Here is a 72089-nt window from a genome sequence, read left to right on the forward strand (position 1 = left end):
AGGCATTAAAATAGGCCAATCATATTTACTGAGCAATTATCCCACACACACGCAAACAATCCCAGGGGGGAGGGCCAAATGCAAGAAGGAAGGCCTCTATAAAAGGAAGGAAACTTGGAAAAAGTGTTGAAGTCCACAAGGGTCCACAAGATAGGCAACACAGAGTAGGTTGGGGTGGAAATATCTGAAGAGAGCACAGGAGGCAAATGGAAGGACAGCAGAGTAGGTGTATTAGAGGGTACGAGGTGCTTTGGAGACAGAGGAGGAGGTGGAAAACAACAAAGGAATTTGGAGTTGAAGAGAAAGTGTGTAGAAGCGTAATTATATTGGGAGAGATAGTGAGAACAAAGGAGGATTAGGCTGAGAGATATTAGGAGGAAATGTTGAAACAAGGATATGGATGGGAAAAGATTAGGAGGAATTAGTGAGACAACATGAGAAGGATGCAAAGGTATATCTGGACATGGTGGTGAGATGGTAGGAGTAGGAGGAGAAGAGGAGAGCTATCCGAAGAAGGAGGTGAGACAGCAGGACAAAAAAGAGGGCAAGATCAGGAGGATGTTGTGCAGAGACAGGAGAAGGAGGAGGAAAAGGGTCAGGAGAGGGTGGTGAGACAGCAAGAGAATGTGATAACTGGAGAGAAGGATAAAGAGGTAGCAGAGGAACATCAGCAAAAAAGAAGAAGGTGGTCGAGGTTCTAGTGAAAGTGGTGGAAAAGAGGGGCAGCCACGAGAACAGTGTGGTAGCAGGGAGGAGGCATGCACATGTGGAGTGGCAGTGAGGAGGTTGCAGGAGTTCCTGATGCGGCTGTAGATAGCAGCAGATAATGTAGGGGACTAGAGGAGGGTCTCCAAGGAACAAGAGCATTGCCGAGGCATGGAGAGCAGAGCCCAAGGGGGATACGTGATGGCCAGTAAGAGAAATCATAGAGCAGGGTTACTCAATATGTGTTCCTCCAGATGTTTTGGGCTTCAACTCGCATCAGCCCAAGCCAACATAGTCAGTGGTGAAGGATCATGGGAGGGCCACATAATGAGCAATGATGCCTTAGATAAAGGCTACCAGTCCATCTCTCCAACTAGATACCTAGATAAAGCTCAGGTGGAACCATTAGGAGCTAAGCTGGCTCATCCACTAGCCTCTTCTTAATGGTCATCTAGATTCACACAGCAGAGTCACGTGACCCACTGAACGAGCATCTTACCAAGAAGGGGGCGAGGAGGAGTCAACCACCACTGAATGAGAAAAAGTGAAGTGAAGTGAGTGAATCACTGTACCATGGATTGCCAGGAATTTGCTTGCACTTTGGGACTGCTGAAAGTCTCTCTACTTTCTTCTGATTTGATGTGAATGGAATTTGAGATGAACTACCCCTTCGATTAGTCTGTGGTATAGAGTGAGGTAGAAGCTGTTGTGATGAACCTGGACTATTTGTCCCTTCTCCACAGAGGGAAGCTCTCCTTTGAGGCTAATGAGGTGAGCCCCCTCAGCAAGACCCTCCCTAGGGGTTTTAGCAAGTGGGACCTCACTGGGAGTGACTCCCCTCGTGGGGACAAGGGCTTTTATTCCTGCAAACAACTCCCTGTCCAGAACACATAATCTGCCTACAGGGGAATCGGAAAGACTGTTGTTACCCCTGCTTTACATTCACCAAATAGTGAATTCTTTTTATGAAACGATCGCATAATGCACGAAGGCTGACATCCTAACTAGCAAAGAAGCCTGGATCAAGACGGAGATGACTACCTCCAATCTCGGAATGTCTTTAAAAGGTGTGGTATGTGAAACTGGCATCACTATGGGCATGATAGTATGAGCAACTGGAGCAATGTAGAATTCTAATGGCAATGTTGAAATTGCCATCACTGATTTCTGAAGCAAAAGTCGAATCTGCAATGACAATGTGCTTGCCTAGCTAATGTGACACTATCATGCTAATGTTGAAAACGGGCATGAACATGTCTGGAAGCTGTGTCGAATCTGGCATGACAATGCACGTTCAAATTTAGTAATGTATAAAACTGACATGCAATCTGGAAACTGGTATGACAATTTCTGGAAACAGAGTGGGATCAACACACAGACATCAAGAAAGCTTTATCATGAATTCCGTTTATTTGAAGTACTATGGATTAACTAAAATTTGGGGCAATGGATCAGTAACCATTCCCCTTGTTCTCCCTGTGGGTCTTTCCTCTCCCCTCCTGCCTTTCTAAAAAGGGAAGAGTTTAGCGGGATTCTAATGGTGGCGCTCACTGCTGACAGTTCAGTTGGTCTGGCTTCCTGGGCCAGAGAAATGAAAAGAGATCGGTTGGTCGGACCTCTCCTGGTCCTTTGCCTTAACAGTGCAAAATAACAAGGACAGGATAGTTTGGCAAACCAGAAGGGGTCAGGCTAATAAGTGCCAGGTTTTAAGGATGTTAATTTAAATAATAGAACATGCCTGTCTAGCCTTACTGCTATGAGGAAAGTTCTCTGCCTAACCAATTAACATTAAGGGTGCTTTTCAAAGGCCAAAAGAAATAGTCCTTAGTCCAAATCCTATTAGCCAACTGTCCTTACCACTTAGGAAACAAATAACAAAAAGAAGGAGGCCGCAGCAATAGCCTCTGTCCTTGGCTTCTGCTGGGCCCAATCACTTGGATCTCTTTCTCAGGACGTTTTTAAATGTTCATCAATTGTTTGCAATACCATTCTAAACCTCTCTCCAGGTTTTTTACGCCAAATATTAATTCCATATTGTGCCCCCTCTCCAGGACAAAAGGTTTTCTTAATATGACTCCACAATTTCTGACTTTGTGCTTGCCAATGTTCTTGTTTGTCTCATAATGACTGGAACCCTCCAGGTTCTCCCTCCAGTTCGGACTGGCTCTGTGTTTCTCAGGGCTTGCTTTAACTCAACGTAGGACATCTGCCTGCATGGGTTTATCAGACTCACTTAACCCATGTAGCGTTCCCAGCCTCAACTATTAATGTCTCTCAGTTTCTCAGGGCTCTTCAAAGCCCGCTGCTCCTCTAATATGCTTGCTTTAGCTCGATTCAGTTAGGGCGTCTACCCGCTTGGGTTTCTTTGGCTTCCGTTACCCTTGTGGCTTTCCCAGCCTAGAATATTAGTGTCTCTCATTTTCTCAGGGCTCTCCAAAGCCATCTGGCCCTCAGTTAGGTTTGTATTGGTAGAGTGTCTGCCCGCTCGGGTTTCTCTGGCTATCGTAACCCTTGTGTTTTTCCAGCCTCGAATATCACTGTACGCCCCTCTCAACGGCGTTAACTCCTTGGAAGTGTTTGCTTACTTTCATCTGCCTGGCTCAGCAGCTAATGCACTTCTCGTGAGGAGCTTGGGGTTCCGGTCTCTCTAATGCAGTCTTTTCTTGGTGTCAGTTAACGGGCCCTAGGCCCACCACAGCTTCAGTGTGGTTACGCCACCAAGCAAGAGATCGCTTTACCGTCCCTGACTCCGTCTTGATCCAGGCTTCTTTGCTAGTTAGGATGTCAGCCTTCGTGCATTATGCGATCGTTTCATAAAAAGAATTCACTATTTGGTGAATGTAAAGCAGGGGTAACAACAGTCTTTCTGATTCCCCTGTAGGCAGATTATGTGTTCTGGACAGGGAGTTGTTTGCAGGAATAAAAGCCCTTGTCCCCAAGAGGGGAGTCACTCCCAGTGAGGTCCCACTTGCTAAAACCCATAGGGAGGGTCTTGCTGAGGGGGCTCACCTCATTAGCCTCAAAGGAGAGCTTCCCTCTGTGGAGAAGGGACAAATAGTCCAGGTTCATCACAACAGCTTCTACCTCACTCTATACCACAGACTAATCGAAGGGGTAGTTCATCTCAAATTCCATTCACATCAAATCAGAAGAAAGTAGAGAGACTTTCAGCAGTCCCAAAGTGCAAGCAAATTCCTGGCAATCCATGGTACAGTGATTCACTCACTTCACTTCACTTTTTCTCATTCAGTGGTGGTTGACTCCTCCTCGCCCCCTTCTTGGTAAGATGCTCGTTCAGTGGGTCACGTGACTCTGCTGTGTGAATCTAGATGACCATTAAGAAGAGGCTAGTGGATGAGCCAGCTTAGCTCCTAATGGTTCCACCTGAGCTTTATCTAGGTATCTAGTTGGAGAGATGGACTGGTAGCCTTTATCTAAGGCATCATTGCTCATTATGTGGCCCTCCCATGATCCTTCACCACTGACTATGTTGGCTTGGGCTGATGCGAGTTGAAGCCCAAAACATCTGGAGGAACACATATTGAGTAACCCTGCTCTATGATTTCTCTTACTGGCCATCACGTACCCCCTTGGGCTCTGCTCTCCATGCCTCGGCAATGCTCTTGTTCCTTGGAGACCCTCCTCTAGTCCCCTACATTATCTGCTGCTATATACAGCCGCATCAGGAACTCCTGCAACCTCCTCACTGCCACTCCACATGTGCATGCCTCCTCCCGGCTACCACACTGTTCTCGTGGCTGCCCCTCTTTTCCACCACTTTCACTAGAACCTTGACCACCTTCTGCTTTTGCTGATGTTCCTCTGCTACCTCTTTATCCTTCTCTCCAGTTATCACATTCTCTTGCTGTCTCACCACCCTCTCCTGACCCTTTTCCTCCTCCTTCTCCTGTCTCTGCACAACATCCTCCTGATCTTGCCCTCTTTTTTGTCCTGCTGTCTCACCTCCTTCTTCGGATAGCTCTCCTCTTCTCCTCCTACTCCTACCATCTCACCACCATGTCCAGATATACCTTTGCATCCTTCTCATGTTGTCTCACTAATTCCTCCTAATCTTTTCCCATCCATATCCTTGTTTCAACATTTCCTCCTAATATCTCTCAGCCCAATCCTCCTTTGTTCTCACTATCTCTCCCAATATAATTACGCTTCTACACACTTTCTCTTCAACTCCAAATTCCTTTGCTGTTTTCCACCTCCTCCTCTGTCTCCAAAGCACCTCGTACCCTCTAATACACCTACTCTGCTGTCCTTCCATTTGCCTCCTGTGCTCTCTTCAGATATTTCCACCCCAACCTACTCTGTGTTGCCTATCTTGTGGACCCTTGTGGACTTCAACACTTTTTCCAAGTTTCCTTCCTTTTATAGAGGCCTTCCTTCTTGCATTTGGCCCTCCCCTCTGGGATTGTTTGCGTGTGTGTGGGATAATTGCTCAGTAAATATGATTGGCCTATTTTAATGCCTGGGTGGTCCAGTGACCACATTGTTGTATTCACCTCCTCCCTTTGTGGTGCTTGTGTCAAGCCAGTATCTGGGGACCACTGCCATATTGGAATTGTTGTTTGTACATGTATGCTGTTAGCTTCATGGAGCAGAGTCATGCTCACCATGTGTCTTTCCAGTTTATGAGTCTCTGCCTTCATGGGTGTGTTTCCTGGTACAGGCTCACAACCTTCAGTTGCGCAATGCATGTTCTGTCTTCCTTATCCCCAAGACGAGTGCTCCCCATGGCAGTGACTCAGTGGTAAACCAATTGGTTCAGCACTTAAGTTTCATTTTTTCCTCTGAATCAAATAAAGGGACATTGTTCATTAGTGATGCCCAATGATATGTCCCTTCTTTGCTAGCAAATAAGGGTTGTGTAGATCTGGGTATCCTCCCCACACCACTCATGCATCATACAGCACATAGCTGGTGGTGGTACCATGCCCTGTTGGTCACCCCATCTCTGACCCTTAGAACCGGGCAGTGATCTTCATCCCCAGGGACAAATTAGAAATCTGCAACTGGCATTGTATTATTGAAACTGACATGGACATTTTTTGGATGCAATGTATGAAATAGAATGACAACCAGAGTAATTTTACAAAAAGTGGTATTTGCATGGGGGTGGCCACTAACATCAGAGCTTACATGCTGTTGGCCCCTTCCAAAAATATTTAAATTTTTTCAAAAGTGTTGCAAAAAGTGTAAATTCTGCCTACACTTATGCATGGCAGACAGCATCATTTAACATGCATTTATATGGAATCTCTAGTATATAAGGCTACCTGGTACGGTCTTGATCACCAAGGAAGTAACCATACTCTTACACAAAAGTTCAAGACGAACAAGTGATGAACTGATTAGATTAATTTCTAATACCACACCTTCATTCTTTGACAAATACATCATTTTATTTTTGAAATATAAATTGACACCTTGCTGTAATGTGCAACATTATAAAAACATTTTCATGTCACTGTCGCTTTTACTCAACTTTTGCACAAGTACATAGACACCAAACTAATCATGCATCACCCTATTCACTCACTCTCATCACAATAACCAATTGCAAACATTGTATATACATAAACCCTTCAAGTTGCTCAGGGCTTGACACTGACAATTTAAATACCCTATTGCGTTACACCTAATTGCCTTTTCTTTTTTAACAGCGTGTCTATTGCTTAACAACAAAAAAGACGTTGACACGTGTTTCATCTGGAATGTATGAGCCCTTCACTGTGGCCCTTTGATGGTCTAGCCTTCTTCAGGACAATAGCGGGTGCTGTACTATGCCCCACCTCTTACACTCTTTTTTACTCATGAAAGGCAAACCAAATAGGTACCATTAAAAACAGGTTCTGTCTTCACTTCTCTATTTCCTTCTAGAATGAATCACTTCATAATGTGTATCTCATATCTATAAAAATCCAAGGTGAATACCTCGAAACAATGAGCCCTGGACCTCGGGATACTGTGATTTGTCATGCTCAGGTGACTGCTTCACTTGAAAATGAACCTACCTGATAGCAAAGAAATACAGAGAACAGAAAAGCAAATGCTCAAATCCCTGTATATTTCCCTATACAGACACACAACAGATTGCTACAGCACGTGACCTATTGAAGAAGAAAGAAAACAAGCTGAGCAGATGCACGAATGATGGCTGGGCAATAGAGCACATATCACTGAGCCCCCAGCTTCCCCCTCCGAAGCTGGGGGCTCAGTAAAGTCTGGTCATGGCTGAGGCAGGCCAGGTCCCGAGATCCGGCCAGACATCTGATCAGTGGTGGAAACTGAAAATTTGAAGGGGGGTCCCGCAATGGTCGTGGTGGGGGTGGAGTTTGGAGGAAGGGTGGTGTTCTGAGGAGGTAGAGTTCAGAGGGGGCGGAGCTGGCAGTTGAACTCCGATCAAAGGATGTTTGAAATAGTTTAAAAAAGGAGCAATTTCTTTCATAGCTTAAAAAGTACACAAACCATAGTACAGTGCACACACAAATAAATAAAGATCAGTGTTTATATATTTGTGTGCGTATCTTACTTTGATATGTGTACTTTTCAAGCCATCTTCTCAAGACTACAAATACCAGAATCTGTTTGGGAAAGGCAATGATCACCGAGCCCCCAGCTTTGCGGGCTAGATAATGTACTGCTCTGTGTGCACAGCGTGCTCGCACAGAGCAGTTTACATTACCTGGGGGCTCGGTGATCATTGTGTTTTCCAAATGAATTCTGCTATGCGTGCACAGTGTGCTTTCTGCTCTGTCACACAGTCTTTGACCCTCTGCGAACCCGGGGGCTGTCCTCGGCAGGGGAGTATCCATATCCAGCATTGCAAGAGTTGGGTGGGGGGAAGTGAGCCACAAAAAATGTCCTATTACTTTTCCCCCCAAATTCAGTGCGCGTAATTCCATACGGTCTCATTGGTGCCCACAAACCGGCCACCCCCACCCCAATCTCTTTTGTTGGTAACATGAGTGGCAGATGGCATTTTAACACAAAACAAAAAAACAAAAAAACTGCATGATCATTACAGATGCGGAAACTCATCTATAGAGGGCTCTGTCCAGGCCCTCTGGGGAAAAATACATGCAAACCTGCTAATTTGCATATGGATTGCACCAACAGAAGTGACTTCACAGAAAAGGACATTGTAAGGAGCATCAGCTTTGATACTTGGAGGCACCATGGAAATGACTTTACAATAAGTTGCCATAAATAAACCAAGTGGCAAATAGCTTTGTGTTGCAAAAGATCTAAATTGCACTATTGTTATATATGGAGCAACTGTATAGTTACTGGGCGTTTTTTTAATATAATAGCATGATATATTTACATAAAGCTATGAAGTGAATCAGAATCACTTACAGAGCTGCAGATAAGACACAGTGCGATTTAATGATTGAATGATTTGCCCAGGATCACACACTTCTTCCCAGGTTTAGCTGATATACATATTTATTAGGTTTTGCTTTGCATTTCATGTGCTTAAATACTACTTTATTTATAGCAATGCCTTGGAAGCAAACCACATTACATAATAAACTACCCTGTCATAGTAAACAAACTATACGCTACATTTATTGTCATAGAAGTAAGTTGAGCAATAGGAGTATGGCTTTAGTTTTATTCCCCCCATCCTGCATTCAAAGTGAGCCTAACAAATCCCCCTTCAGTTTTAAAGCTATAGTCATTATTTCATAAGGCATGCAATATTGTGTACGCGTATCATCCCCTCCCAGTCCCATTTCTAAAGGAACAAAAGTCCCTGCTAATAGTCCCCCTCTCTCTACCATCAGTGCCTAATGGCTCACATTCTAATGCTTTGTTTACACAGAGCAAAGTGAGAGCCCCTCTGCTGCCCAGAACTGCTTGGGGCATTGTCCTGGCACCCGGGCACCTCTCCCATTCAGAAAAGGTAAGGTGTCCTGATGCCAGGACAATGAGCGTGCTGAGTAGGAATTGGCCAGCACACATTGTCCTGCCAGCAGGACCACTTTCCCGCTGGGCACCCTCCACTGGTTTAACGGGGCCCCCGCAGCCCCTGCGGAGTGGGGGGCCCGTCACCACATGTCCTGGGAAGGGGGCCCCTTGGACAAAAAAGGGGTTTAAAAAGAAACTTTAGTTACTCTGCCTTCATAAATAAATAGAAACAATTTATTTTTGAAGTCCAGTGCCTCCCTCCACCCCATGACATGGAAGCCTCTAGGCTGGAGGCCTCCATGCCATGGGGTGGGGCTGCTCTATGACTTCAAAAATAAATAGTTTCTTTTTGAAGTCACTCTGCCTTCATAAAGAAATTATTTCCATTATGGTTTGGTCCTTAATGGAAATAATTTATTTATTAAATCTGAGTCACTTCCAAAAGAAACCATTTCTTTTTGAGTTGATAGGGGTACCCTCAACTCCATGCAGTGTGCGTGTGTGTGTGTTTATGGTGAAAGGGTACACACTTAATTGTATAGGAGGATGCCTGTGTGAGTGTATGGTGAAAGGGTGCACACTTAAATGTATAGGTGGCTGCCTGTGTGAGAGTATGGTGAAAGGTGCACACTTAAATTTATGGGTGGCTGCCTGGATGAGCCTTTATGGTGAAAGGGTGCACACTTAAATGTATGAGTGGCTGCCTGGGTGTGCATGTATGGTGAAAGGGTACACACTTAAATGTGTGGGTGGCTGGGTGTGCATGTGTGTGTATGTTGAATAGTGTGTGCTTGTGTTCAGGGGTGCAACAAAACCTAAATTTCAGAGGGCCAGGGGGTGCTAACCCTTCAAATGTTGGGAGAGGTGCTAACTTCACGGGTGGTGGGGGAGGGGCAAACTTATTTGTGTGGGGCATCTAACTTCTTTATGCATTCTAATGAGACTATTCTAGTGCACCTTCAATGTTACAAGCAGTTAACTCTCTCCTTTAAGTCTGAAAGCACCCATGTCTCCTGTCCCCTCTCTACCCTTCCAATCACTTCCAATCACTTCCCTGGCATGCAAATACTAAACCCACATCAAGATATCAATTGCCTAAAGAATGATGCATTTGAATGCAGGTACTAGCAGTGAAATGCTTTATGTTAGTAATTGTTGGGTCTTTGTTAACAGCAAAACCCAGGTGCCGTTTAACATCTGTGTCCTGTTCTGTCCGGCAATGGCTCTGTAGGTCAGCCAGGTCGAGTCCACATATCCCAAAATGTAAAGAGGGGGCAGGGGAAGGGCTGAAGCCCAGCCAGCTCTATGGTACTGCGCCACTACTTCTGTTTAATCCCTTGGTTACTTATTGGTAATCTTCATTACTCATAGCCCTATTCTATCTCATCCCAGTACTTGTGTATGAGGCCCTTTGACTCAAACACAAGTACTGAGATGAGGTAGAGGGACATGGAGGTAATGCCTGGCTTAGTTACCTGTAATTGTCATTGTTCCTAGTCCCACTCTTCCTTATCCCAGTGCTTACCTATGAGGCAAGGACCCTCATGCGTAAGCACTGGGACAAGGAAAAGGGACGTGGAGGTAATTCTGGGCTGAGAAGCTGATTTTGGGGTTGGGGCAGGGTATGGTAGGTAGAGGGGATGTGTGGGGGAATGTGGGGGGTGGGGTGGGATCTGGTTTGTGTGATAAATCATAATGGTCATCTATGCCCAGGCTAAGCAGGCTTGCTATGTGGTATTAGTGACTAGAGAGGCATTTTGGTGCAGCCAGTCTAGTAATGTCTTAGTTTGGCTTGACTTTTCTTCAACTGGGCTTCTCTGATAAAGTAGTCCTGTTAAGTGTAATTACCTGGCTAAACTGGCATTTGGGTGCTGCCAGTCTAGCCATTTCTTAATGCAGCTTTGTATATTTTTCTGGGCATCTGTGATAAAATAACCATGATAAGTGTTATTGCTTCGACTGGCATTTTGGTGCAACCATTCTAGGTATGTTTAAATGTGGCCTGGCATGCTTTAATCTAATATGTTATTAGGTGTCTAGACTGGTCTACATTGTGCCGCCAGTTGGACATGTTTTCATTGTGGCATGGCATTTTTACTAGCAACACATTATATTAATTAGAGCATTAAAGTTCCTGTGCACTGTTGGTGACTTTCATGTATTGGATATTTAGATTGGTGTTACCCTACAAAACAATTGCAAACGCTCTGGCTTTTTAGCCAATTTCTCTCAGAAAATGTGCTGTATAATGCACTAAAGCACATATTTATATCTTTCTTCTAGTGCAGTGTGATGTGTATCCCTGCAGCAGCATGTTCGTGCGTATTTCGCAGAGGCGTGGTAATCTAGGCTGATCCAGAGTGTGGCGCGACCCATGATTTGTTGCCGAGTTGTGGGGGGCCTCAGCACGGCTCGCAGGGCCCCCCCCCCACATTTTGTGTTATGCCAATGGCACCCTCTTTGAGGTGCTGAATGGGAGAAGTGTCCCACTGATAAATGCCCTGCAGCTGCTCCCCTTTGTGTGCACAGTGCACTCGCACAGAGCACATTAGATCACGTGTGGGCGCACTGTGCACTATTTGATAGGGCTGGCCCACAGGCTAGCCAGATCACGAGATCCGGCTAGATAACTGATGCCGGATCTCAGATCCGGCGAGAGCCGGCCCATTAGCCATCGCTCCATCCGATGCCAGATCTCAGACCCGGCAGGAGCCCGGCCCATTGACCAGCGCTGAATCTAATATAACAAAACACATTTAAATGGTGGAATGTGAAACTGGCATGACAATGTCCTGCAGGCAGTGCAGAAGGTTTCTATAGTATTGTGTAGCTGGACCTGCAATGCTAGAAATGGATGAGAGGTGTTTAAAGGCCATGCTAAATCTGTCATGACAACATGTGAATAACTGAGGCAGTGTGACTCTGATGAAGTAATGTGGTTCTGTCATTCTAAATGTTATTTAGAGAGTATTTTCAACATGTGCTTAAATGGACACATTTTATACTATTAGGGGAATTTTGGAACTGGCATCACAGTGCGATTAACAGAGTGAGTGTGTAATTCAAATGGCAGTGCTAAATTGTAGCTCTTTCTGTAATAAATACAGGAACTAGCATGTCGATGATCTTAAGTGGAGTAATGTAAAACTGGCATGACAAGGTTCTTGGATAAATGTGGAATCTGGCAGAACAATACATAATAGAAGTGGGCAATGCAAAACTAGATGGCTAATATTATAACTGACATGCCATGTTCCAGAGTCAATGTAGATAACATGTTGAGAATGTGTTGTAATTGGCCAAAGTGAAAATGGAATGGCAATGTTAAAAATGCCATGACCATTTTTGGATACAATGTAGTCATTACTATGAGAATCTGAGCTTGACTGGGGCAAAGTGAAACTTACATGAGAACGTTGAAGCGAGTCTTGCCATTTCCTTGTTTCAATGTAGAAGCTGGCATGACAATGTTTTCCCAACAGCGAAATGCGAACCTGGCTTAGACATGTTTACACTGATATGGCTATGTGAAAGTTATCAGGCTGGCACATTGATAACATTCTAGATTGTGATGGGGGCCCCAACATCGATTGTAGTTTATTTTCTGGCACATTAATTTTGATGGGCTTTTTATAAGCACATCAATAATTGTGTACACTATACCCCCTAGAACAGTACTTACGACTGCAGTCTTTGTTGCTGGTACATGTTCGATGTATTATGAACATTGATTGATCTGTTGTGCATTGAGTGTATCTAGAGAGCACTCCATATTTTGATGGGCTTTTCGTGGTTTGTTGCTGCAGACAAATGGGCCTCTACAATGTGGCAGAACTGGCCTATGAGGTATTAGAATTCTCATGTGATCTGTTTAAGATCTTCCTGGCAATTCAGTGGCTTATTGTCAATTGTAGCTGGAAAATTAAGCTGGAAAATGTTCAGTTTTCCATATTTAAAAAAAAGATTGGGCGGCAGAGCACTTTCCATTGCTCTTATGCGGCGACAGAGAATGCGGCGACAGAGTTTGGGCTTCCCTGCCTGTGAGATGCAGTCCAGTTATGGAATTTACACCTCGACTGGTTAAAAGTTCATGAAACAGCAACACACACTGGACAGGTGACTGAACCTTCCACAGCCTTGTTTGAATTGTAACCAACAGCCCGTGTCTTGATTCCCGATAGTCAAGTTTGCCACTGCTGGCTTCCCCCAAAACAATTTCCACGTCTAACTCTTTCTATTTCCTTGCGGTTAACTAGCAGCGGCCCCCACCCTCACCCCAGATGTGTGCACACCAAGTTTAGTTTTTATCCTACTACAATCAATGAAATTGCACGCAAAATGCCAGGTACTGGCTCAGTGGAGTGCACGGGGACCGAGCACATAATAGGTTCAACTGCCATTTCATGTTTCATGCAGATTTTGTGATTATGGTGGCACATGTTACCAATATTTGCGCATTCCCTGGGTATGAAATCATCTGAATTGCCGGCGTTTGGTTTTGAACCCTACAGTGTTCCTAGCCATCTGTGATCCGTATAAATATTGTCCTTATAGCGCGCAGACTGACGGAATCAACCGTGCCTTCACAGCATGAAATACAATCCGGGCCTTCCCTGCTCGCTGTGCCACATGTGTGCTGTCAACATGTAAAGATCTGACCCCCAGCTCCTTGCCTTATTGTTTTAAATCATGTTTTTGCATTAATTGGAGCTAAACCTCTCAGATGTATGGCATATTAATCCCCGACTTCAGGAGTTGTGATTATGGGATGAATTTTTGAAAAGCAAAGCCTTGCATGTATAAAATATTTTCATGTCGGTGGCCTATGCTAAGATCGTTTATCTGCATGTTTACTGCCTTCCGTTGAACCTAAGGATTATGCTACAATTGCAAATGATAACATAGCCTACAAGCCTGCCATAGTCTATACTGGTCGATTAAGGACAGGGGTGCGGGGACATGAGGCAAAGGGTTTTTGCTAAGGTGCTAGGTTTTCTGAATGGCAAACACGTTTTTGCTCCCAACACCATGCTATCAAAGAAAGAAATACATCATAGTATGGCTGCCTAAGAAAACACAAGCAAGTGTTTCCTTAAATAAAGAGTCCCCTGTCTACTTCCATGGTGTCGAACGTGCCAACCAGGCGTAGCAGAACAGCAAAGAGAAGATGAAGGGGGGTGCACTGATACAGGATCTTTGCATATAGAAAAAGGCCAGACCCAATCTTCTACTAAATTCCTTCCATGTATGCATTTTTGCTAATCCATTTGGAGATAGGCAGAAATTACCCTTTTTGGTAATGCCGCCAGGACCGTTACCTTCACTCTTTTCTGTATCGTTTACCTCCATGTCAAAGCAGGTAGTTTTAAAGTATTGTTTTTCTGTTTGTTGTATAAACTGGCAGAGCAGTACAATTGTCGGCATTAGAAAATGTCATCAGTTGTATCGTTGATACCACACACAGAATGAGGGCCTTAATCTTTCCAAGGTCTGTTCTCCCAGCGATCAACTGAGTCAAAAGTCCTTAAAGGGGTAGTTTGGCCAGAAATGTTATTGGCCCAATCGATCTGGCATGTATTTTAGAGCATACATCAATCATTTAAAAAAAAAAAATGTCCAATGCAACTTACCCAAGTTTTTCTCACTTTAACACATGTGAAAATAAAAGGACGGGCCAGGTACCGCCACCTTGTGCTGATCTTATCCGTTGATCCATCGCCCTAAGTTCAAGTGCCCTCGTGGCACTAATTCAGATCACCTGCCCCTCAAGCTGACATCACTAGACGCTCACGCCCCTTTTCACAACGCCAATGCACGTCTCATGTCAACATCCTCTGTGCGCAATCTATTGACGTGGCAAGATGCCTTGTTCCTCGACAAGTGTAAACAAACCTTTTCTGAACACACAACATTGGAGTTTCTTCTTCCTTCGTGTCAGTGGATTTCATTTCGATCTCCTGACTTGTTTGTGCTTTGTTAAGCTAACTGCCAAGTATGACACACTGAGAACGGTACTGATACTGCCTAAAATGAATTAACTCAGTAGTTGCTTTTCATTTCTTATATTATGGACACATGTGCTTTCAAACTTTTAAAATTTGAGTCTATTAATCTTGTCTTTTCACAATGTGTTTTTGTAACATGGCTGTTTCTTTGCTTGTCTTTCTTTAACATTCAATGCTAATGGGAAACCTCTTTTCTTTACTGTATCCAAACAAAAAACGTTTTTATTTACCTCACTGTTGATTCTGTGCTTCTTCACTATTCAGGAACTATGGCAACAAATCAGCCCTACCTGTACGAGCCTAAATATTCAGAAGAGGAAATCATTGAAAGAGAAACAACTTGAGACAATGTGGAATCATATGAAAGTCATTAGGATCAATCACTGAAGCCTGAACGCAGTCGCATGGAACAAGTTTCCACGTGGTGTTCCTGCCATCTTTGTGAGTTTATGCCTACTCTGGTGGAGAACGGCAGTTGCAGAGAAATCTCTGGCTGCTTGGCCTACATTTCCGAAGAAGACACACCACAGCTATGTGTTACCGAGCTGCATGACTTTTGGGCTGCCTGCCTTACAAGGTCAGTCTTGCAAATGATGATGGTCCTTTGCACGAACTTCGAGTTACAGTTTGACCTCGTAATCCAAGTAACGAGTACGTTCACTCTATATATGTTGTATGTTTGACGACCGAGACAGCTGACATAATATGTTGTTCCCCTACATCAGTATAACTTCGATGAATCACTGACGAAAGAACTTTTCTGTAAATTGAATAAATTAATAATTTTAATCTGTTAAGTGTTAAGAGTTCATGTTTAGATTTATCGTCCAAACAATTACGTTTCTTTCACTTGAAAGTATCTCCCAAACTGTTTTTGCTGGAATTTGCATTCACATTTCTTTACACAAAAAGGTACTTTTTAAAGCATTACAATGACTTACATATTATAAGGTAGTGCAAAGAAAAAAAAAAATTATTGGGTTCATTTAAGTAAACTATTTCTGTACCTCTTACACAGGTGGTACAGACTTGTGGCATATCGAACCTTTACATGGTGGGCTCATGGAACACTGGGATTTCACGGTCAATGCCTGCCTGTGTGGTTTGAGCCATTTGTGATGAATTCCGCAGTGACCACAAACAATACTGTGGATTTATACACATAGTACTTCGACCGCAGCAGTATAATTTGTAATGTCATTGCCATCCACTTTACCAAACTAAATGAAAAAAATAAAAAATGAGTTAATCTTAACAGATGTTAGACATTTTCTGTAAGTCCACAATATGTCTAAACATCTAAGAGTATCGTAAAAGATTGGTGTGCTTTAACAAGTTTACTGGCCTATCGCACTCACCTCATCCACATCCATCCCCCTCCACTATCAATGACAACTCGCACCTGTGGGAGTGCGCTCGCTAGGGGGCTAGGTGGATGGGAATGCTCAAGGTGATGAATACCATGTACACCACAAATGGTTCTTTCTCAAGGGCACCCTTAACCACATGGCAGCCCCAGGCCTGGTGTCTCTAGACTCCCCTTTGAAGACCCCGTCCCTGCAATCAACATAGGTCTGTGTCATTTGACAGTCCTCCGGACCTATTGTGGTTGCCTCATCCACATCCATCACCCTCCGCTATCAATGACAGTTTGCACCTGTGGGCGTGCGCTCGCAAGGGGGCTGGGAGGATGGGAACGCTCAAGGTGCCGAATACCATGCACACCACAAAGCGTTTTTCTTTTCGCAAGGGCACCCTTATCCACATGGCCCCCCCAGACCCAGTGTCTCCAGACTCCCCTATGAGGACCCCATCCCTGCAATCAACATATGTCTGTGTCATTTGACTGTCTTCTGGGCCTATTGCGCTCACCTCATCCTCATCCACCACCCTCCGCTATCAATGACAGTTTGCACCTGTCAGCGTGCGCTCGCAAGGGGATAGGGAAGATGGGAACTCTCAAGGTGCCGAATACCATGTACACAACAAATGGTTGTTTTGCAAGGGAACCCTTATCCACATAGCCATCCAAGATCCAGTGCATCCAGACTCCCCTTTGAAGTCCCCGGCCCTGCAATCAACATATGTCTGTGTCGTTTGACTGTCTTCCAGGCCTATTGCGCTCGCCTCAGAACTTGGGGCAGAACTCAAGATGGCCCCAGTTGGCCCGTGTTTCTGGGATCCCTGGTGGTCTAGTGTTACAGGGTGGAGCCTGAGGCTATAAAACCATGCCTCGGGCCACACCCTGTGCTTAGCGTTTCTTCTGCTACCAGAGGGAGCAGTGTAATGCTTACCGCTCTGCTTTCACGTGCGCGGAGGACTTCAGCGTTTCTGCCGCTTCCTGGAATCTTACTTACCCAGCATTAAGCTCCTGTGAACTCCTGCGGCTCTTCTGTTCTCCGGATCCGCTCCGACTACAACACTTACCGGGATAACGGAGCACTTCACTGATGGGGCTCACAGCTGCTCGGTATCCTGATACGAGAAAGACACACAGTAAGAGCTATATGATTACCCCAAATCCCACTCAAACCTTCCCCCTGTGAACTCGCTTACCTACTGTTAAGGAGGATTCTGATAAATGTGCTAATTCCCCTCACCTTAGAGACCCCCAGCAACTTTGCTGGATTTTTGAGGACTTGATTTTTTTTTACCTGGAAAGAGTGTGAGCCTTTTTCCCACTCTTCTATCTATTTTGATGTATATTTTCCTCTTGTGTTCTTTGATTATGGAGTTTTAAGATAACTCTAAAGGCATCTTTTCATGTGTGTTACACAGCACCCTCAGCGCAGTGACACAGGGATGTCTTTTTAGACTTCCCAAAGTCTTAAATACCTCCTCTGGGATAAACTACTGTTTCCCAGAGAATGAAAGGTTAAATTGACTTTACTAGTCTTTTTAAATTCCTAGACCCAGCACACACTATCTTCCTATAGAGTGCTGGAGGGGTTACTTAGTATCCCCTGTGTCTAGAAACTCATGTAGCAGTCAAATGCTATCCTTTTCTATCGAAATGGGTGGTGGCAGTGGTTTTAGAACAAACTACCATGATTTTTCCCGACCGCGAACACCGGTGGCTAAAAATCGCAGGAGCCATGTTTTTCAAGATGGCGCCTTAAGCCCCTTTGTTTAAACAGGTCCTGGTCTTCTTGTTTTGCCATTTCTTTTTGGAAAGGTCCTTCTAGTGTTTGTCTCTGCGCGCCAAACCAGGTTTGGTCCCTTTGTTTCCATGTCTTTGGCGGGCTGAAGACTGCCTCTGGTGTCTGAGGGTCTGGGGTGGGCAGGATGTGAGGGAGGTGCCCGAAACTCCCCGTGCTTAGTCTCCTAGGAGACCCAAATGCTCTCTGGCATGATTGGCTGGCTGACTGTCCGGCAAGGACAGCCACCCTGCTGGGTGAGTGGCAGCTAGGCTGTAATGAATGGGAGAAAACTTTAAAAGGCAGTCTCTTGGACTGGAAAGCAGAGTCGACCACGGGAACAAAAGAACCGAAGACAAGCTGGAAGAGAACAGCTGCTGCAACTCCTGGACCATTGGTTTGCCCGGTGAAGCCCTGCTGCAAGTCCGAATTGCCAAGTTCATCTCGACAGAGAAGCCCCTTCAAGGACAACGTCTTCCTTTGAGTTGGTGCGACCAATCAACTCGTAAGCCACCTGGATACCATTCTCGAAGCTGGTTAGGATTAACCAGGGGGAAGGACACCATCTTGTGTGCTTGAAGAACAGCTACCCAAACTGAAGTGACTCCATTTTGTCAGCGTTTTCCGACGATCCTGTGCAGTGCAGGAGTCCCCGACGTCCTCCCTCTTGTCCCCACGACTTAGGGTCAGGAACAGTGAGATCTACAGAAACTGCCAGGAACCAACATCTTCAGCCAACCCGATTGAGAGAACGCCACTCTCGCGGTGAAAGTTCGTGGAACTTTCCCTAATTACAGGCCTAATCAGCTTGTGACCCAACATATGATTCTTTTTTGTACACACTACTTCTGACAGCTTTGGCAACGACTTTACCGTTTACTTCAAGAACTGCTCTTTCCTATCCAAGACACTAGTCTATTGACTTTGGGCTATGCCTATTGAACTGAATCGAGTCCTCTAGTGAACTATATTTGCACTGCCATAGAAAGTATTTTTGATCTATTCTGCTAACTAGTGCCTTTTTGCTCCCATTGAAAGTAACTGAAATGCCATTTTGCTCCTATTTCAGGGGAGCCTAATTTGTTCAGAAACTTATTGGATTGCTATTGAAGTGTGTTTGTGTATAATATTAAGTTATCTCCTTCTAGTGAAATGTTTTCTAAAAGATTGTGTGATAAATTAATAAGTGTTTTACCAAGAAACCTTGAGTATAAGTGTCTACTTGAACCACTGTGATTGTAAGACCTCTGTTTAACTTCTCGTACTGCTCACATTCCCTCTTGAGATAATCCTGGCTGCTCAGCTCGCTACCATAAAACTGTGTAGTACAGACTTATACCAAAGGTTGGTTTTTGCTTACACCTCTAGTCCTAATTGTATGTGGTGGTCCCGGAGGGTACTTCATGCAATTCTGCCTAACACCTGAGCATGTTGCTAGCCAGTCACAGCGCTTCAGGTTCAGTAGCTGTTGCTCCGGTGATACCAGTTTTGCAGCTCTGAACTGGCACAGCATTTTGTATCCCTGCAGAGACAAAAAGGAGACATTATTAGCATTATTTGGGCTTTGCGCCATCGCCAGACAAAGATACAAGAACAATATTGATAAGGGACAAGAACAACACTAAGCCATTCGGGCTCCATGCTACAAGCTGCTAGAACTCAAGAAGGAGACATGCAGAGCTATATGAACACTTACCTTCCCACTTCCAGTGCATCACGTGCGCCGCAGCTGGCCTGGGCCACTACTTCCAGTGAAGAAACTGATCGGATGCCTACCTTGTACCTTCAGTCTTCAGCTCCATTCAGAATGGTGAGCCAATCTGCTTATTGCACCAGCCAGCAAACCTTGAGGGGTATAGAAGGGAGGTGGGAGGAAAAACAGGGGAGCACACACCAAACACCCTTTATTTGTTTATCCAGAGGTCCTTATCCAGGTCATTCCATAATCATTGTTAGTGGCTCCAAAACTCACTGGGTCACTCCCAACTGCACTGGTCACTGGGCTACAGCTCTTCGGTGGTACCAATGGGAGGGAGGGGTTTGGAATTCATCCATATCCAGTGCATTGCTGACGGCAACACTTCCGACTCTCTGGACCAGGCACTCCTGCAGGGCACCAGAGGTAAGCATTACAGAATGCTAAGCCCATGTTTATAAGCCCTGCCCAAGCATCATGGAGTCAGAGGTTGATCAGTTGGTCACTCTTTTAGGTGAATTGCCGGCGGAGTTCCAGGACAGAGGGACTAACAAAATGCTTAACTAGGACCCAAGCAGGTCATCCTTCTGCCAGGTCCACCAGACGGCGCTGCAGCAGGGCCAGCTCAAATCCAAGTCACCATTCCTGTCACTGTCCCCTTTGCGCCCCTGAATGGTTTTTGGGAGATCCACTGAGGTATGCCGTCTTTATGAACCAGTGCAGGCTCCATTTCTTGTGTCGGCCAGGGGCCTTCCCTACAGATCAAACTAAAGTTGCCTTTGTGTTATCATATCTGGTTGACCACGCAGCCTGTTAGTCCGTACCACTAGTTAACCGGGATGACCCCATTCTGTATTACTTCACAGGTTTTCAACAAGAGTTGGATAAGCTCTTTGCTTGTAGAACACAGGGGCAGGCAGTGGACAGGGAGTTGCTGACCCTTCTACAAGGTTCTCAAGACCTGCTGGTGTATATCACCACTTTTAATTGGCTCGTAGCTGTGACAAACTGGCCAGAAGAGAAACGAACTACCCTGTTTTACCGAAACCTTCGTAATGAGCTCAAAGATGTCCTGGCACAGGTGTTCAATCCACCTGAACATTGCTCGGAGTACATAGACTTGGTGGTGCAGTTAGATCATCGGTGGCAGGAAAGGAAAAATGATCGGTCCCGTTCTGAAAGATGGCCCCTGTACGTGCGTCCACTAGAGACACCATCTCGCTCCACAGAGAGCCGTCAGAGCCCATGCAATTCAGTAGTGTTAGAGGGCCACTAACTAAGGAGGAGAGGGAGAGGCGCCGACGACAACAACTCTGTCGGTACTCTGGCAAGGCAAGGCTTTTCCTGAAGGATTTTCCCAGTAAGTTGCAGTGAAGACCATTGGGGCCAATCAATGTCGGATCTGCCGAATCCAGTAAGCCTTTGGAAAACTTTGTGACTCGGCAAGAGTAGAGATCGGCTTGTCGAGGAAGGAGAAGACATCAACGGTCTCACATCTTAACACAACAATAGTAAACCTTCTCTGTCCAAACCAACTACAGAGGTTGCATGCTCTTGAAGCGTATGTTGACTGTGGAGCGATAGGAAAATACATAGACTTTGTTGTGGCCCAGCGGATAGGCGTATCAATACAACAGAGGGAAAACGCTGACAACATAGTCTTGGTTGATGGTTCGCAATTGTCATCTGGACCAGTAAACCAGGGTACAGAGGAGGTTGAACTGCTGTGCCAGGATGGCCACCGGGAACGCATAGTATTTGACCTGATCAACGGACTCCAGTTCCAGCTCATACTAGGTATGCCCTGGTTGCAATGCCACAATCGAGTCATAAACTGGCGGACATATGCAATGGTCTTCTCTGCTGAATGTTTACAGACCTGTTATCCACCTGCCCATGGTCGCCCACTCGCCTACTCCAGTGACTCCAAACCAAGTTCATAAAGTACTGCTTGACATAACCGAACAGTTGCCTCCAGAATATGAGGATTACCAAGATGTTTTCCAAAAATAACAGGCCAACACCTTACCACTGCACAGGCCTTACAACTGTCAGATAGACTTAGTACCAGGATCCCAGGTTCCATGCAGCTGCATTTATGCGCTCACCGAGAAAGAAAATCAGCACCTATGTGAATATTTGGACCAATACTTGGTGAATGGGTTTATTCGACCATCAAAGTCACCAGCCTCCTCGGCTCTCTTCTTCGTCCCCAAGAAGGAGGGAGACCTTAGGACCTGAACAGACTTCAGAGGGCTCAATAAAATTACAATCAAGAATCGGTACCCCCTGTCGTTAATTCTGGTACTTCTGGACCAAGTGACAAAAGCTAAAATATACACCAAATTAGACCTCAGAGGGGCGTACCACTTGGTGCACGTGAAAGCTGGCGACGAGTGGAAGATGGCCTTCCACACTAAGTTTGGACTGTCCAAGGACACTGTCATGCCCTTTGGCCTGTGTAATGCACCAGCAGCCTTCCAGTTCTTTATGAACGATGTCCTGAGGGAACTCCTGGATGTTTGTGCTATGGTACACATAGATGACATTTTAATCTATTCTACAATGCTGGAGGAACACGTGCAACAGGTGAAGGCAGTCCTGGAAAAGCTACGACAACATCGGCTGTATGCTTAATTAGAAAAATGTTCCTTTCATTAGACTGGAGTAGAGTTCTTGGGTTTCATATTGACTCTGCATGGGATCCAAACTGTTAATCGAAAAGTGGAAGCAATTCTTCAGTGGCCCTCTCCTACATCGGTAAAAGCAGTACAGAGCTTCCTGGGGTTCGCCAATTTTTATCGGCGGTTCATATCGGATTTCTCGAACCTAGCACACCCAATAACTTCTCTGCTTTGGAAAAGCAAGACCTTCACGTGGACCTCAGAAGCTGAACAAGCCTTCACTTAGTTCAAAAAGCAGTTTACCACCACACCTGTACTTAGGCACCCGGATCCAGAACTCCCATTTTTAGTGGAGACCGATGAGTCCAGTGTTGCAATAGGCGCTGTGCTATCCCAACGAGATCCAAAAACCAATCAACTACACCCGGTGGCACTGTGGTCTAACAAGTTCTCCGAATTAAACCATGCAATTACGGACAAGGAGCTATTCGCCATCAAGGCAGTCTTTAAGAAATGGTGACACTATCTGCTCGGAGCACGCCACACCATCACAGTGTTTACCGATCATCACAATCTACAATACCTACGGACAGCCCAAGCACAGTCTCTGCGCCAATTAAGAAGGGACCAGGTTTTCACAGAACATGACTTTACAGTAACATATCGCCCCGAAGTGCGAAACGGAAAGGCTGGTGCTTTATCTCGTATTGGCTGGGATGTGGAGGGGGAAGACGTGTATGCCGCTCCTGCGCCAGTTGCAATAATTCCTGACAACAAACTTTCGGGAGTTACAAGTTCTAGCCCGTCTCCTTTAGCTATGGGATGAGGTCAGACAGTCTATAAAACCAGACCAATTACAGGCATGGGTGTCTCAGGACCGTCAGAGAACCAAAGACAATGGATTTCCTTACTACCAAAAACGCATGTATTTACCAGACTTCATTATGCAGCACAAGGTTCTTCATACCTACCATGACACACTTACAGCAGGCCACCCGGGAATCACAAAGACTATGGCAAAGGTCCAAAGATCCAACAGTACTTTTGGTGGCCCCTTTGGTGAAAAGACGTTATACAATGTTAAAACCTGTGACATATGCGCAAGAAATAAAGTCCCAAGGACTAAACCACAAGGATTACTCTATTATCAATACCACCTGCTCCGTGGCATACCATATCCTTGGACTTTATCACTGAATTCCCTCTCTGTAATGGATACAACACCATCCTAGTGGATGTCTGTCTCCTGACCAAGATGGCGCATTTCATCGCCCTAGGGATTACCAAATGCAGGAACTCTGGCACAAGTATACTTGGCGAATATACTCTGATTACATGGTTTCCCGTCTGTGGTCATAACCGATCGAGGAAGACATTTTGTTTCCAAGTTCTGAAAGAGTTCCTGTAACAAAGCCCAAATTGAAATCCGGCTGTCCACCAGTCACCATCCACAGATCGACAGCCAAACCAAAAGAACCAATCAAACCCTTGAACAGTACTTGTGCTGTATGTTTGTACAAGCAGACAGTTGGGTCGACCTTCTTTGGGCAGCAGAATACGCCTATAACAATAGCATCCATAGCTCTACTCGTTTTTCACCCTTCTTTTTCTTGTATGGGAGTACCACTGCTTTAGACCCACCTGCACCATTAGAAATGCCCGCCATTACTTCTCTACACATCAGTATTAAAGAGACCCTAGAAAAAGACACTGCAGGACACCAAGGCAGATTACAAGCGCTTTGCAGACAAACGAAGAGCAGAATTGCCCACTTACCACATAGGGGATATGATCTGGTTAGCAACAAAATACATCCAACTGAAAGGCCCAAGAAGATTTCATCCAAAATATTTCGGCCCCTACCTTGTTACTTCCATCATTAATCCTGTGGCAGTTAAATATGGTTGTCTTCTTCCTTACGAATACATCCAGTATTCCATGTCTCATTATTGAAACCTGTGCAGCCTGGGACTCGGAACTCTATAAGTAAGCCCCCCCAGTGGAAATACCGGGAGAGGAAAATGAATACGAGGGTCGAGACATTCTAGATTCCAAAATCATTAGACAGAAACTTCATTACCTTGTAGACTGGAAGGGTTACAGCATACTAGACAGATAGGAACCAGCAGACAACATACATGCACCTCGCTTGTTAGCTCGCTATCACCGCAATCACCGACTCGGCCAGGACCTGGGGTGGCTCTCCTTGGGGGGGGGGGTTTGGAGGGGAGTGCTGTCAAGAACCCCAGTAGAATCCAGGGCACGCCTTTACATAGTAATGTGGGGAAGGTCTGGACATTGAAGGTTGCTGGCTGGTGTAAGCATTCATTGAAGAATATTGGCAGTCTTAGCCTCCGCCAACATGGCCGCCAAGTTAGGACTTGGGGCAGAACTCAAGATGTCCCCCAGTTGGCCTGTGGTTCTGGGATCCCTGGTGGTCTAGTGTTACTGGGTGCAGCGAGGCTATAAAACCATGCCTCGGGCCACACCCTGTGCTTAGCGTTTCTTATGCTACCAGAGGGAGCAGTGTAATGTTTACTGCTTCGCTATCACGTGCACGGAGGACTTCAGCATTTCTGCTGCTTCCTGGAATCTTACTTACCCAGCATTAAGATCCTGTGAACTCCTGCGGCTCTTCTGTGCTCCGGATCCCCTCCGACTACTACACTTACCCGGATAACGGAACACTTCACTGATCGGGCTCACGGCTGATCGCTATCCTGAAAACGAGAAAGACACATAGTAAGAGCCCTATGAGTCCCCCAACTCCCACTCAAACCTTCCCCCTGTGAACTCGCTTATCTGTGCATGTTGCTAGCCAGTCATGACTCTTCAGTAGCTGCTGCTCCGGTGATCCCTGCGCTGCGGCTCCGAACTGCCACAGCATTTTGTATCCCTGCAGAGACAAAAAGGAGACATTATTAGCATTATTTGCACTTTGCCCATCACCAGACAAAGATACAAGAACAATATTGACACGGGACAAGAACAATACTAACCTGTTCGCGCTCCGCGTTACAAGCTGCTAGAGCTCAAGAAGGAGACACGCAGCGCTATATGAACACTTACCTTTCCACTTCCAGAGCATCACGTGCGCCGCAGCTGGCCTGGACCACTACTTCCAGTGAAGAAACTGGATCGGATGCCTACCTGGTACCTTCAGTCTTCAGCTCCATTTATAACGGTGAGCCAATCCGCTTATTGCACCAGCCAGCAAAGCTTGAGGGTTATAGAAGGGAGGTGGGAGGAAAAACAGGGGAGCACACACTAAACATCCTTCATTTGTTTATCCATAGGTCCTTATCCAGGCCATTCCGTAATCATTGCTAGTGGTTCTAAAACCCACTGGGTCACTCCCAACTGCACTGGTCACTGGGCTACATTTCTTCGGTGGTACAGTGGGAGGGAGTGGCTTGGAATTTGTCCATATCCAGTCCATTGCTGATGGCAACACTTCCAACAGTCCGTACCAGATGCTCCTGCAGTGCACGAGAGGTAAGCGTTACACAAACATTGTCTTAGATGCCTGGTGGGTGTGAACGAACATGTCAGACGTTCACATACACACCAACTTCTGTAACTCTTTATAAACAATGTGTGGTTTAACAAGAAAACATCTGTGAGATGGACAGCGGATATCGCAAAACTCTCTCTACTTTTTACCTTGCCTGCTGAGTCGGGTCATCTGTTCTTCCAAGTAAATGTTGTCAACTTTTACTATTGTTTTCTGTAGTGTCAACGTTCTCTGCTAGGCCACTTTCTATTGCTTTATACTCAATGTACATCCTATTCTCATTTTATTTTATTCAAAAAGTCTACACCATTAACCGTACTTTGCATTTGTATCTCTGTAATTAGCGCACAACATTACAGAGTATTGTTTCCAAATGTAGTCTTTGTAGTGCATGTTTTCAATGCATGTTTGCTTAAGGTGCAATTTTTTTAGAAAGTGCATTTTCTTTATTATCAAAGCAAAATGATGTTTGATTTACTCACTGATACATTTTTAATAGTAATATTTATTTATATTTCTTTAGCATATTATAGGGACAATCCAACAATGCCTTCTTATATGGTTTTGGGTTGCACTAATCGCAGCCATGCTAAAAGTCAGAATACAGTCCAGCATGTATTTCGCAAGAATTTAAATTTAATAAGAAAATGGCTCTTGCGATGTGTATTTCCAGTGTCTGAAATTGAAAGCAGAGCCAAGGATGTTGTGAGGGGCAATAGAGTCCACGCCTGCAACATGCACTTCTCAGATGATATGTATTACCAATCACAGTACACTAAAAAGCATTGTCCCAGATTCCTTCACAAATTACTTCCGAGGTGAGTAGTGGACAGTGAATTTTTAAATGTATTTTACTATTCGAAAAATTTGCCAGTATAATATGTCTTATAAATGAAGGCATGGGCACGGGACTGCCTTCACCTGTTGCCAATATTCCCCTTCTGTAATGGCTTGGAAGGCAAAGAACGATGGTCTGGGGCAATGCCAGAGGTTAGGATTCATTCTAAACCTTCCAGCCATCACCTCTTTTGTTTTGCTATGTCACCCCGAGTGGGACGGGAATGCCCAGACGTGGGTCCCGTGCCTGCTGGGCCTAGAGACCCAAGCTGCTCCTCACTGATGACGCCCAACAAGGCTGAAACATGTCTGGGGATGCCTGTGGTCTCATGCAGAAGGGATGTGACCTAGCAGTTCGGGCTGGACTACCCCTTTGGGGGTGGGGCCAAGCCTGATTTGCATATGGTCTTTTCCCTTCTGTAATGGCTTGGCAGGCGAAGAACGATGGTCTGGAGGGTTGCCCAGAGCAATCCCAGAGGTTAGGATTCATTCTAAACCTTCCAGCCATCATCTCTTTTATTTTGTTGTTATAAATGACCACTCAATATATTGAAATATTCTGTGAACAGGTAACATAATGAACGTTTTTCAGTGTTTGGGGAATATTCCCATTGATATTTTATTACACAAGTTTCCTTCATGACACAATGTACTGCGGTTTGTACATTTTGAACTTTAGATTACTTTGTGTATCCTTACTTTAGAGATACTCCAATAGTTCAGTGCGATGGAAGCCTTTCCAAACACACATTCACATTGTGTTTACGTAGACCTCACTGATGGAATTACAGACTGTTACCATGGAGGAAACCGCAGACATGTCCAACATCCTAACGGTGAGGCCAAGCAACGGGCACACAAACCTTCTTTAATCATTTTTGTTGTGGTCTGAATTATGATACTAATGCCCATTTTCTATTGAACAATGGTATGAATATTTAAATTGATTAAAGGACTGTGATGTTACATCGACCACTATTCCGGAGTCAACAGCAACTTCACTCACCTTACAAGTAATTTTTTTTAGAATTTTAGAATACTTCAGATGCGACAATACAAAATATGTATTTGTTCAAGTTCAACTTAAAACATATTCATTATTGTTATGTATAATATTAGCTTTTGATACAAACTGGCTTGTATGCTTCCTTGTCAATATCAACCATTTTGTACATGTAATTTTTGTTGTTGATATTGCATCTTTATTATTACAATTACTGTTATATAGGCGGAGCCTGTGACTTCAACTACATACTATTCTTTTATTGCAACCGGTCTGGAGGATGAGGTATGAGAAGTGGTAATTTATTGATTTATACAATAGTTATTGATTAACAATATCTTTTTTACATGTAAGATAACTTTTATTTTTGATAGTTTGCAATACTGTCAGCAAATTGCAAGGCATTAGATCAACAACCTAGATTTATTTATCGCAGCAACATCTGCAACAATGAAAGTAAACCTTCAGAAAAATGTACTTTGTCACTGAATAACATAGACCCTTTCACTATATGAATGGTGTAGGTTTTTGTTTATAAATCTTTAGCTGCTTAGAGAAAAATGGAACTGGTGAAACAAAATAACATTAAAATGAATTAAAGGGGCCACTATTTAATCAATTTGTTTTGCAGGATGATCGCTCACCAACTCCCTGCGACATCTCTGAATGTTATCATGTTCATTTTTCAATGATGTCTTTTTAAAATCTTACATGAACACAGTGTTCGACTTTAGGTCAATACTGATTTAAAAATTTTAATCAAATGATTAACCTGTATACAGTGTTAATAACGCAGAAAAATAAAGAAAAGCTTTTTCAGTGAAACATAAATAACGAAAAAAAGGTAGAGTTTTTGGTAAAAGTATGTATGGGTGGGGTGAGGATTAATAAAGCTGGGGAAACAGGGGCTTGAAGAGGACCCCCCAAATTAAAAAAGAGGACACATTTTTTTTCCTCAGTATTACTTCGCTGAAAAAGTGTTTGTTATTTTTGTATTCGTTATAAAGACATGGATCTGATTAACCACATCTTTTGCATAGTTTAACTGATATTGTAAGGTCGACAATCATTAAATCAACTTTCTCAAGATGTACTTTGTGAGATCAAAGATTTTAGCATTAAATTGTTTAACAACATAATCAATGTTCTTCGAATTTGTTATGTACAAGAAAAGTACTACTGAAGCGGTCGAAATTGAAGAGACACATGTACAAGTGGTATACATAAGATATTGTGAAATATCTGTTATCATCCATTTTAACTATGATGTAATATTTAATATGTTTTAATGGTTTCCATAGTGACATTTTGTCATATATGTATACATGTATATATGATTATTTAAGTGGAAGAGCAAATGTCAAGGTTTATACAATTTCAAAATGCTGTTTTTCAGCCTGGTCTGGTGGTCAGCAAATCCAATATGACTGTTAAAAGGAAAATTCAGAAAACAAAAGGTATATAATAGAAAGTTTAAAAAAATAAGTGGCTTATCAGGTATTTCATTGATATTACATTTTCATGTTGTAATTAATATAGTCTGTATGTGTGCCATAGATTAAGCATGTTTTTATTCTCTGAGTAGATGCCTAGGCAGAAGAGGAGGAGCATAAAGACTCTTGATAACTACACAAACTAATGATGTCGGTTGACAAACCGTTGTTGGGAGCAGCTACATTTTGAGGCTCAGCATGGTCCTTGCAAAATTCAGTGTCATGATGCAGATGTCCAGTGGCCAGAATTTAAATTGAATGTCAGCAGCGACCAATGGAAAGTAACCCTGGATCATAGTTACAGCACACAAAGTCACCCAGAAGAAACAGACAACACAGAAGATGATTCAGAATTGCTTGCAGAACCACACACACAAACCAACCCTCTAAATAAACGGTATCTAAAAAATAGAAAAGGTTACCTGTTTTCCCAATACATGTGGACAAATTTGAAATATCACACATAGAAATAACCAAAGCATCTTCGCTGCTGATAGACGATTGTGCTTGTGATGTGGATTTCACTCTTCCAAGTGGAATCGCAAACCACTGTACTTTTGGATGATTGGAACCAAAATACATTGTGTTTGACTGCTCCCTGATAGAGGTTATGAAAATGATTAACTGTGATCATAAATTGCGTAGGAAGATTTAGGGGGAGTGTGAGAAACCTGACGGTATTCTCCCACCCACTCCCTCGGGATCTTCCATTCAGGTGGCCAATGAAGGGCCATCGCTTTTGGATCCAGACCCTGGGGGTGGACAAGTGAGGGAGGATCACCTAAGTGGAGGGTTATGAGGGATTGGGAGGAGGATGCCGGAGGGCTAGACATGGTATTTCTACTCAACCCCCAGCCACCCATGAAGAAAGCTCTAACATGCACCCTCATTTGGCCTTTGATTATCAAAATGATCCTTTACTCGCTGAAGACTTCTTACAGGTTGTGCCCGAGTCTGAGGGTCGGCAAGTAGTAGGACCATATTTCTTTTTTAAAAAAGGACTCCTGTACAGATGATATGTTACTTCTGAGTGGGTACCAAGAATGCAACTAGGGGTTCCCCGCGGTCACAAACAGATAGTGCTTGAGATCGCACACTCACATCTCACAGGAGGACATTTAGGTCAAGCCAAGACTCAGGCTCATTTGGCCAACAAGTTATATTGGCCAGGGATACATGTGGAACACAAAACATTTAAATCAAAACTGTGAAATGTGTCAGCGTACCCGTACTAATTTACCACCTCCAGCACCCTTAAATCCATTAACCATTATTGAGGTTTCATTCTCGATGATTGGAATGGACATCATTAGCCCGCTCGAAAAATCTAAGCCAGGAAACAAATACATATTGGTAATACTTGATTATGCCACCGCATACCCAGAGGCATTTCCCCAGCGTAACAACACCACCCAGCAGATACTCACGAATTCAAATTCCCTACTTCTCTTGAGTGGGTTTTCCTAAGGACATTTTTAACAACCAGGGGACCACCTTTATGAGCAAGCTCATGATGGAAATAACAGAGCTACTTCATATAACCACATTGAGAATGTCCGTTTATCACACCCAAATGGATGGATTAGTTGAACTGTTTAATAAGATCCTTAATACCATTGTTAAAAAGCTGGTTGACACAGACAGAACCAATTGGTATCAGATGATTCCATGGGCTCTTATTGCCATAAGGAAAACACCTAAAGCCTCCACTGGTTTCTCACCCTTTGGATTATTGTATGGGTGGGAAGCCAGAGATGTTTTAGATACGCTTTTCGAGAAACCTGGGATGAAAGGGAGGAAGCCCCAATACCATTGTCCCAGACAGCCTCCCAGTTAAAAGAACATATGGCCACCGTTTGCTTTCTGGTTCAGGATTATCTAGGTAAAGCCCAAAGTCAACAGAAAGCTTCATATGTTTTATTTTCTGTTTCTTATCTTTTAAATGAGTGTAGATATGCTACGTTATATGATGGATTTTTCCTTTTTTTCTGTAACTTCATAGTTATTGTTTTATTCTTTGTGAGTTAAAATGTTTGTAAAGGTCGTTTTTAAACCATATACAAATAAATAAAAAAATTAAAAAACCAGAAAGCATCCTATTATAAGAAGGTGTCACTTATGTTTTTTTCGTTCGGGCAAAAGGTCCATGTGCTTCTCCCTACCTCAGATAACAAGTTTATTTCGAAATGGCATGGGCCATATAGGGTATTGGACAAGACAGGGCCCTGTAATTATAAGATCACCCAGCCAGACCATCGCCTGAAGACGCACATTTACCATATAAACTTATAAAAAGAGTGGAAAGAGAACATCTCTGCATCTAATGCCACTATGTTATCTTGTCTAATACCAGAAGAGGTGAACAACAAAACTCTAATTCCCTCTGATATCACTGAGACACAACACAAAGATCTTCTTGAACTGCAAGAGCAATTCCTTGTGTCCCGTGAAGAGGCTGGCAGTGTGTAAGGAATATACCATCACATTTGCACCCCTGCAGGATCTTAAACTGCTGAAAATATTGTCATCAATGAAGTAGAGCAAATGCTACAGCGCCAATATAATTGAGTCATCTAACAGTCCCTGTTCAACCCCCATTGTGTAAGTGGAAAAGCCAGACAGAAATTGGAGGTTCTGTATAGACTTCCGGAAGGTGAATAACATCTCAGCCTTCGATGAATACCCAATGCCTCGTATTGACAATCTTATTGACAAATTGGGTAGTGCCGTCTTTTTGTTCATTCTAGACTTAACCAAAGGGTACTGGGAAGTTCCACTACACAGCCCAGATAAACAAAAGAGAGATTTTGCCACCAGCTAGCTCTATATCAGTTTAAAGACTTACCCTTTGGGTTGCATGCTGCCCAAGCAACTTTCCAAAGGCTGATGGATAAGATTCTCCAACCTTATTCGGAATATTGCAGGGCGTACATCGACGACATTGTGATCCACAGCCCAGCCTGGGAAGAACATTTATATCATCTCTACATTGTAATTAAATCCTTACGAAAAGCCGGCTTAACAGGCAACCCAAGAAATTGCAAGTTCGCTCAACCTGCTGTAAAATACTTAGGGTTCTTTGTCAGCAAAGGCAGTATTCGACCTCAAGAGGAAAAAGTTAGACCTGTCTTAGAGTCCCCAACGCCCAAAACTAAACAGGATTTAATATATTTCCTAGACTAATTGGGTATTATTGAAGATTCATACCTAGCTTTTCTGACAAAACAGCTAGATTGACCGATAAACTATGAAATCCAGAACCCCAGAAACTTACATGGGATAAAGAGGAAAAATATGTTATCAGGTCCTCAAACAGACATTATGTCAAAGCCATATTCTCAAAGTAGCAGACTTTCCTAAGAACTTTAAATTACAACTGATGCTTCCTTAACTGGTTTAGGTGCAGTATTGTCCCAGTTCCATGATGGGCTAGAACACCCCATTCTATATGGCAGCCAAAAGAAATTCCCTAGGGAGAAGAACTATTCGGTGATCAAACTACAAGCCTTAGCCATTAAGTGGGCCATCATACATCTTTAATATTACTTATTGGGCAGAAAGTTCGCATTTGTCACTGATCGCCGCCTCATATAGCTCAGTCAACAAAAATAGTCCAACCCAAGAGCTATGCAGTGGTTCTTGGACTTACAACCTTATTGCTTCTCAGTGCAACATCAAAAAGGCAAAGAGCAAGGAAATGTAGATTTCCTTTCGAGGTTCCACTGTGAAGCAATTCAGTCCAAACTGCATAGGGGAAGGGTTTGTGAGAAACCTGACAGTATTTTCCACCCACTGCCTCAGGATCTTCCATTTAGGTGGCCAAGTAAGGGCCATTACCTTTGGATCCCTACCCTGGGGGTGGACAAGCAATGGAGGATCACCTGAGTGGAGGGTTACGAGGGATTGAGAGGAGGATTCTGAAGGGTGAGATATGGCATTCCCCCAAACACCCCAACTTATGCTCCCTCAGCCTTCATTGGGTATCTCCAATCTCACCCCATATCCCCCTCCCCATTTCTAACAAATACCGAGAACAGGAAGAGGCCACTAAGATCAGTATAGATTACCAATAGGAATAACATGGGGAAGGTAAGGGCAACCTACCCTAGAAAGAACTTGAGTGTTCCCACTATTAGAGTCAGGTAGGATCAGGCAGTTAATAGTGACCATTTACACCTGACTCCACGTGACTGTTTTTTTCACTATAAAAGGTGTGGTTTAACACAGCTGGATGAGAAAGCTGGAGAAGCATGTTGGACCAGAGAATCCACGACACTGGGAGATGCTGGAAGGAGGAACCGGAGGAAAGCGGCATGCTGCAATGCTGGTCCGGTGTGTGAGGATGGCTGCAGCATGGCTGGGGAGCTGTGTCTGCTGAGAGCCGGAGCAGGGCAGCTGGGACCCGGCTGGCTGAGTTCGTGCAACTGCTCATTCCCTTGGACTGTGTGGCAGGCCAAAGGGTATCTGAGGGGCAGGTGGTGAGACCCTGACTGCGACCCAAATCATCCCAGAGAGACTGTTCACCAGCGCTACGCTACCCGGTGAGTTTAAGATCTACCACAGTGAAGTGGGTCGCCTCCTTAGGGATGCTGCATAGTATCATTGCAGGGTTTGGAACTACTGGAAATTCTGTCTGGAAAAGGTTGTTTAGAGGAAGAAGTACCTGGATCATCCTCCAACTCTCTCCTTTTGCATTTTTTTTGCAGATAGATCGCATTGTTAAATGGGGAGGTAAATGGCACTATTATCCCCTGGCTCAGGAGTGCCACAATGGCATCCTGTATGCCCTCCTCTGCTTCTCTGGACAACAGGTACTGTTTAACTCGGGGCAGCACTGCTCCTGGCTTCATTGTTATTCTAACCAGTGCCACTCCCTGCAAGAGCCCTACATTGTGGACACTGGCTGTCCCTAACCTTTCTGGTACTTGCTCTAACTCACTCTCAGAAAATGGGGGTGGGTGACAAGGTCCATCAAAGAACATTGTACCTTCCTGTATTGTATCATAATGTTGCAAGGTATACAAATTGCCAACACAATTTCTCCATCATCATACTTGTGCTCAAACAGTGCTGCATCTGTCACTTCCTTGAGGGTACAGTTGGGTCAATACACAGCACTCACAGCCACTTGCACCCCTAAGTATCTGTCCCAACCACAGCGATCCTTTGGGCCAAAAAAACAGGCCCTCCCAAACTAGGGACAATATCGTGCCTGTCACAAGCTCTGGGGTCACTGCGGATCAGAAAATAAAATCTGATGGTCCTACTGTAAGGAAGGCATAGTATCAAACAGTGAAGACGGACACAAGCGATCACAGCTCAAGGGTGTTTATTGAACTTTCAAAATGGGTTGGAAAACCACCTGTCTAATCCTATATCTAAAGATGGGAGCAAGCTTCAACCATCAAATAATAATAATGCAGTCCCAGTAGAGTCTTGTCAAACTAATAAACCTATTGCCAATACTTACTTCTAAATACAAATGGTGTGGGAAACAATGTTATGCAAAAGAAAAGTGTTCAAGAAATGATATCTCAGGATCGTTGAGCCGTTGGCTTCCTTTTCCAACGTTTTCAGGCCAGGACAAGGCAGCACACTTGACCTTAGCACACACTCTGGCTTCTCTAGCACGAGGATGCAGTTCAAAACTTCAGTATCAGGACCTTCTGTGCCAAAGTCTCTTTGCCATTCAAAGTCTCTTATTACAGAGGGCCTGATGCGACAAACAAACATTAATGTTCCTTGCTTTTCAGGACTTCCACATATACAATTTCTCAGGTGATTCACTGTTCGCCCCAGGTCCCACTCTGTCGGGCTCAGACCCACTTTAACAGTTCCTTTCTTCTCAATTGGCCTCCCCCGATCGGGCTCGGACCACTTTATCTCATTTTCCAAACTTTCCTTTCTGTAACAAAAATTGAAGACTTTAGACTGTGCGCAGGGTTTTGCTTGACCCGTCGCAGGACCACTTCGATTCAGAAACTCTTTTTCCTTACAACTCTTTAACTTTCACTTATGCCACTTCTCAGCTGGATATCTTAGAGAGATTTTCGATTGAGCATTCACTCAGTGCCGGACCATTCTGTCAACGGTAATGTATCTTTCCTTTCAAAGTTTAAGCATTCATCAGCAGTTTAACTTTACTCGCGTCTCTAATCACACACGTTTTAACAATGTGCGTTCCAGCGCACGTTATACAATATTGCTGCTTGCAACCTTGGCTTCAACACAGATCGGTATCTGTCTCTCCAACTCACCATCTGTGTTGATTTCTTAGTTGCTACTTTCTTCTTGGAGCCAAGGACGGTAGCAGGGCAGCTGCTGCTTCTCCCTGACTCGATTAGTCATGTAGGAGGAGCGTGGGTACCGCTGACACACACTGCAGGATTCTTCTTACTGGTTTCGTGGCCTTAAGCTGTCCAATCTCGAAGTCTCATAAAGTAACGGTTTCTTGCCAGAAAGGTCAAGGGAATTTCCCTCCTTGCAAACCCCTAGTACTTCAGTGTCTTTCGACCCTCGTTCAGCTGCCGTCTTGAAGCTGCTGTTTCCTTGTGTGTTTTGCCTCACTCAGAGAGTGTTTTCGTGACCCACCTTTTATCTGTGTGGGGCAAACAGTGGTGGCCAGAGCAAGGAGAGTAACAGTTGTGGGAGGGAATCATTTCACTGGGACAGGGATGAGCATGTACCTATAATAAGACAGCCCACAGAGCAGCTTGATGTGCCAGTACTATCAGTAACTCCCGACCGGGATGAGTAACCCCAGGCGGGGTGAAAATAGCAGACAGAGTATTTTCCTTTTTAGTAGACACCGGGCAATGAGATCTTGTGTCAAGGAAGGGAGGTTTCCACTGTCAGAAAATGTGATGGACACACAAGAATGCTCTGGGACTATGACAAAGGTTCCATTTACAGAAAAATTGCCCTTAATAGTAGGCAAGCATACAGTGGCTGTGCCATTGTGGTATTTACGAAAGACACCAGTGAACATATTGAGGAGGGATCTAATGAGCAAGCTGAACAGGACGATTTAATTTACTGAGGAAGGAATAATATGTTTGACACCAGGTGTCCATTATGTAAATGCAAAGGAATTCATGCAAGCATTTTATGGCCAAAGGGAAATTAGAGGAGCACTGTTGACTGCAGAAATATTCTTTTATGGAGTACAGGTGTTGTTAGCATAGCTGCCTGGATAAAAGACACATTTATGTGCATGGCTGCAGAGTTTCTATTCAGAGCAAAGGTGCCCACAGATGTAATTGAAGGTGAGGTCATTACGATACAGCTAGAAGCAGCAGTGGTGCGAGAAGACAGATTAGTAGTACTACATCGGACGGATGACAAAGGTGTAAGTTGGTGCACATTAATAGCACATGACTCAGCACAGCGACTAAGCACCATGAAAGATGATGACTTATTATGACAAAGATGATGAAGTTATTTTTGACATCAGCATTCCATGCCAGTTGCAGGTTCAATTCAGGGAAAAACCCCAAATAATATAATTGGTTTAAAGGGTACCATTCTTTTTACAAGAAGAATTGGCAAAAGTACCCAGTGAATTGTGGGCTAACAGCCCTATGATGTAGGATTATTCAAAGGGAGTTGAGCAGTGAAAATAAAATTGAAGAAAGGAGCAATTTTGCCCAGAGAAATAGTACCCCATGTCTAGAGAGGAAGATGAAGGCATTTATAAAAACCACTGCTGCCTGATGAAACAGGGGATAATAGTGCTGTCTGAATCCCCCTGTAACACAGCAGTGTACCCTGTGAAAAATCCAAAGAAGAATCTTGAAGATTTATGCAGGGTCTGCACCATTTAAATAACATCGTAGATGCAGGATTTTCAGTTGTGCCTAATCCGGCTACCATTTTGTGTAACATACCACCCACTGCCACACATTTTACCGTAATTGATTTGAAGAATGCTTTATTTTCCACCCCCTTATATGAAGACTCACAGTATTTGACAGTGTTTACCTATAGATCGACCAGACTACAACACATGAGACTCGCTCAGGGGTACTGTGAATCCCAGAATGTGTTTAATAGGGAGCTGCAAATGGACTTGGGTAACTTGTAGCCCCCACAGTACAAGTATACAGTAAGTAAATGACCTGTTAGTGTGTAGCTCCACAAAGGAGGAGTGCAGGACAGACTCAGTGACTTTTTTGAACCTGTTGGCCAAAAAGGCATAGATTGTGGACAAGGAGAAATGTCAGTATTGTCAGGAAGAAGTACTTTATTTGGGCCAGTTAATATCAAAAGAAGGGAGAAAGGTGGCACATGAGAGAGCAGAGGCAATGGGTAATACACCTCGACCAAAGACAGCAAAGGAATTGCAGCAATTTATGAGGCTATGTAATTACTGCAGTGTCTGGGTCTTTGACTATAGCATGTATGTTCGGCCCCTGCTGGATGGACTAAAAGAAGCACAGAAATCCAAACATTACTATATTGTGGACAGGTGAGAGGATAGATGCATTTGACAAACTGAAAAAAGCAATAATTACAGCTGGCGTGTTGGGAATACAAGATCCCAAAGAGGAATTTTACCTGTCCTCACACAAAAGACTTCTATGGGACATAAACCATTAGCATATTACACAGGGATTCTGGATCCAGTGATGAGAGGACATTACTCATGTGAGCAAGCACAAGCTTCAGCAGCTTTTGCAATAGAAAAGTGCTCTACAATAACAATGGGATGTTCCATCACAATGTGTGTGGAACATGGGGCCTCATTACGACCCAGGCGGTAAGTTACCGCCTGGGCCGTGACTTTACCACCATGGCGTAAACTACGTTTACGCCATGGTGGTTGGCGGACTTACCGCCCCATTCCGACCTAGGCGGGGCGGTAAGTCCCCAATCCCCATTTACCCTTCCCCATTCCCATTTTTGCCCCATAGGGCATAATGGGAGTGGGGAAGGCGTTAATTACGCCACCGTAAATTACGGTGGCGTAATTAACTCCATGGTCCCTTAGCGCCATGGATTTTAACACCTGCTAAAAGCAGGTGTTAAAAGCACCATGGCGCTAGGGGACCTCGTACTCAGGCGGTAAGGGTCGGCGCTGTTAACGCTGCCGTAAACCCCTTACCGCCTGAGTTGTAATGAGGCCCATGCTCTTTTGCCATTTTTGAGAAGCCAAAATCCATTCTCACCACACAGCGGGCATCTAGATATGAGGTTATATTGCCCAACCCATTGATTAAAACTGTTAGGTGCCGCACAGTGAACCCTGCAATATTTATTGCTGAACCAGTGGAGGAAGGAGGTTGGGCCCATGATTGTGAATGGAGGATAGCACAGGGGCAACGCGCTGGTGTTGGAAGCAAGACCACACAGAGCAAGAGAGGTTTGAATCCCAGATCCGCACTTAGAAACCGAACTCACGTACGGTATTAGGCGCGTTATAAAAAACCCAATTAAATAGATAAAATAGACATACATTGACATATATGATGGAATTTCCCAGATTAAGGAGATATCACTAGAGTGGGGGAGCGGTGGACTTCATTTAGGGGTCATCGACGATAGATCAGAGCATGGGTTTGAGGCATACAGGTGTATAAGTGGTGAGAAAGAAAGGTGGTGATTTTGAGGTATTGCAAGGTTACCAGGAAAGTTTTCAGGGCAGGCAGCAGAGTTAGTGGCAATGATAGTCTCATTTGACCAGGTAGTGACAATATATTTAGATTCCCTCTATGTGACATCCATAGTACATTCAAGACTGTCACAATTAAAAGGAGGGCTTTACAGCGTGTTGATGGCACTCCAGTTAAGCATTTATTAGAACGATTGATAAAGGTGCTGGCATACCCAATGGCAGCTGCAGTGGTGAAATGCACAGCCCATACAAATGACACAGACTTGATTTCCCGTGGTAATGAAGCAGAAGATGCAGAAGCAAAAAGAGCAGCCTATTTTTCACAAGTCTAGAAATAACATACCCTACACATAAATATGATGATGAGAAAGAGCTATAATGCATTACCATCGACACAGTTAATTGAGCTACAGGGATGTGCACCACAAGACGAACAGAACTTGTGGGGGAAGAGAGGATGTTCATTGTCTCCCACTATCATGGTGTGGCAACGAGAACGTACAGGAAAGCCTGTAATGCCTCTCGAGTTACTTACAGTTACTTACAGAGCAATTGCACTACCCAGCACACAACATAAGTGAATGTCTTGCAGAAACCCTTTCTGAAAAATTGTTAATTCCTAATTTGCATGAACACATTTTGAATTCCATCATAAATTGTTCAGCATGCCAAAAATATATTGCTGGACATACTTTGAGAACAGAGCAATACCCCACCCCACTGGCCCATTTCGGCACGTGCATATGGACTATGTTGATATGCTCCAAAGTTGTAATGGATCTTAATACATGATTGTGGTTGCATGACCCTTTTCACGCTGGATAGAAGCAGGACCATGTACCCATGCAGACGTCAAGTCGGCTGCTACGTTCCTTGTACATGAGGTGTTTCTCCGATGGGGAGTGTGCAAAGTATTATGGTCAGATAACGGACCACACTTTGCGAATTAATTATTTTCTGAGACTAAGTTTTGTTAGGCTTATAACCCCCAATCCAATGGCGTTGTAGAATGTCTCAACTACCATTTGAAGGAACCCATTGCGAAATTGCGAGATACTTTAACCAAAAGTTGGTTGCACTGCCTTCCCCTGGAACTCTTTGCCTTGTGCAATCATCCAGGCTGAGATCACCACCTCATGGCGGGATGAAGAATGCACATCCCCATTGCTCCTCCACGCATTCTCGATTAGACACAGAGAGTTCTGTGACTGTGTTGGGAAATGAGATGCATGATTATTTAACTGGTATGACTATATTTTTTAAATTCATTTCTCAACAGATCCAGATGTGGCAGCGGGGCCAAGAAGCAAACAATGACAGCAGAGAGGAAATTGCATTTGTAAATGCTGAAATACCACCCCTGCAGCTTTACCCTGGGAATTTAGTTTGTGTGCGGTACATGTCCACAATTGTCATGAACACATAATTTGAGGGCCCTTATTCAGAGGCACAGCCCCCCTGTCGGACAAAGATAAGCAAGAAGAAGAAGAGGTGACCAGACCACAGACAATTGGCGAGAGTGAAAGCTGACCAGAAATGTGACACGTGACGCCACACCACGGAACACTGTATTTTTCCAGGAAAGTGGACATTGTTTCCCTAATGCCCCAACATGTGCCTATAAAAAGACTTTGGGTAGAAAAGGGCCTTGATAAGCATAATAATTGCTGATTTTTTCTCTACTTTTTGTTGTTTTTGGTTTGCATATACATTAGCAATTAGATATTTTAGCAATGATAGCATCAATATAGCTGCTAAAGTTAGTGTAGAAATAAGTAGAGTTAATAGAGGTGTGACCGATGAATAACAATTCTTGAGACATCATTTTGAAAATTATAATGAACAAGTTAATAACATGTGGTACTTGCAATTCACATCGGTTATGCGTAAAAATACTCTCAAGTTCTGTTTGTCAAGCCATTCCACAAGACAACAGATCGCAACATGCTATTGCATCACAAATGTTTTCACCATCACTGTGTAAGGGATAATTTACCCCTCGTGCAGTTTCTCAAATTGAAAACGAATAGCACATATCAGCAGGATTACAAAAGGGAAGCCACAGAATTAAGAGGCAAGCTACGCGCAAGAGGCTACCCGAGTGAACTAACGGCCAAGGCTATTAAGAGGGCAAATAACAACAATCAGAAAGCACTATTGGAATATGATGAGACACACCTGAAAAAAAACAATGAAGACAAATTGGTTTTTGTAAATACATACAGTCATTTGTCCAACCAAATTAAAGCATTGTGAACAGAATTTGGAGGATTCTGGAGAAGAGGAAATGCCCCAAGGACAAACTGATTATAGCCTACAAGAGGAGTAAAAATATCAAGAAACAAATAACACGGAATGACATCAGCCTTGGCAGAGTGAGACAAAAGACACTAACTGAAACATGGGGCTTGTCCCAGTTAAAAGGACACTCGCCCTGTGGTATGTGCACAATTTACCCGCAAACTAGATGTACTGAGGTACATATTGCACTCTGCAACCCTTGGAGGCAGAACAGCTTTACCAACTGCAACTCAAAAATGGTAATATATGCAATTTAGTGCCCTTGCAATAAATTAGACATAGGAAAAACAGAGATAAAAATAAAAATTAGGGTGACAGAGTTGTGTCAGAAATCGGTACATAATGCACCTCTGGTAGCCCATTGGATTGGATTCATACACACTGTAGAGGATTTAAAGTGGACAGTCCTACACCCATTAAGGACGGGGTACGATAACAATTGTGATCAAAGAAAGCTACTGAAGAAAGAAGAGGAACTGATTTTCCTGACCCAAAATGTTGAGAAGGGTCTGAATGAACAAATGGAATGGCCCGAATACCAATGACAATAACAACGCAATTTAGTATGACATAGGAATGTATGTTTTGCACCACGTGACTGCAGTAAAAATTGGATATGATAAACAGTCATCAAAACAAGTGGGCCATTGGAAGTGTAGGTATGGTAAACTACAAGATAGTGTGATAAAAATCATGACATTAATTGTGGTAAGGCAATAACAAAATGAATATACCATACGCTATTGATCTTGTTCCCAAAACCACTGCGAAGAGTGTGGTTAGGGCAGCAGTACCTATACCTATATGCTATTCACGATATAGGTTTGGACTTTTGCCTGACGTCTGACATAGAAACAGGGCTATACAGGACTGCATTTTAGGGATTGTAAACAAGAGAACCAAGATGATGCCTAGTCACGCCGAATGCAAGGATTTTGCCGGAGACGTGTGCGACATGGGGAAACATGGAAAAAGGACCATTAGGTTAGAATGTGAGATACACAGAAGTCAGAGGAAGCACAGACAGTGTGGAAATATGCCGGTTTGTAAGCGGATATATTTGGGAGTGTACTTAAGGTGCATGCGAGATCGCAAGATGGTTAATACAATTGTCCTAAACGAACACACCTAGAGGAACCCCCAGGGTTGTTTTTCTGTTGCTCCAAATATAGATAAGGATAGTTGAGTATGACACAGAAGAAAGAAACTGCTGTGTGGAGTTGGTCTGGAATCTTGAACGATTGAGATGTGATTAGGCTTTTAAGAGACTATACAAGGTAAACGGGCAAGAACGTAATCTAACTCTTCACGAGACTCAGAGAGTGATTGTCCATTAGTGGATGTAAATCATACAATAATGGACCATTATGTTGTAGATTATCAGTGCAGTGGACCTGTGAAAAAGCACCAGGAAATCCAGCATGGCAAGAAACAATGTGGGATACTGCACATGAAGAACTATACGTGGGAAATATATATTTTTTGTGACCACGCAAGGTAAATCTTAAAGAACACTACTGATTGTGAGCATTTAGAGAGTAGAAATATTTGCCCATTATCGGGTACATGAGGGTCCTATATCTTTTTTTATGACCCATAGATTGGAGCAAACAAGAATTTGTTGGAGCGTACAAGAATTTGTTGTAGTCTATGCTGTAAACACGTTAAGTGAACAATAGGTGAATATATTTTTTGTTGCGCTGAAGTATACCAGTTAGCCAGTGAAGTTGATGAGTAATGTGACTGAGGGAGTGACACAATATGCAGGACCTTGGTCTTGAAGATAAAAGAACTAGTGACATTTGCAGTGGAATCAGCCAGATTGTATAGGGCTTTAAGCATTTAAAGGAATTAATTGAACACAAATAAAGAGAAAATTGAGATGAAGCTTGGGAACGGTGTAGTGCATGCTTAGAGGTCCTCTGATTGTTGAATTATGGGGAATAATAGCCATTATGTTTATTGATAAATCATAAAATGAGAATTAATATCCCTAAAAATGTCATTTCAGTGGTACAAATGATGCTAAGAATGACCACACTTGTGGATAGGGACTGAACAAATTGGAAGAAGCGGTTGCATTGAAGCTGTAACAGAGTGCAGCCCTCAGATAAAGTAAACAGTGTGCTTCATAGAAAAGTGGGAATCAGCATACTTCTGAAGAAATTCCTAGGAATTATAAGTCAGGGATTTACCGGGCCTTGGACAACTAGTCAGGGTATTAGGAGCATGTTTTGGGGCACCTGGATACAGGGGAGGGAGGGATGTCTAAAAGGAGGTGCCAAATTAGACAGTCAAATACAGTGGCACCTGGAGTTGGTACACCTGGATAGAGGGACACCTAGGTTTGGGACACCTGGATAGAGGGAGAGAGGCCTAATTGGCATACAACTGTAGACAGTAAAAATGCATTAGCACCTAGATTTGAGACACCTGGATAGCAGGAGTAATGCCTAAATGGGCATACAACAGTGGACAGTAAAATACAGTAGCTCCTCATTTTGGGACACCTGGATAGCACCTAAATGGGGATACAACAGTAGACAGTAAAATACAGTAGCACCTAGAATTGGGACACCTGTATAGTGAGTGAAACACCTAAATGGGCATACAACAGTTGGCAGTAAAATACAGTAGCTCCTAGTTTTGGGACACCTGGATAGCGCCTAAATGGGCATACAACAGTAAGCCGTAAAATACAGTAGCACCTAGATTCGAGTCACCTGGATAGCAGGAAAAGGCATAGGTTTTAAGATACAGCAGGTAATGAAAACACATGCAGAATAGTGTTTCTGCTACAGATGTCTAGTGTGTAGTTATGGATGTGTTAAGGTGGTGTGATATGCCTTGTGAAGACCTGGTCTTGCCGTTGAGAGGTTGATAAATGTAATTTACAGGTTATTGGCTAGTGTGGTAGTTGGGCTAGATTCCAAAGAGAAACAGTGTTCACTGTCACCTACCTTGTCAGTTGCTGCTGCTTGACAGCTGCCTGCTTCCCCTGCTGACACCTGCAGATACTTCCCAGAGCTGCTTCTTTGGGGGCTGCCCTTTGCCTTGGGGCCTTTAGCCGCAGGGACTGCCAGGTAGAAGGGCTGCACTGGGTGGTTGATCTATGAGGGTCCTGTTGCCCAATCAGAGACCCATTAGGGAAGGGAGTAGTGGAGGCGGGAACCAGGAAGCGAACAGGGAGAGGGGGTAGAGGACAACAACGGCGTGTAAAATGCCAACAAATAAATACCTTTTGTTGCACCCAAATGAAAATGGGGTCGCAAGCCCCAGAGCACATTGCATGCTGAACTCACCTCCTCAGAGGATGGTTAGAAATGGCGCTAGTCGGCCCTGCAGGCTACTGTACCCTCACTGCTTATTTCAAACGGGGCGTGCTGCCAGATCAGAGGCCAGGTTGGGAAGGGAGGAGTGGAGGCAGAAACCAGGAAGCGATCAGGGAGAGGGATGCAGGGAATTATAACAGTGTGTCAAAGGCCAACAAATAAACACATTTTGTTGCACCCAACCAAAATGGGGTCGCTAGCCCCAGAGCACATTGCGTGCTGAACTCAGCTCCTCAGAGGATGGTTGGAAATGGCACTGGTCGGTCAATGTATGGAATGTATGTAGTTGTGGATCAACATTGTAATGTTTGAAGATATGTTTACTCTCAAATTTAGAGAAATGACTGCTAATTTAGTGTGTTGAAATTGTATTCATTGGAATATTGCAATGTGAATTAATAAATTGTTCAATTTTATATTAAAATATGGTCTTAGTGAATGTAACATGTGATTTCTACTGAAATGACTAGAACGTATATCATGTGTGTATTTGTAAGGATAATATCCTATAGAGGGATTGCAATACGAGGTTGTTAAACAACCCTCTTGTTTCATAGTATTGTGAAGTAACCTATGGTACAAACACATGACAAAGATGGGGAGAGAGAAATCGGATGGGAAATGCTTAGTATGCTCTCTCATTTCACACGCTTTGAGCATCTCCAAAGTGTTTGTGGCCAAGGAGATACCAGTAAGCACAGCACACTGCCTAACTCATCTTGCAATATGCAAAATGAGAGGTCAATTTAAGGGCAGAAGGACCTATGTAACATGGGTTACAAAAGCAGACTCGCCGTATGAAGATAACTTTTCAAACAAACAAAAATAAAAGGAACTAAAGAAATGGTCATAAAATATACATTATCAGGGCTACGCAGAGGTGAGGAAACAATGATCGAACACCAACTGTTGAAATGCACAAGTTCACGGAGGAAGGAAATACCCTTCTGTTGGAATAGGCCACAGTTGCACATACATAGGGGAAGTGTATACTCCTGAGGACGGGTAAAGGTAATGATGGGATGCAGTTTAGAAGCTATGCTTGGGGTATTGGAGGGAATTTTGGAAATGCCAATAATGAATGTCTTGATGAATGGACAAAAACTGCCAATGGATAGAGGACCAAAGAGGGCAAATTACATAATAATGAAGGTAAATGCTTACAGCACTTTGATGGTAGGAGAGAATGAAGGATATGGTTGCATTATGGATTTGCCTGGTATGAAAATAGGCATAGCTGTACTGAAGGACTACCATTGGGCCTGTGGTACTCCCACCAGATTGGCGTGACGTATGCTTACTGGCAGTGTTGCATGCACTGGCACTGGTAGTGCCCCAGAGTAACGTGGTGCAGATAGGTGAATACCCCCTGAAAGATAATAAACAAAGGAATAAACAATCCCCAGTGTTACGGAGCATGACAAGAGAGAATTACTTTTGAAAGAAAAGTACAAAGTCACTGGATGGCATACAAACTGAACATAGTCTGCTTAGTAAAGCATCCATATTTATTACTTCCCTACTTTCCCCTCACTCACAAATTGAAGTAAATGCCAAGTGGTTTCAAATAACCAGATGGGAATTACTGCAAACGATCAATGCCATTACAAAGGGGCTTAACGCAATTGAGGAGGGGTTTAGAGCTATCAGACTGATGACTCTCCAAAACAGATATGTCCTTGACTTCCTCACTTCCATGGAGGGAAGGGTTGTGCAAAGATCGGCTCAAGTTGCTGTACATTTGTACCAGCACACAAGCATAATGGGAGCTTAACAGAAGCTATAACGTCCATGAAGGCATTGTATACAAAAATGGTACAGTAGACTGAAGAAACAGAAGATGAGGAGTGGTTTGATAACTTGTTCTCATGGGTGCCTACTTGGCAGGGTAATGCGTTTAAAATGCTAATAGCAGTACTAGCATTAGTATTGGCTGGACTCTGTGTCCTGCAAATTATGCTGAAACAATGTAAAAGAGCAGGGAAGAAAATAGTGGAGAAACACATACTGATGATAATGCTGAGTAGAGATACCATGACGCATGTTCACACTCAAACAGAGGAACAACCCTATATGCATGTTGTAGAAACCTATTTGGACCCCGTTAGATCCTCACAATTATACACAGCATTGGGTGGACTGTGAAGGAGATGGAGAATGCTTTTTATTGACATGTGGTCCAGAGGAGTATGTGGAACATGGAGGTGGATTGAGGGGTTCTCTAAGATGTGAATTCCTAAATGTAGACCAAATAAGAGGACTGCAAAAGGGTATGCAGTTAATAAATTGACCAAAGGGGGAGTGTGATGATGCAGATAAAATCAACATAACTTTTGGCCCCGCCCCCAGATGTTCACAGAGGTGAACCAAGGCATAAGCTGACAAATCACCTGTAAACAGCCAGTTTAAACACATGGGATAATGCAACTGCCATAAAGAATAGAATAGATTGCGCTACACAAGCAGGATGAGATGTCAAGTGCTCTCACAAGTTTGCCAAATACACAGATAGAATTACAAAAGTAGCATATAGATGGGCGTAGTTAGGGATAGGTTGCAGAATACATGGGCAGGAAAATGTATTGCGGCATGCAACGCACGAGTCACAAAGAACATTAAAATGGCAGAGATTGAACAATGGTACTGCCATTCTGCAGACCAAACTTTTAAAGGCCTTTATTCTGAAATACTGAATCCTGACTTTAAAACTGCTTTTCACACAATTACGAGCTCCATGATGTTCAGACAGACACTCAGGCATCAAGGTCAGCAAGGAAGGAGGCCCCAACAGGGAATCAAAACCACATTAGATAACATTCTCCAAAAGCACAGAGAATGCAACCATGAAGTTAATTTGTTTCTATTGGTAGCAGTGAGAAAGTACAGATAGCCTTGATATCCAGGTGCGAGTGGCCACCATGCCAAACGACCTCCTAATGAATAAACACATATCGCAGCGCAATTGGGCTAGAATAGCAAAAAACCTTAATAAGTAGATGGAAATGAGTTCTGAACAGTGCCCTCTACCATGTGTTTAGAACAGTGATCATTTGTGCCAGGCACACCTGCCACTCCCTTAGTACATCCAGACACAGGGACGAAATGCCATAGGCCACAAACAAATTGGCAGATAAGGTCTCAGGCCAGGGAACGAGAAGGGAGTAACTTCTTCAAACTGGATTATAGCAGCCCATTCACCTCTCCTTCCCCACCACACATCTTGGTATCATATTAAGGTGACCAAGGTTGGATGAGCCAACTACTAACCAATAGAATTCTGTCTGCTATGTTGGCTAATGTAGCATAGTGGCAACCAAAAAATAGTAGAATGAAGTGTAGCATTTTTAGTGAGACAAACTTAGGAGGAGCCATCAGTTAAGGAATATCCAGTAGTAGTATTCTTTGCATATACAACGTATATGTGTTATATTTTACTAACCAATAGAATGAGTCAATAAAAGTGTTTTCTTATCACTAACCATGCCGCCATATATGACGTATTTTGGCCTTGCTTAGAAGATCGTAGATGTCAGAGGAATTCTTGCTATAGAAAGTGCGTTAATGTAGACACATGTAGTGCCTTCTATGTGATTTCGTGCCATGAGTACTTGCAGGTTGATTTGGTCGTAGTTTGCACTAGTGTCCTTCAAGGGCTCTTGTGGCTGGCTTTCCTTCTCAAATAGGCTCATTAGGCTTTTTGTGAGGTCAATGTGGTCTTCCTGGCTCCACTGAGGGGATTACTGTTGGTGGCTGATTTGCAATGTAGGTGTAATTAATGGTGACGGTGGCGGGTCAGAAGAAGGAGTCAGAGACATTAAGGACATGTTACCTTTTCTTTAATGAAAATTGTAAGTTAAAGGCCTATTTTTCCCTATTACTAAGGGATCGCCCTGCCTATCGAAAATAAACTAAAGGTGCTTGTCTGTCATCAGGAAGTCAAAAGTATATATTGTCCTCAGTCTCAAACCTAACTCTACCTGACCGTACCACTAATATGAATAACTCAAAATAGGTCAAAAGAATGTCTCTCATCTCATGCCAGTTGTTCTTCTTCTCTTCTTACAAGCAGCTTTCTCTGCTCACTCTTGTGGTTTTTGATATGTACCTCTTCCCATATACTTGTGAGTGTTGCATTCTCTTTATTGCCATCTTTACAACAACTTTCTGTAAAGTAGCTTCTCACACTTGTGTCTTTACCTGCATGTCTGCAGGTTCACAAACCCTCGGTTTTGTTTGACCTTATCCAAACTGTGAGTCCCCCTCTGCTGGGTTTGTGGTACTGGATACTCTCTATTATGATTTAGTTCCCTTGACAGTTTGATTTCACACGACTTATACGTATTTGCAATGGGTTCTCTGCTCTCTTTAAGCTTCAAAACCTGTGGGATTCTCCCTTCGTCCCAGGGTATTCATTTCCACTTGTTGTCTGTTTCCCATACAGCATTGTTTGTCATGCTCTGTATTGGTTTCAGATACTCCCATTCTGTTTACTTAATGTTCGTTTTTCCGAATTGAGACTTTGAGAGTTTTCTCTCCACCCAATACTTTGCAGCAGCGGCCTCCTGCCTCTCCAGTTCTCCAGGTACCTTTTTCCAAAGCAGGGGAACCTTGCGGGGCTAAGCGCATACTCGGGTACTTGACATCTCGTCTGCTCTTCTTGTTGCATGGCTTTGCTGGCATGGTGCATTCGGCTCCTTTCACTTTGGGTACAGTCTACCGACGTGGGCTGCAGGCAGCTAACATGATTCACTTCTACAGTGGTCTTGGCATCATTCATTGGGCATCTCGCACACGACAAAGCAGACATGGTCATGCCACCACCTTGCACGGGTCTTTGGTCCCCGTTAGGGCAATGGTTCTCCCGTTGCAGGATTTGTCGGCTCTCCAGCGTCTCTCTCTGGTGTTCCTCACCTATCGAAAAGTCTCAGGCTCTGCGACTTTGCTCTGCTCCACCTCTCCAAGGCCTAATCGCATAAAGTGGCTTTCGTCCCAGTTATCTGCATATCTCCTTTTAAAGAGACTTCTCGTCTTTCTTGATATGGCTGTTTTGTTCCCACAATGTCTGAAGCCAAACATGAGAATGACTGATTGATCTTCATCGCAGGCAGTCCCATGCATGCAGTTACAGTATTGAGTTTATGGAATGGGAGTGCTTGTCTCCTAAGGCGGAGTCACTCCCATTGTGGTCTCACTTGCCCATACCCCTAGGGAGGGTTTTGTGAGCGGGCTCACCCTCCCTAGCCTTAAAGGGAATGGCTCCCCTTTGGGGAGAAGGGAAGAATACCCTTGATTCATCACATGACCCTAGAAGGGGTGTGTTTATCTAAGTGAGGATGGGTTAGGGTGTGGTTGTCGTAGTCGACGGGGCACGTGTTTGGGAGTTGTTGATGGTTGTTATAGTTTCCAATTAGTGTCTCTGGAACTGTGATGCTGACATGAGAGGAGATGTGGATGTTTGATGCTAATAGTAGTAGTTATTTTAGGAGGTGTCAGGAGAGGAAGGCAGTTGTATGTTTTTTTCTGGCATAAGAGAGTACTGCCATCCATGTCACTTGCTGGTTGATTGGTTTGGCTGTTGTCAAGGCATGTTCAGAAGCTTTGATTTATCCTTCCTTGGCCTTGGCTCTGGTGTCTGTCAATGTGTTAGGGATGCTTTGTTTGTTTGCTTTGTGACAGGGGCCAGTGGGTATTATGTTCCTGTGGGGAAGCTGTTTACAGTTATCAGGGCAATGTGGTTCCAACGCTTGTGAAAGAGGCCCCGGGTATGAGTCAAAGGTCTGGCTGTGAAGGAAGCACTGGTTATGCAGCAAGAAATGAACATGCTGTGAAGTCAAATTCTCTGCAGTAGGATTAAAGAATTATACATTGAATACAATTGTGTAGTGACGGGCTGGCAGTACATTGACCCGGCTTTCATGCTAGAAAATAGATCAATCTACGTAAAAGATAAGAATATCTGACAGTGAAAGAATGAATCCAACTGTGCATACAACTCTCTGACAACTAGATAGATTAATCCAGCCATGCAACAAGATTCCGCAGACAGCAAATAACCTAATTCAGCTTTGCAAAATGATTCTCAGAAAAGAAAAGTATGTTAGTCTGGCAAAACAGTGAATTATTTGGTAGTGGTTGTATAATAAATTAGTTAGATCTAAAAGAAAATAATCTAGTAAAATGATTTATTGCAGTTATGCATTAAGATTACCTGATGGGGAAATACATTAATCTAACCATGTCATAACATTCTATGATGGTGAAATCAATCTGGCTACGGAGTATATGTTAGAAAAATTAAGTTAATCTACCTAAATAAATTGGTTAAGTTATTTAAAATAATCTCTCTATGCAGTGTGACTCTCTGACAGCCAAATACGTTAGTCTCTGGCATCAAATTAAGCTTTCTATCCAATTAGATATGTAGTAGTACAACAAATTGATCCGTCTATTGTGAGACACCTGACAATATTCTCTCACCAACTCCCTCGGGATCTTCCATTCAGGTGGCCAGGGAAGGGCCATCGCTTTTGGATCCCGACCCTGGCGGTGGACAAGCGAGGGAGGATCACCTGAATGGAGGGTCACAGGGAATTGGGAGGGGAATACTCAAGGGTGAGACATAGTATTCCCCCAGTTTCGAAAATACCCTAACCTACTCTCTCTCAGCCTTTGTGGGGTGTTTGCAATCTCACCCTATATCCCCCTCCCCAGTTCTAACAAATACTGAGACGAGGAGGAGGCAACTGAGATCAGTAAACATTACTCATAGGAATAACATGGGGAAAATAAGGGAACCTACCCGAGAAAGAACTCAGCTTAATAGAGTCAGGCAGGGTCAGGCATTCAATAGTAACCACTCACACCTGACTTCACTTGACTGGTGCGTTCACTATGAAATGCGTGGTCTTGTGAGAGAATGTGAGAGAAACTCGTGGACATGCGTTTGGATGAGAGCAGAGCAGGAGAAAGGAGCGGACAGTAAAAGCGGCAGAATCGCAAGGAAAGAGGGGGCGTGGCAAGGAAGCCATGAAGTAGGACGTGTCTCTCATATGGCTCCTGCCGATCCGTGATGATCCTGCAGAAGAATAGCAATAATATAGCGAGTTGGGGCTCCCAGGAAGACTGGCTGGTGCATGAATGAGTGGGGCGTGCTCGCAGCAAAGCACCTCCCTGAAGAGAGCGTTCCAACTGTTTTACAGAGATCGATAGTTATTATCAAGTAACGACATCGGAACAAAATGGCCGGCGCGGTAGAACAAAGGAATTGAAGTAACTGAAGGCGAACAGTAGATTAAGCTCGGAGCGGCTGGAGACTAAGTGCGCCGCAGGCTGTACCTGGAGGAGCGGGTCTGACAAGGACGAGACGGATACATTGTACAGTGTGTCATAAGGGATATACTTGACTATGGCAGCCTGACACGAAGCGAAGCCCAGCCACGTAACAGCGAAGGAAGCGAGCAGCTGGATCACCGCATGCGTGAGGGATACAATAGAAGGGGACCCCTGTAGATGATCAGCGACAAGCCCGGCACGGGGTATTGCAGAAAAGACATACAGCATTTGAAAAGCACGGACCAGTAGAAGGAGGAGCCTCATACCAGAGGGGGCCGGGACATTGGCCTCGAGTATACGGACGCTGGTAGTGTACACTGGAGTGCCAGGATCCTGAATGGGGATCAGTGGCACGGAGTGAAGCAGCAGGCAGAAGGTAAAAAGATGAGATGATGCTCCCCGACGGAGAATGATACAGAATGCGCGACGCCCGCCCCTGAGTCGGTTAACATTGTGCACAGCTGCACACAATACACGGAAAGGGCACTGATCTAAGCCCGCTCCAGCCAGACAATCTGTGCCAGGATAAATTAAAACCCGGCACCCCTGTAATGCTTAATTGGATGAGGCGAACGAAATCAGCCCAAAGCACGAGACAGTTGAATTTCAGGCTGGTGCAGATGCCCCTGTCTGAGGTTGCTAATAAGCTCCAAGGCTGTTCACTGTGGCTGAAGCCGTCAAGTCCTGTGCAGGGCCACGGCCGATGGAGGTACTGGGACATTGTGAAAAGGGGTACAAAGGGTCTACAGGCTTGGGAGCCCTTGTAGTTGAGAAGAAACCAAGGGTGCCCCCCGCGTTGCCTGTGAACACAGGAGATACACGACATCCTTAGGCATAAATACCAGGAGCTACTGATCATACAAGGATAGCTGGGCACTGCAGGCAGTTATGTACGGCTCGGTATGAACAAGGGGAGACCTAGGAATCAGCTGTTGACATTCCCGGATAAACGGGAGGTTCCCTATAATACAAACTGGTTAAGAAGCTGTTCCCACGAGGAAGATCCTATTAACTCGCAACTGTGAGTGTACAATTCCAGAATAAACTGTGGCCTGGGCCCCAATATTACGTGTGGGCAGCAGCACTAGCCGCATGAGACTAAGTATTGGAGCACAAAGAGAGACTCCCCTTAGTGGATGGCCAACCCCTGGATAGGAGGGACTGAAAACAACCTTAGAGGCGCAGAACCGCAAGCAAGCTAGGATGACGTCATGGCTGCCCAAGAGCAAAGGGAAACAACCCACCATAGATGAGTTTGCCAAGTCTCCGCAGGTGACAGAAGGAGCCAGTGGAAAGTGCCAAGTTACGCGAGAAAGTGAGACTATGGCGTGCAGCGACCAGCAGATACTAGAAGCCATAGCTGAATTGAAAGTGTCATGGGAAAGTAAGATGTGCACTGCAATCTCAGAGCTGAGAACCTCGCTGGAGTTCAAGATTGATGCAGTGAGCATGGATGTGAATCTGTTGCGACAAGACGTACAAGCACTGGCCGAGCACACAGGAATACTAGAGAAGGAGGTGAAAGCCAGCACAAGTTCATGCATGACCAATGCGCAAGAAGTTCATATGCTGAAACAACAGATGCACAATCTCGAGAATAGAGCCGAAGAAGTGGAAGGGTATGCCCACAGGAATAATATGCGCATTGTGGGACTTCCGGAAGGCGAATAAGGATCAGACTCGATGAACTATGTCGAGAACATGCTACTGCAAGAAATACCTGGTGGCATGTTAAGCCAGGGATTCACAGTGGAAAGAACGCACAGGGCCCTGATGAGGAGGCCGCCACCGGGGGCCCCACTGTGGCCTATTATTGCCAAGATTTTGAACTATAAAGACAGGGAGACGGTCCTGGAGCATTTCCACAAAGGAGGAACCATTAGCAGAGCGTCAGTGACCATCACAGCATACCCGGACTACACCCTCTTGGTGCAGAGGCAACAGTTGAACTATGTGGCAGTAAAGAGGAGACTCTATAAAGGGGCTGTGGGGGGGAGTCAGGCTACCTCTTCCTCTAAACACTTACAGGTGTAATACACAACACATTTAACAGGTTGTAATACGCTAAATCTGTTTTTTCATATAGTAGATCACAAGCTTTTTGTGGTACTGAACATACTTTATTTCAAGGTAAGAAGAGAATTGGGGTTAAAAAACATCCTTTTAGGGATTATTTGCATAAAAATAAACAACCAGATGCTTTAAAGCCCATATTTTTCATTATATTGTACAGTCATATAATGTCACTGTGTTATAACAATAAACAGTTTGAGGGTTAGTATAAGGTGACTGAGAGTGCAGTTCTTGTGGTAATACACCTATCAAGTCGACACTATTTGTGTTTACAGCTTAGAACATGAACGTTGTGTTGATAGAGTTGTGGTGTTCTAAAGCTTTCCTCAGGACTGAATTGCAGCAGGGGGCATTGAGTGTTGGCTAATTGCTCCACACTTTATCGGTTGCACAGATGTCTCTATGGATCAAAACTGGGATTTTTCAAAGTTAAAAAGTAAAAAATGTATCTACATACAGGTAAGGACTCTGTTTTGATGTGTGTGTGTAGCCAAACATACCTGTTTGAATCACTTTTGTGTCTTGGGACTGGTTACTGGATATTCAGATATTCAGGTGCTGGCGTTTCTCATCTGCCAGGGGTAAAGGGGAGTCTACGGGAACCAAGTTAAAGATACATGTTGTTATACCAGGCAAAGATGAAGGTGCTGCACAAGAATAAAGCGCTGTTCTTCGAAACACTGGAAAATGTGACTGCATGGCTGGACTTGCAAAGCTGCCCGAGGGAAGCGAAAGACCAGACGGAAAGCAGAACAGAAAAGTGAACCGGCGCTGTGTTGATGCTGCATGGTCGTATAAGGAGATGATTGAGAGATAAGTACAGCACACATAATGACACTGGGACTTGATTATAGTAGAATGCATAGGGACCTGACATGATAATCTGTGTGGCCCACATGGCAACATGTTTTTAGCACAATGCAGGAGGCACAGCACCACGAGACACGCTACTTTTCCCCCCGGAGGTAGTTTGGTTAGGATACCACCAGAACGGTATCCCCTTGGGGAGCACTGAGTATCGGTTGTACCGAGATAAGGGCTAGATGCGGGGTAGCCTGAGATCCAGGGATGGAGCTGGGCAACAGTTGAGGGGAGGGAGGGGGGCATCAGTTGGGGTTGGGTAGGGTGGGATGGAGGGAGGGAGTGGCGGGGTTTGAAGGGGTGTTCATAAGTGGGGGGTTGGGAGGGGAGTTGGGGGATATGCAGTGCTATTTGTTAGGGAACATGCTTACACACATGCACGCCTGTGCTTAAAGCGGATGACGGGGAGGGACAATGGAGGGGACTGGGTATGGACGAAATATGGGGGACCTTAAGATAGTTACCTGGAATGTCAGGGGGCTCAATAGTTAGCTGAAGAGGAACAAGATTATGATGTACTTAAGAAGGCAGAAAATAGATATAGCCCTAATACAGGAAACACACCTCACAAAAGAGAAACAAGAGGTGATACAGAGGAAATGGAAGGGGACCACCATAGGTGCAACATACTCGGTTTATGCCAGAGGGGTAATTACTTGGGTAGCAACACATGTCCCTTTCCAACTGCTACAGACCACAGTGGAGGCAGATGGGAGGATGGTGGCAATAAGGGGATTAATAGAAAATAGAGAAATGTGCATTATCAATACATATGCACCGAATCAGGACACAGTGGCTTACTTCAAGACCCTATATAGCAAAATGTGCCTGTACCTGGGGGGTGCCGTGATATGGGGAGGCGACTTTAACTGCACGTTAGACTCAAGGGTAGACAGGTCAGACAGAAAATCAGACAAACCCACCCCCTCTGCCAAAACCCTAAAAACCCTATTGGGAGACCTCCGGCTAGAGGATATGTGGAGGTTACACCACCCATACGACAGACAATATTCGCATTACTCAGCCCTACAGAACTTGTACACACGGTTAGACTATATGTTTGCCTCACGGGAGATGACGGTGGAAATAGTGCAAGCAGAGTACAAAGCGAGGGTCCTCTCGGACCACTTGCCATTGGTCTTAACATGGCAATATCTGCCTCCAAGGCCTAGGATCCCAACGTGGTGACTCAGAGCTGAAGCATTGAAACAGTGTTCAGGGAGGACCTGAGAGAAGAAATGATAGAATACTTTGAAAAGAACACTGGGAGTATTGAATCGGTCAGTACTCTATGGGAAGCATTTAAGGTGGTGATGAGAGGATCAGCTATAGCGAAATCCAAAGGGCTGCAGGGAGGCATACTAAGGGAACTGCAGAAGGCTGAGGCGAAACTAGAGACAGTTTTGGGTACAGGAGGTAACTCCCGGGAGGATGCTGAAACCATAAACCAATTGCAGCAGGAATGCGCAGGGCACTGGAAGAGATTGTGCAATTTAAACTATAAGAAATACATAGAGTGGCAACACGTGGGGGGAGTCAATCCGGGGAGATTGCTAGCATGGTTGTATAAAAGTGAGACCCCCAGACCAACGATCAGAGCAGTAATGGGGGAGAGTGGGCAAATATTGGACACCCAATAGGGCTGTCAAGGAGTTCCCCCTTCTCACCTGGGTCCGTTCTTTGCTGGAGTCCTTGGTCGCTGCCTTCTTGCGGACGGACCTGGTTTTGAACAAGGCTGCCCGAGTCTCTTCCGACTCCAGAGTGCATTTAGTTTCCGGGATGTGGATCCAGGAATCCGAGGAACTAGGAAAGGGGCAACTAGCACACAAGTCCAGGAAATAGGAGGAAAGGAAGGGGCAAGGAACGGGTAGATAGACAGGTACAAGGAAACAATACCGTGAGCAATGGGACACACGTCGGATCACTACTTTGCAATAGCATTAAGACGCGCGGAGCCGCGGAAGGCGTGGTCTATTAATAGAATACGTTACGTCCAGCGTGTTGAGCGAGAAAGGGGTTTCACGCTGGACGACCATGTTGTGAGTATTATGGAGTGCACGCCCCGTTGTGACAAGGACCAGGAAGTCCAAAAGGGACGTGTTCTGTAGTTCATGACAGCATGCCTCCTCCGAAGACCCTTTCCTCCAGGTTTTCCCGAGTGTATGAGGTGAAATCTTCTGAGCAACCGAGGGGCCTTGATATTAGAAATAGGTTCCCAGGTTCTTTCACTAGGAGGGTATCCTTTCCATTCAACCAGGTATCGAAGCTGGCCCCGTTTATACCTGGAATCGCAAATCCGGGATACCTCATATTCCAGTTGGTTGTCGACCAGCAGACGAGGAGGTCTACAGGATTTCCGGGAGGATGGAATGTAGGGTTTCAATAAGGAGGTATGAAAAAGTGGATGAATTTTCTTCCAGGAGTCTGGTAGTTTGATCCGGTATGAGACGGGGTTAATAATTTCCTTGATGGGAAATGGACCATAGTACCGGGGAGCCAATTTGTTTGGTTGTAGATGTCGGGCTAGTAATTTTGATGACAACCATACTTGGTCACCGACTGCATAAGAGGGGCCTGGTCTTCTTTTGGAATCCGCATATGTCTTGGTCTGCGTTCTGGCCTTCTCTAAGTATTCCATGGCCTTCTGGTGTATGTTGACAAGGGTTTCGATCCAGGAGTCAACAGCAGGTACCGGTGTAGAATGAGGAAGAACAGAGGGTAAAACCGATGGATGGAACCCTTGACTACAATAAATAGGACTGGTTTTGAGCTCTGAATGTTCGGAGTTGTTGTAGGCGAATTCAGCAACGGGTATCAGGATTGACCAGTCATCCTGGACCTAGGTGGCGAAACATCGAAGGTACTGTTCCAGGGTCTGATTCGCACGTTCTGTGGCTCCATTGGTTTGGGGGTGAAACCCTGAAGAGAGGGCACGTTGAATTTCCAGAATTCGACAGAGATGTTTCCAGAATTGTGAGACGTATTGAGGTCCTCTATCAGATATGATCTTGGAAGGAAGTCCATGCAGGCGGAATATGGGTTCCAGAAAGATTCCAGCTAGTTCGGAGGAGGATGGTAGTTTACTGAGGGACGTAAAATGAGCCATATGAGTGAACAAGCCTATGGTAACCATGATAGTAGTGTATCCTTGAGATGGTGGTAGTTCACAATGAAGTCTGTAGTGATGAATTCACATGGCCTAGTTGGCAGTGTTGGTTGCAGTAGAAGACCCGCCGGTCTCTTGTTATCATGCTTATTTTGAGCACAGACAACACAAGCTTGGACGTACTGCTGTACGTCAGTCTTCATCTTAGGCCACCAGAACTGTCTCTGTATAAGACGGAGGGTATTGGTGATGCCACGATGCACAGAGTGAAGTGTGTCATGACAGAGGTTTATTATTTTCTGTTGTAATTTCTGTGTAGGAATGAGCAGTGCATTGTCCTTGAATAAATATCCTTCCTTGGCTCTTAGAGTCCATTGATTTTTCCTTGACATATCCTTCCATAACTCAGAGGATTGGGTTTGCGCTCGGATTTCTTCCAGGAGGTTGACTGCTTGAGCTACGAAGATCGTGGGGGAAAACATCTTAGGATAATCCTTATCTTCAGTGGTTACGTAGTCAGGACGTCGAGACAAGGCGTCAGCAATCAGGTTATGTGATCCGGGAACATGAGTGATGTGGAACTGGTACTGGGCAAAAAAGTAGGCCCAACGCGCCTGACGACTATTTCTACATTCCAATGACTGTAGAATCTGAAGATTCCGATGGTCCGTACGGACTTGGACTGGATGTCTAGCTCCCAGAAGTAGATGCCGCCATTCAGTGAAGGCTTGGCGGATGGCTAACAATTCCTTTTCCAGGATGGAGTAGTGTGTTTCACTCGGAGTCAGGGTTTGTGAAAGATAAGCAATGGGGTGTTCCAGCTTATCTTCTAATTTCTGTTTCAACATTGCTCCTATGGCGTAATTAGAGGCATCCGTTTCCACTAGAAATGGTCGGTTTATGTCGGGTTGGGCTAAGATAGGAGCTTGTGTAAACTCGGTCTTCAAACGCTGGAACGCTGTGTCTTGCTGTGTGGACCAGATAAAAGGGGTGTCCTTCTTTAAGAGAGCAACGATCGGTTGAACAATCTCGGAAAAGGTGGATATAAACTTTCGGTAGAAAATGGCAAGCCCCAGGAAGGATTGAACTTGTTTCACGGACGTGGGAGCAGGCCATGCCAGAATAGCCTTTACCTTTGAAGGGTCCATACCAATTCCCTCTGGGCTAAGGATAAATCCTAGGTAGTGAAAAGAGGTAACGTGAAACAAGCATTTTTCGGTTTGGCTAAGAGTTGGTGTTCACTGAGTCTTTGTAGTACTGCCTTTACGTGTGCTTCATGCTTTTGAGGGTCCTTGGAAAAGATCAATATGTCATCCAGATATACAATGACGAAGAGGAACAACATGTCAGAGAACACCCTATCCATAAAACGTTGGAAGACTGCTGGGGCATTAGCTAGTCCAAAGGGCATGACCAGGTATTCGTAATGGCCAAAGGGTGTTCTACTCGTCTGCTTTCCGGATATGGATCAAATGATAGGCACCCGGAGATCCAACTTGGTGAATATTAGCGCACCTCTTACGGCTTCCAGGATATCCGAAATCAAGGGTAGTGGGTATCGGTCTTTGAGGGTGCATTGATTTAGGCCACGATAATCGAGGCAGGGTCTGAGTTCCTGGGTATCCTTTTTGGGAAAAAAGAATAACGAAGCACCTGCTGGAGATTTTGAAGGTCTTATGGTGCCATTTTCAAGGTTGGTATCCAGGTATTCTTTGAGGGCCTTTTTCTCGGGTTCAGAAAGGATGAACACCCTGCCGAAAGGAATCACTGCTGAGGGTTCTGTTTCTATTGCGCAGTCTTCAGGCCTGTGTGGGGGTAAGGCCTGGACTATGGCAGTCGAAAACACATCAACGTAACCTTGGTAGGCCTCAGGGACTTGTATGATATTGGAAACCATGAGTGGTGTTTCTTGGTCTTTGTGCGGTTCTTTAGGGGGTGTTAATGAAGGTTCCAGGAATAGACAGTGAGACATACAAAACTCTGAGCCTAGGAATAGTGATCCTGCTGTCCAGTTGATATACGGATTGTGTTTTTGTAACCAGGGCATACCCAATACCATGGGGTAGTGGGCTGACTTAATGTTGTCGAACCTAATCAGCTCTTGATGATGATTTATTGAGAGCTGGATCTCCTTGGTCTGCAGGCTTATGGGCCCTGAAGTGAGGGGTCTTCCGTCAATGGCTTCCACAGGCTGCAAGGTACTTCGTGTCTCGTACGGAATCTGGTGACTAGCAACCCAATCATGATGAATGAAGATCCCCATAGCTCCGCAGTCTACCAAGGCCAAAATGGGATAGGTCTTGCTCTTGGAGGGTGATAGAAATACCTGTAGTATGACCAATTTGTTTTGTCCAGGAGAGTTCAAGGATGGAATTGATGTGGAGCAAACATCTCTCTCCCGAAGCTCTGCTCCATCTAGGATCGGGAGCTGGCGTTTCCCGAACGCCGAGGGGGGGGCTAGAGGACATTCCCTAACCGATTGTTTGTCCGAAGCACAATACATACACAACCCTGTGTGAATCCTTCTCATCCTTTCTTGCGGGGATATGGATCCACGGAAGGCTCCTATCTGCATGGGTTCTGGTTCTGTGACTGAGCCTGGGTTTGTGTCAGTTCTGACGGTGCTCTCAAAGGACACCTTAGAAGAATTTCCCCTGGATTTCTTCTTTTCAGCCTTTCTTTCCTGCATACAGAAGTCTATTTGCATGGCAAGGTCCATTAGTGCCTGGAATGAGTTTGGTCGAGCCCCTCTGGCCAACTCATCCTTAATCTCATCATTCAGTCCTCTCCTGAACAGGGTGAAACTCGCCTCAGAGGACCAATCAGCTTTCTTGGCCAATTGTTTGAATCGGGTCACATAAGTGAGCATATACTGGGAACCCTGCTGAAAGTCTAACAGACGTTCCTGGGCACTATAGACCTGCTCAGGGCGATCATACATGTTTTTAAGGGCCTGTATGAACCCATCATAGTCATCTAGGAGGGCATAGCCAGAGTTAACGAGGGGTGTAGCTCAGGTTAAGACATTCCCGGAAAGGTGGGAAATTATGAAACCCACCTTAGCCCTGGGAGTCGAAAAGTAATAAGGCTTAAATGTAAAGTGGACCAAACATGAATCCAGGAATCCACAAAGGGTTTTTGCCGACCCATTGTATTTGTCAACAATGCCGCCCAACAAGACGCTTTCTTTTGTGGCCGAATCCCGGGATAGGACCAATTGTTTGAGTGCAGCGTTTTCCGCCTTTAGATTTTGGACCTCGGTTGATAGTTCTTGCATGCAACGCATCAGGTCCTGAACGGCGGCTTCCATGTCGCTATCGAGTTCGGTCGGGTGGCGTCTCAAACTGTCAAGGAGTTCCCCCCTTCTCACATGGGTCCATTTTTTGCTGGAGTCCTTGGTCGCTGCCTTCTTGCGGACGGACCTGGCTTTGAACAAGGCTGCCCGAGTCTCTTCCGACTCCAGAGAGCGTTCAGTTTCCGGGACTTGGATTCAGGAATCCGAGGAACTAGGAAAGGTGCAACTAGCACACGAGTCCAGGAAATAGGAGGAAAGGAAGGGGCAAGGAACGGGTAGATGGACAGGTACAAGGAAACAATACCGCGAGCTACGGGACACACGTCGGATCGCTACTTTGCAATAGCATTGAGACGCGCGGAGCCGCGGAAGGCGTGGGCTATTAATAGAATACGTTACATCCAGCGGGTGGAGCGAGAAAGGGGTTTCACGCTGGACGACCATGTTGGGAGTATTATGGAGTGCATGCCCCGTTGTGACAATGACCAGTAAGTCCAAAAGGGACGTGTTCTGTAGTTCATGACAAGGGCTTAAACAGAGAGTTCCTTGAATTCTATAAACGATTGTAGGGGGACGTAGGAGAGGGTGAAGGTAGCAAGATAATGGAAACATTAGAGCATATTGGCCTGCCAAAAATAAATGCTGAACAGCCAGAGGACCTAGACACCCCAATTACATTGGAACCCTGGGAGCGGATGGACTTCCCAGTGAGTTTTACAAAATGTATGGGAAAGAAGAGCTCCCCTCGCTGCTTGCAATACTAAATGGAGCATTTGAAACAGGCATACCAGAATCCCTGAGAGAGGCGATCATTATCCCACTCCCCACATCTAATAAGCCAAGCACGGAGTGTGGGTCGTACAGAACGTTGTCGATGCTGGACCACGACAGCAAGATACTCACGGCTGTGCTGGCAAATAGAATGAGACAGGTCATAAGCAGATTAATACACCCTGATCAGTCCGTATATGTCCCGTGCAGAAGCATATCAGGCAACCTCAGACGACTTCACCGGGTCATAGAGCACACATTAGGAGACTCGAGCAAGATTGCAATTATATCAATAGATGCAGTGAAGGCCTTTGACTCCGTCAAATGGCCTTGGCTGATGGCAGCTCTAAGAGAATATGGGATGGGACCCGGGTACCTTAAGTGGGTGAAATTACTATATAGTTCACCGATAGCCAGAGTTAAAACGGGAGCGATCATCTCAGAGAGGTGGCAACTCAGTAGGGGCACCAGACAGGGATGCCCTTGGTCCCCGATGCTGTCCATCCTAGCATTGGAACCCCTGGTGATATACTTGAGACAACAATACGAGGAAGTCAGGATTTACACAAAAGGGGGACCACACTTAATTTCATTATATGCAGATGACAGGCTACTATACTTGAGATACCGTGAGGAAAATCTTCAATACATTCTAGAAGCAATGGAGCGATTTGCGTTGCTCTCTGGCATTGCAGTTAATCCCAAGAAATTGTGTATATTCCCCCTGGGGAGGTATATAGGGGTCCCGCAGGAACAACTGCCAGTCTTACAAATACTGTGGGAGACAAGCACGATCAGATATCTGGGGATTGCCATTTATCACACAGTGGAAGCAGAATATAAACACAACACTGAGAAAGCGGTACTGAACATTGAAAATAGCATAAGGTTCTGGACTAAACTCCCCTTGGCCAGGATGGGGAGGGCGGCGCGGTTGAAGATGGTCATATTGCCTAGTCTACTACATTTTTTTGGGAACATACCATATATGATACCAAAGTTTTTGTTTGTCAAACTCCAGAGCATATGCAGGGGCTTCATTTGGCATGGAACTAGGAACAGAATTGTCCCATGGAAGTTACAGAACACGTATGATAAAGGGGGATAAAACTGCCTAATTTTTTTATCTATTATTTGGCCAGTCAACTGCAATACATGGCCAAATGGTTAACGGAATACTCAACATCAGAGTCCAGACTGTTGAGATCGGAGTGTGCCCCATTGTTTCTGAAAGAGAGATATGGCTGCCCAAACCTGAGCTGAAAGGGCGCCCGGGGATGTTAGAATTGGGATGGAAGATATGGCGCAAAGCCTGTCAGGTCATGGAGAACCCAACCCTGTGTTCTCCGCAAGTGCCACTAGTGGCATTGACTGGAGGAGACGTGCAACTGAGGAAGACGATTCGTAGGCATTGGGAACCGGTGGGGATCGCAACAGTGGGAGACATATGGCAGGAGGGAGAAGTAAGGAATTCAGGGTTCTGGCAGGGGAAACAGGTTTACACGTAGGGCAGTATATTACGTATGCTAGAATAGTACGGAGGCTCAGAGAGACATGGTCTGATATAATACTGGAAGATCAACCTGACACGGCCATAGAAACAATATATGATATAGCAGAGGGAGGGCATGAGGTTTCTCGAATCTACGAGCTGCTGATGTCCAGGGTGGGAAAGGAAGTGGCTCAATTAAGACAAGACTGGGAAGAGGAAGCCGGGGAACTCATGAGTGACCGGCTATGGGAGTGGGCTGAAGGGCACCATAAAAAAGTGTCTAGGAACGTGAGGCTACAACAAATACAGGTATATGTAACCCGCAGGACATACATGACCCCCCAGAGGATAGCACGCTTTAAGAATGCTGAACGACAAACATGCCCTAAATGCGGGGAAGAAAAGGCAGGGATGATGCACATGTTTTGGGCATGTCCAGAAATTGGGAAGTTCTGGGGAGAAGTAGCCCACCGTTTAAATGAGAAAGGGATTAAGCTAAACGTTGAATCAGTGTGGGCATGCATGGTAGGGGGGTTCCCTAGACCGTGCCAATTTAAACATGTGAGCAAGCTTAAGCACTTGGCATATATACTTGCCAAGCGCAGAATTGCCATGGGGTGGAAAGAATGCAACAGACCAAAGGTAGAAGTTTGGTGGAGTGACCTCCAGAAATGGACCGAAGCTGAAACGACAGTATGGCATGAAGTGGTCGGTAAGGGAGGGGAGGAGGAAGCAGAAACCCTGACGGCCTGGAAACACTTAGTGGCCACATTGTATGGGTCCACCCAGGACTGCTTAAGCGATCAGGACACTTGAGAATATGGAAGGGGAGGTTCCCCCGGATCAAAGAGAAGCAGAATGCGAAGTGGAGTAGGCTCGAGTTTGGGGGAGGGAAAGGGGTAAGCGGTAGATACTTAGCGATATGTACATGATGCTAAGGCATTATGATAAGTACTGCTGGTTTTGTTGAATGTTGATTGTTTGTTGTAAAAACCAATAAAATTGTTTTAAAAAAAAAAGAATTTCAAGGAAAGAAAAGTATAGAAAAGCTGAAAGTGCAGCTAAAACTAAGACCGAAGTAGAAAGTGTAAAATTGACAGAACAGAGCAGAAAGTAAAGCGAAAACAGTTCGGAGAGGAAAGTGAGCAAAAGACTGATCGGAGCAGAAAGTGAGTGAAAGTAAAGAAAAGCATAAGGGTGCGAATGACCCGTAAAAGTAAAGAGGGGCACAATAAAAAGGAAAACAGAAAAGAGGGTGCAAGGTAGCACAATAAGAATAAAGGAAGAGTGCCAGGGGCACGATAAGAAAAGTGAGAGTGAACAGTGCAAGTGTGCACAGAAAGGAAAGAAGAAGTAAAGGGGTGTGGTAAGCATCTGAAGAAAAAGGTACAAAGAAAAGTAAGAGTAAGAAAACAAAGAGAGGGGCAAAGGATCAGAGTGGTCACGCTTAGGAAAAGCAAAGAGCCTGGCATTTTCGAAAAAGCCTCTGATTCTACCCCATGAAAGGTGGCGTGTAAGAAAGATTGTAGATGAAGAAAAGGTACATCCTGACCAGCTGAATTGGTATTTTGAATTAGAGGGGCCTAAACCTGGGGAAGGGAACCCTGTGAAATCAAGAAGGAACTGTGATATATTGTGTTTTGTGTTTGAAAGCTGGAAGAGGCCTAAGCTTGGGGAAGGGAACCCTGAGAGGCCTACGAAAGAAAGCATCCTGATAACATTGACTTTGTGTTTGAAAGTTGGAAGGAGCCTGCCGTTGAGGAAGGGAACCCTAATGCCCAAGCAAGTTGGTGACTTGTCAGTTTTCTTTATAGTGTTGAAAGGATTGAAGCGTAGGGAAGGCGACCTCAGTGAAGCTTACAAAATGGACTGTGTTACATGTTTTTCATGTTGTTTGAAATTTTAATAAACTGAAGCTTGTGGAACTGAACCCGAAGGAACTCAAAGACACTGAAGGCTTTTGGAATTCCTGCAAGGGCCTTATGGAGAAGGTTTTACAGGTCTCACAGGTCTTACGAACAGCCCTGTTAATTGAACTCAAACAGCACTTGGTGAGAAGACCACCGAAACCAACTTTGGTTTCCCACTTTTTGATGAACCGCTATTTTCCTTTTTAAACGGCTTCCTATCACATTTATGCAAAAACAAAGAAGTGATGGCTGGAAGGTTTAAAATGAATCTTGACCTCTGGCATTGCTCTGGGCAACCCTCCAGACCATCGTTCTGCATGTGCAAAGCCATTATAGTAAGGGAAAGACTATATGCAAACCAGACTTGGTACCACCCCAAAAGGGGCAGTCCAGTCCAAACTCCTAGGTCACATCCCTTCTGCACAAGATGACAAGCGTCTCCAAACATTTTTTGGCCTTGTTGGGCCTCATCAGTGAGAAGTAACTTGGGTTTCTAGGCCCAACAGGCAGGGGACCCACGTCTGGGTATAGCTGTCTCACTCGGGGTGACAAAGCAAAAACAAAGAGGGGATGGCTGGAAGGTATAGAATGAATCTTAACCTCTGGCACTGCTCTGGGCAGCCATCCAGATCATCGTTCTTCATCTGCCAAGCCATTACAGAAGGGGAAAGACCATATGCAAATCAGGCTTGGTCCCACTCCAAAAGGGGCAGTCCAGCCCGAACTGCTAGGCCACATCCCTTCTGCCTGACACCACAAGCATCCCCAAACATGTTTCAGCCTTGTTGGGCCTCATCAGTGAGGAGTAGCCTGGAGGGTTGCCCAGAGCAATGCCAGAGGTTAAGATTCATTCTAAACCTTCCAGCCATCACTTCTTTGTTTTTGCTCTATCACATTGTTGTACAGAGTGAGGGCAAGCATAGGTTTGGACACAGAGAGACTTTTATTTTGGACTATTAGATAGCGACAGCCATTCAAAACATCAGTTTATGGAATTACCCCTTTAGAGTTAGGGCCAGTCAGGCTTTACACCAACCTTAGTAAATAAAGGTTTTCAAACAAACCCTTTTGAGTCTGTGTATCTCTTGATACCATGCCTGTCTCACTCTATGCAATAAGACTTTGTGACCATGGAATAATTTAATGTAGGTATCCAGTAGGATTCTCTGATCTCAAGATAAATCAGTCTGGCTCAGCGATGAGCTTGGTAACAAAATAATTAATTCTAGCTGTGCAATGAAGTTTCCGAAAGGAAGATTAGTTAATGTAGGGATGCAGGGACATTTCTTATGGTAAAATAAATTGATCTGCCTATGCAAGGGAATTTCTTTGACAGTAACATGAGTTGATCTTAACTATGCAATGGTGTTTATGGCCACAAGGACTTTTACTCTAATTATGCAATAAGACTCTTAGATCAAACTGGCTATTTAGTTAAATGTCTTGCAGGGCAATATGCCTGTCTAGCTATGCAATAGGACTGTCAGCAAAGTAAGCCCGTTTAGCTAAGTAATCACATTTTCTGACATCAAGACAAGTTAATCATCTAGATATGCAAAAGAGTGTCTGCTATCAGAGAGTTACTTTAGTGATGACATATTGTTTTTGCTGCAGATAAATAGCAATTCATTATAGGTGTGTGCACACAGGTTAAATTGCACCTATCAAATAATAGGGGAGCTGAATCCCAAAATGCACTTTTACAGGTCGCAATAAATCAATAACACCAATGTTTTTCCAATGTAAAACTATATTATTTTTAATTTTACTATATTTAATATTTTAGAATTCCAAATGCGATGTGAGCAACACAACCAATTAAAACCTGTTATTCATATAAACGTCTTCTTAAAACAAAACAAGGGGATAGAATAGATGTGCAGGTGAACAGTGAGTGCTGTGCGTAAACAAAGTAAATGCTCAGAAACATCACATGACCTACTGACATTTAAATAACGGTTAAACATGTTTTCACATAAATGTATTTCGAGTTGCTTCACCAATGGACAAACATCTCTGAAATGCCAAAGCTCTACATCCAATGTCTACATGCAAGTTTCTACCCATCATCTTATTTTAGGGTCTTCATTAGGACGACTGTGACTCTTGTTTTGTCACCAAGACTATTTAGTGATTCCTTTCATAGATATTCAACCTGCTATGTGAATTGCTTGCACACAAAACATGCTCCGAAATTATATATGATTTCTGTTTGATCTGTATCATACTGGGTTTTCAATCACTGCATAGTAGCTGTGAAAAATAAGTATTTTTATTTTCTCTAAAGGATATCATACTGCCATAACAAATTTAACTACTTTTAGATTACTTTTCAAAACCTTTTTTTATATAAAAAAAACCCCACAATTAATGTTGGTTTAGAACACTCCCTTTTTAGTGTGGCTATCCTTCTTATTTCCTTTTATGGATACTTCTTCTGGGATACATCATCTATGTTGGGATACATTTATACCAGTCACGAATTCGGGCATTTGCCCAGTACCTACTAATATGTTGGAATATGCGTCCATGAGTGCTTCTGTTAAATACATACACTACAACAGCATGACTTACTTGTTTTCACGTTACACGCGTAATTCCTGTCCTTCTAGATGTCGGGCAGAACGCTGTGCGCTCTACTTCCCTTACATCTTCGTGCTTTCATTACGATGTGTAAATCGTTGTTCTCTAGTTGTTTAAATGCGAAACACTAGAATGCTAAGCTCGATGGAACTGGCTATCATATTTGGTGCAAAACAAAGAGGTGATGGCTGTAAGGTTTAGAATAAATCTTAAACCTCTGGCAATTTCTCTGGGCAACCATCCAGACAATTGTTCTTCATGTGCCAAGCCATTACAGAAAGGTGAAAGACCATATGCAAATCAGGCCTGGGCCCACTCCCAAAGGGGCAGTGCAACAAGAACTGCTAGGCCACATCAGTTGTGCATGAGACCACAAGCATCAACAGACATATTTCGGCCTCATTGGGCGGCAGTATATTTGGTGGCCATCTTAGAAAACATTGTACTGACTTAAACAGTTCTTGGTGTTAAAATGCTGAAATGCTCAGCTCAGTTATAATGGCTCCTGTCTTTAGAATACATTATACTGGCTCAGGTATTTTTTTTATATTAAAATACTACAATTTCTAGCTCAATTATACTGGCCTATAATAAGTTGTGACCATCTTAGAATAAATTGTAAACGGTTCAAATAATTGATTTTTTAATAATTCTGGTGTTGTTATCCTAAATAATTTGCCATATCAGTCAGGCATTGGCTGGACAATGCCTATAGTCATGGATACACTTCACAATTATACAATTGTTTTTTAACTCCAAATGACTCAGTTGCAATTGCTTTGTTATACTCTCTTTGGGTCATATGTAATGTTCATTAGTTGCCTAAACTTTTATATTGAATAGTAAATAATTCAGACCTCTCATTATAGATTACCGATCAGTTTGTATTCGCATTTTGTGATTAATAATCAAACATGGTAAACTCTTCATGAACAATTTACTGACTAGTAGCCATGCTAAACCACTGGATTAGTTTGATTAAGCCTGTCTCAATGGTTTTTAAATGATAAATCCATCTTTGGTAAATAGTAGCAGTTTTTCGATTTATTTCCTCCCCTTAAGTTTGTTGAGACTGTTTCCACTACCCACCACTCTAACATGTGAGGGTTATGGCCTTTATATAAATAATTCTGGACATGTCTCATGGGGGGACAGGGCCTGCAGTCCTTGTCCTATCACTTCTCTGTGTGTGTTTTCTTATGTTTTCTGCCACTGAGGTCCAGCCTGGACAATTGGCAGTGCAGTTCTTCATGTTTATCAGTTGGTGAACGAACATCCATGTGTATCCATAGGGTACCCATGGGTGGGGATACAGCCTTGTACCCCTTATGTGTGTTTTTGAGTGAGTGAGTGAGTGAGTGAGTGAGTGAGTGAGTGAGTAAACCTCATTGACCGGTTTTTCCCATTAACATACATCATTAAACACATCATAGCAAAAACAAAAAGTTATACAAAATTTCAAATCAATTAAAAACACAACGTTAAAAAGAGAATTCTCCCCACTTCAATTTCAATCTAAAACTTTCTTCGAACATGTTATCAGAGCCTTGCTCGCGTAGGAACCCAAGTTAAAAATACAGTCAAGGACCAGACAATTCCAAATAAAATACAATGCCGCGTTGCAGTTCCTTATCTGATTTTCCAAGAAGAAGGGCCTTAACAGATCTATTCGCAAATCTAGATACCCCCTACATATTATCAAAAATGCTTAAGATCCTCCTTTACTATTAGCCCACACGTACAGTTTTTCGATGGGTCTCCCGGTCCCTGATGGGTGCAGGCTTTTAGTAGTAAGATGTTTAAATGCACTAACAAGATAGAGCGCCTATAGTTAGGTGAGGGGATACTACACACACTGCTCCCCTGCTCGGCATTAAATCTCATAGCCGAAAACAGATTCAGAGAGCCGAAGGCCTGAACTGCATTCCATTCCTCAATCAGGTCCCTACTAAGTATCCCCTCTTTAACCCTTGATTTCAACTCTGCCAGACTCAGGTCTCTTGCTGACGTCAGGGACTCAATCCCTGCTGTCAACAGTATGTGAAAACCCTCCTGAAACCACTTAAACTTTGAACAGAAACCCGAGCCTGCCATTTCTGAGAACAGGTACTGCATATTGTCATTTTTCGGGGGTACCTAAAGAACCTTTGAAAAGAAGGCACCTTGTCTCAGTTTAACCCGTGTGGCTATCCTTGTGATCCCCAGCTCCAAATGCAGAGCGCAATTTGGGTTTCCCATTGGGAGACCCGTCAGCCTAATCAGATTTTTATTTTGGGCGACCTCCAACTTCTCACAGTTAGAAGTCCCCCAGATTTTACTGCCATGCAGTAGCATATTCCCAACCTTACACTTGAAGACCTCTATTGCTTTACCTAGCATGCACCCACCAAATTTATGGTAGAATTTAATTAGCCCATTTAACCTGGGTCTGACCATTAGACATACCGATTCCAAATGCTTTCCCCACTTCCCAATACTGTCAAAGGTCACCCCAGATAACAAAATAAGTCCATGACCTCGATTTTCTCACCATTGAGATACCATGAATAGTCTACCTTCTTCCTGCTATTACTAAAAATGACAATCTTTGCTTTATCCCTATTCAGAGTTGACTTATTAGCCTTAAAATACTTAAAGACCAGCTTATAGCCCCACGGTGGTCAGATCGATCAGAGCTGTGTCATCAGCATATAACAGTGCCTTGAACGACCTGCCCCACAAACGGGGCGGATTGGTCCTAGAACTGGCTTCTGCAGGGTTAAAGTCAGCTAAAAATAGGAGGAAGAGCAACGGAGCCAGGGAGCAACCCTGTTTAACTCCTTGGTTTGTAGGGAATTCCTCCGTTAGCCGACCTTGATTATTTACCCTTGCAGCGGCAGTAGTATCTTGGTCACTGCATAGAATCAACTGCAGTACGTTTAGAGGTATATTCAGGTCCCTAAGTTTCTTCCAAAGAATTTCCCTGTTCATTTTGTCAAACTCCTTCTCAAGGTCCAAAAAAACCACAAACACCCTATCCCCTCTTATCGAACAATACTTCTCAAATCGAACCAAGCAGTGGTCCATAGTTGAAAACGGGTTTAGGTCTACTTGGTCAAAAATATTTGACCTTTTCACATTTTACCAATTCCTTTTGGTAATTGTTTGGTCGAAAATGCAGGGGGGGACCAACCGGCAACCCCCCCCCTATTCCCTTACCTTTTTGGGCGGCTTATAACTTCGCTCCCCCTGGACGAATTCTCACCAAACTTTGCAAACAAAGTATATGGCCTACTCTGAATGTTTTTTGCTAAGTTTGGTGAGGTTTGGTCCAGGGGGGCAAAGTCATAGGGGGGTCCCAAAACTTCTTTTTTTCCCATAGACTGAATGGGGAAAAAAACGTTGCTCACGCCTACAGCCCAAACCGCTGGACGGATTTTCTCCAGATTTGCGGCACGAGCAGCGGCTTGGTCCCGAAAGCGTGCTTTTGTAAATCTGTCCAGTAGTTTTTTTTAAATGACTAAAAAGTAGGTCCCAAAAAATTAGTGATATCTGTGTCCACTCCGCGGACACATTTCCCTGTTCGCTCTGCGAACAGGACACCGATTGGTCAAGCGGCTTGCGTCATGTCCGCGGACATGCAACCTGTTCTCTGTTTGGATGGTGAAGAGTGTGAAATGCGTCAGATTGTTTCGATGCACCCGCCATCTTGGATCGGCGGACACCCGCGGACAGCGCAGTGACAAATGGGGAGAAATACAACTTTGGCAAATGTGTTGGTGTGTAAGAGTGTTTGGGGAGGGTGAGGGAGTAAGAGATGGGTCAAATGCTGTATTTATTTAGGTGGCAGGCACCCCCATTGTGTTTGTCTTGTCCGCGGAAAGCCGCCCTGTCCGGGATGTCTGTAATTAACCAAAATGGAGGTGTCCTAAGGACGTAATACCTGTCCGTGCTCTACGCAAGCAAAATGAAACTATTCTTAGAACACATTTGGTGTCCGGGATGTCTGTAATTATCCAAAATGGGGGTGTCCTAAGGACACTATACCTGTCCGTACTGTCCATAGGCAAGATTAAACTGTTCTTAGAACATGCTTGGTGTCCGGAATGTCCGTAATTAACCAAAATGGAGGTGTCCTAAGGACACTATACCTGTCCGTACTGTCCGCAGGCAAGTTGAAACTGTTCTAAGAACAAACGCGGTGTCCGGGATGTCGGTAATTAAACAAAATGGAGGTGTCCTAAGGACACTATACCTGTCCGTACTGTACGCAAGCAAAATAAAACTGTTCTTAGAACACGCGCGGTGTCTGGGATGTCCGTAATTAAACAAAATGGAGGTGTCCTAAGGACACTATACCTTTCCGTAATGTACGCAAGCAAAATAAAATTGTTCTTAGGACACGCGCGGTGTCTGGGATGTCCGTAATTATCCAAAATGAGGGTGTCCTAAGGACACTATACCTGTCCGTGCTGTACGCAAACCTCGTTGTGTTCGTCAT

Source organism: Ambystoma mexicanum, chromosome 8 (assembly GCF_040938575.1).
Source record: "Ambystoma mexicanum isolate Mex_15411 chromosome 8, UKY_AmexF1_1, whole genome shotgun sequence".
In the NCBI taxonomy this organism is placed as follows: domain Eukaryota; kingdom Metazoa; phylum Chordata; class Amphibia; order Caudata; family Ambystomatidae; genus Ambystoma; species Ambystoma mexicanum.